Genomic DNA, 72,089 nt, shown 5'->3' on the forward strand with positions numbered 1-72,089 from the left:
CATTAGCTTCTTGATATGCCACACCTATCAGATGGTTGGATTATCTTGGCAAAGGAGAAATGCTCATTAGCAGTGACGTAAACAAATTTGTGCATGAAATATTACGTTTTTTGTGCACCTGGAACATGGAACCAACCCTTTGCGTTTTTATATTTTTGTTCAGTGTATATTTAAAATTCTTTACAAGTTCTTAATTTGATGGCAGCATAATAAAAGCAGTTATTCTATCCCATTGCAGGTGTCACTGGTGAGGCTCCAGCTTGTTATCAATGGTGCTTCTAAGCCTGGACATGGGTCCTTGTGTGACGTCAACCAAGTTGAAGAAGTCATGATACTGAAACTGTTGCCCCTTCTTCCAAAGCCCACACAAAAGATATATAGCAATATCAATAGATCTACTGTCCAGATCACTAACACAGTGTGGGATACAAAGGTACAAATAATCACATCTTTGTCATAGTTGCTACTTAAAGTGTAACTGCAATAGTTAACAATTTTTGCTAAATTGAGTGAAATCATTTTAGGTGCTGCTGAAGCTGTGTGCCAAGGATTACAAAACCCACATTGAAGCCCTGGTTCAGAATGACTTGGCTGTATTTGAGGAGAGGAGACTCCAGGACCTGCTCCTCTGTAGAGCCCAGGCACCCAGTCACTCAGTCAAGGTGGTTGAGAATGACCTCCTTGGAGTCTGGGACGAGAGACTGTCAGAGCTGTTGGACAGGAGAGAAGGTTACCTCCAGGTGGGTGGGCCTCACATTACTGCATAGTTGGGTTTTGTCTGTAAAATGAAACAGAAAATATATCTTTATACTGTATGTTGTGAAACTAATCATCTTGTATCATGTTCTAAGAAAATGAACAGTGTTTTGAAGAAGCTTGAGGAGAGCCTGGCCGCTCACCCAGCAGCAGTATCAGAGGAGCTGAGGGCGCGAGAGAGGAGCAACGAGGAGCTGAATGCTCTATGCATGGTCCACTCACCGGACTCAGCAGCAGTGGAGAATTTCCTGGAGCGAGAGCTGGCCCGGCGCTCTGCTTTGGCACAGGCCAACACACTGGCTCTCCAGGTAGTTAACCCCATCAATAATCTCCAGTCTTAGTTACCACATACAGAATGACAATTGTATCGCTGAGGTTGATCATGGTTTGTCTGAATGGTTTTTCCTCTTGCCTTGCAGGGATTGCGAGATGAGCGCTCTGGTTTGCTCAAAGAGCTAGGCGTGGTCCAAGCACAGGCTGACAGTCAGCTGAAAGAAGAGAGGAGTAAGACCTCTACTCTACTGCAGATACTGGAGCGTGCCTCCGTCAAGACTGAAGCTGACCTGCTGAGGGACAACCAGCAACTTACCCTGAAACGTCAGCAGTTGGATGGAGAAATCAAGGTACCATTTTAACTAGTTTTCAATCTCATGGATGATTTCCATTTTTCTAAGTGAACCTATGATTAGTTTACAACAGGTATGTTTTGTGTTTGCAGGAAATGCAGATGAGAGTTGATCAGCTGGAAGAGGACCAGATCAAAGCTGCTAATAGTGTCTCAAACCACAAACAAGCCACCCAGCTACTACAAACTGAGCTTCAGGATGCTTGTGCACAAGTCAAGGACAGGGAGGGCTCCATTCAAGTCCTAAAAGAGAAACTCAGAGAGATGGAAGTAAGGTTTGGCGCAAGGTGAAATTTCACCCCTGAGCTTTTATTTGTATTTTATGTGGGATGTGTTCAATACTGTATAAAGTTGTTTTATTTTTGGGGTATAGGTTATGGCTAAGAGAAGAGCATCACCTAGTGCTCTTCAGCATGAAGAGCTGAAGGCTAAAGTTTTGAAAATGGAGTTGGAGATGACTGCATCATCCTCTAATCACCAAGAACAGTAGGGTCTAATTTATTTAATCATGCCCTCCTATCTCATAGAAATGTGTATTCTTTCTTTGTCTGATTTGTACCACTGCTGAATTTGAGTATCTCTCCCGGAGTCATTGGAAAAATTGCATGTTTAGGACGTTCTGCATTTGTTCCCCTCAGGTTACTGAGGATGACGACGGTCCTGAACCACAAGGAGGACGCTCTGAGGACGCTGAAGGAGACTCTGAGAAGATCACAACAGGAGGGAGAACAGTCATGTAAATCTATTCATAGAATTTGAGGTGACCCCAAAACAGCAAGTTAATATTTAGATGAGCCCTAATTTGAGATGTTTGATTCTATTGCAGTCAATGAGGGACAGGATCTGCATGCCAGACTGATAACCACCAGAGGACGCACGGTCCAAAGCAACATTCTCCTTGAAAAGAACAAACTTGAGGAGGAACTGAAAAGGCTACAGAGCAATATTTCAGAATTGGAGAGGTGAAGATGGATCTGTTAGATTACTGTAATGCTTTGATGTTTCTTGTGAGCTCATATCACTGACCTCTGCTTTTTTGTCTCTGTTTTAACAGCCTTGTGTCCACTCAACAAGTAGAGATCACAAAGTGGAAGGCTAGAGCAATTAAGCTGAAGGAGAAGAAGAGGGATGTAGTAGACAAGCCTCTGTCTCCATGTACTCCTACAAAACACCGCCTTCCCATGAATTCTGAGCAGTTCCTCAACTCTCCCAAGAGGTTCCTCAACTCTCCCAAGAAGTTAATTGACTCTCCCAAGAAGTTCCTCGACTCTCCCAAGAGCAAGTTCTTCGATGTCCGTCCAGGCTCTGAATCCATGTCGATCAACTGTCCCAAGCAGTTTTTTGATAACTCCAACCTTGGAACCGTTCAAGGTAACTACGGTTAAATTTACTTGACTTTACCTTATAATTTCAGCTTGTATCCAGTCACCCAACAGCAGTTGGCCTTAATGAAATGACCTGTTTTACCAGAGGTTGCAGGTATTCCCATATCAGAAATTGAGGCTGCTGGAAGTGCAGAAGAGGGTAATTGGTGTAATCTGTGTGTTTGGGATAAGTGTTATTGCTAATTGGAGCACAAACACCTCATCTGGCTGTTAATGTCACTTGTCACATACTGGTGTAATGGAGTGCGGTATAAGGGTTGGTAACAAAATTGTGATAACACTTCATCACTGTTACTAACGTTAACGCTGTCTTTGGTATTTTAACCTATACCAGGTTTGCTTTGGTTCTGCATTGTTTTTTTATTTAGTATTGTTTTGGCTGATTTGGTCTTATCTTTTCAGATGCAAGCGCAAGTGTGGATAAAAAGGACGAATTTTGGCCTCTGTCACCAAAGCAATCTGATGTATGCAAACAACAGTAAATGTTTTACCTAATTGTACTAATCATTGTCTATTATTCAATGTTGGAAATATTTTCAATGTTTTCAATTGTATTTGTCAGTCCATTTTAGCTTTGATCCATTTGATTACATGTTTTATTGTTTAAAATAAAGAGCTGTTTCTTGAATAAGACTCAACTCAACCAGCTTTCTTTTTTGTTATGACTTGCAATTTCAAATGTTCTGACATAACAGCAGATGGCATTCTCGCACTATTTTGATTAAGATTGTCCATGTTTTGACAATGGAGGATTTGAAACGTTCTCTATGGAAGGTGGTCTTGATGTTCAATTTCTCCCATTTTAATTATTTTGAACTAAAGATTGTCCGTTCATGACTCATCATTGGAAGAGCTTTCTAAATCCACACAGTTTGAAAATTAAACTGATATCCCTTTTGACAATTCCAGAGATGGAGGATCACTAGGGCAATTACTGGAGTTGTTCAGGATTTTTGCCACTTTATGTTAATGGTTCTTCACCCTGAAAGTAGTCTATGGCCAGGGGAAACTAATCCATGGTTCAGTTTTCTTTAAACAGCCACGACAACTTCTGCTGACTTTAGCCACCACGAGAACAATCAACGGAAGTGATAGTTTATTTTATTTACATGCACCTAGGTTACAGCTACCCGACTATTGAGTTGATTTTAGGTGATTTGCTTAGTGTCTATAGAAAGTCTGAACCTAACTTTAAAAAAAAATGTTCTGTTAAATCTATAAAGATTACATTTTTTTTTCTACAGATCTACATAACCAACCTACATTTTCAAAGTAAAGGAAAGTTATAGAATGTTCCAAATTAACAAAATAAATACTGAAATATCATAATTAGAATAGAGTTTATTATTGGTGAACGCGCCTTCTGCAGCCATTTCAGCTGTGAGTCATTTGCATTAAGATTTTACCAACTTTGCACAACTCTTAGGGCAACAGCCATTGTTTTTGTCAATTTCTCAGGCTTCAATATGGTTGGAGATTGTTGGACAGTAATATTTAAACCGTAGCCACTCTTTTTTTTTTTTTTTTTTTTTTTTTTTTTTTTTTTTTTTAGGGGGTCAACATTCGCTTCACTACATTCCTGAAGAAAATGTTTTCTTTTTACTCTGACAACCAGAAGTACTCGTTACATTTTAAATGCTTTGCAGGACAGGAAAATAGCCCAAATCACGCACTTATCAAGAGAACCTCCCTAATGCCTCTGATCTGGCGGACTCACTAAACATATGCTTAGTTTGTAAATGTCGACGTGCGCCCCTGGCTACCCATACATTTTAAAAACGAGAATGGTGGCGTTTGCGTATTAAATGGAATTTTAACTGACATTTTTAACTTTTTTTAATTTAACCTTTTGATTAGGCAAGTCAATTAGGATCAAATTCTTATTTACAATGACTGCCTACCAAGAGGCACTTAAGTACTATTTAAAACCAAATCCTTTTAGACTTTAAATCAAGTAATATTTTACTGGCTCAGTTTGTCATTTTCTATGAAGTTCTCTTTACATTTACTGAACTATGACAATTGGGTACTTTTTCCACCACTGGTTGGTGGCACCTTAATTGAGGGGCTCGTGGTAATGGCTGGAGTGGAATGACATGGTTTCCATCTGTTTGATGCCATTCCATTTGCTCAATTCCAGCCATTATGAGCCGTCCTCCCTTCAGCGGCCTTGTGTGCTAGGAACATGCAACACCTCTTGGACATCATTCTGTCTCATGCATTTTCTTTTTTGTAATTGTCCTGCAGAAAAATAAAGCCCTATCCCAGAGTTAGGTCTTCAGAAGTTGAGCTGTTCCATTTTTGTATTTTCAAGTATTGTGGCCGCATCATGTTATGGGTATGCTTGTCATCGGCAGGGACAGGTTTGTCAGGATCAAAATAAATATGAAAGGAACAAATCCAAGAAAGTTATAGGAAGACCCGAGTCACTGAAAGTGGTAGATCTGTAGGGAAAATCTAGATCATTTAATCCTGCTTTAGATGTTTTAAGGCAGAAAAATGAAAAGTTCAATGGGTGTAGATTTCTATAGACACTGCACATTCCCCTATCACTTCCATTGATGGTTAGTTTGTGGTTTTAAAGAAAATCTAATCCATGGTTCAGTTATTTTGGCACAGACTGCGTACTTTCAGGGCAAGGAACCATCTAACAAGTTCAAACATCCTGAACTACTCCTTAAGCTACATGCCAGAATGAAACTCTGAATTAGTCTAAACTATTTGTGCAGGTAAACAGGGGGCCTGAATTGGTCTACTTAGACTGGGGTCTCAGCTGCCCCAAGGCCACATTCTTTTGGTCACTTCCTCTGCATGGCTTCACATTTTAAATGAAGGAAGGTTAACTTGGAGAGATTGTTTTTCTCCAAGTGATGCACACAGTGGTACACAAAGTCCATAATGACGTTGCTCTCGGTTGTGAGGACCGAAGAGTATGAGCCTTCAGAAAGAGGACCGGTACCAAGGTAAATAACTTGTAGAGTGCTGTAACACATCAAAGGCCATTTGGTCAGTGTCCCAGACGGAAGGGAAGTAAAGATGACAGATTTAGAGATACTGGAATGCATGGCTTAATTTGTACTCAGAGACAGGTTCCAGTGTCTGAGCCCTTCATACTTATCATCTAGTACAGGTCTATAACCTAATGACTGACTGGCTTTGAATGAGCCATGAGCCTGCTGACATTTGAGCAGAAGTGACAGTTTTCTACAGTTTGTTTCTCATGTTATGCAGTACAAGAAGAAGATGGAACACAATTAGTGAGAACAAGGACGGACCTTGGTATGAACATGGAAGAGAATAAGGGAGACCTTTAAAGTAATTACAAACCTGAACCAGACATTCCCTGAGCACAAGTCCGAGTAGCCCTCATTGTAATTATAGTAAGCCAGTGTCAGTTTTATCCACTCTCCTGCAGCCCACCACTACTTTTTCCAATGTTTCTTTGTTTTACCTAATTGTATTCTTATTTATATATTTACATAATGTGTTACAGTGGGATTCATTATCCAGGAAAGGTCTTTCCCTTGTTCAATTATTCAGGCTCAGTCACAGACAGTCATTAAAGTTTCATGGGAGACAATTTGGAGGCAGTGCTGGTCGCATAGTGAGGTGAGCATGCATATGCACGGTCGCTTTGGGAAACAAAAAAGGCCTTGTTGCCTTTAGAAATGTTTGTTGTTAGCTTGTGACTGAGGAGTAAGTTACATGTGGAATAAAAATACATTCATCATTACATTTGGGGACTATTGACCCAGAAACTAGCAGGTGGTATTGTATGTTGATCAAATGTATTTGATTAGGCATGTCACTTTGGGAGTTATCTTATCTCTCTTAGTGGTCCTTTTGGGTACTTTAGATTATCACAGGTGTCTGTAACTATCTTGGGCTCTCTGTGTGGCCTTATCACATGTAAAATGTCTGAAATAATTAAATAAGATGATTATTTAAAAAAAAAACATTTAAAAAAAACAGAATGGTTAAGTTGTAAAATATAATAAATATAAACCAACCATTGAGTGTGTACCATTGATGTTTGTGAGGGTTTCAGCATGAAATATCCTTTATATTATTTTTGGCACTCTTAATTAACTATGTCAATATGCATTTATTGTAAATTTGTTGGCATAAAACTGGTGGCAGTTGTGAAAAAGTCATTAGTTGGAAGAGTTGCAGAGTTCATTGAAAATAATGCCAATGTGGATTTAGATGCATTTTTCATTAACAGGGCTATTTTCTGTTGAACCATATGGGTTATCTACTATAAACCTGTGGATAATATTGACTCAGATGCATACAAAAATTATACTATATATGAATACATTATTTTTGTAAAAGTTATTCAGGTATAAATTATCAAAGTTACAATAGATTGCCATAGATTTTCTGTAAATTACAAAAATGACTGAAGATTACCAGTAGTTTTGCAACCCTACTCTTGAGACTATGTAATAATGATGCACACAAATAGATAACCCAAAAATGTGTTTTCTTATAATTATTGTCATATTTAGCAATGTAAATTGCAGTGCCTAAAGAATAACACACAAGTTACTCCTCCCCATACACACTTAGAAATAACACTTGTTTTGGGAAATACACAAATATAACTTTGATCATTCTGCATGCCTTGCATACTCTTAACTGCCAAATCACATGCTCGCAGAAATAGCCTTGAGTGGAAAATGGGTCATGTAAGATTTTTTCTGCAACATAAATGGGAATGCGTAGGCTACACTAGGGAGGTAATTGAAACTTTGTGTGTATTTGGCTTTACATGGGATAATAAATACACAACAGCAGCTTACTGTAATACTTTGCTGAAAAAGATTAGAGCAGAAAATATCTGAATCTCTGAAATAAGAATCCCAGACAATTTATTTTCAGATAAATATATTTTTACAAAAGAAACCCAGTGCTCTAAATTGCTGAGTGAAATTGTTACAGGGATGTGAAAGGAAGAAAGAATGACTTGGCATTCTATCTCCTCATCACAGTGAAATGTTGTTGAATTACAACAACAATTGTCAGACATGACAGGCAGGCCAGTTATCTCTCGGATTCATTGCTAAAGATTTTGAAAATATTTTGTGGGAGGAACATCTTACTATACTGTTTCTACTCTCTAGTCTTCTGTCTATTCTGTCTGAATACTGGTGTTCATATTCACTCTTACAATATGTCTTGATAATGTTCCTTTAAGGCATGTTTTCATATCAGAGGAAAAATATTGTTAAGATTTTACATTTGCTCTATTCTTAGCACCAACTCATACACTGGTAGCATGACTAATTGCAATATTTTAATTTCTAATTGTCCGGGTATAAATCTTCCATTTGTTCTGGGCTCCAATCCCAGAATGAGATGTGATTACATGAGCTGAATTAGACTTTTTAAAACCCTGGTTTCCAAAAGAAACAAAATGAACTAAAATGTGTTGGTTATTTGTCTCCAATATGTATATTGTGTAAATAAGTATTATGATGTTCAAAATGTGGTTGAATACTACAAGTGTACAATTTGGATTTGGACATTATATTGTGATGGAACTCCATTCCTCTCCAATTCATGGTAATTCCTCCAATGTGTCATCTATCCTGGGTCATCAGTTCCCCTGTATATGGTTTTGATCCCCTGCATGCATCAACCAATGGTTGTGTGCCATGTCATCGACTGTGCCGTCGGGCACCAGATTGCTATAACATATTATGTGGTTAGCTGATAAGTGAAATACCCATCCAGGCGTTGTAAGATCTGGAATGCGTCAGCAACGTCTAAGCAGAGGAACACAACCTATATTTTCTGCATTCAAGTTTCAAGTTTTGGCCTCCCGAGTGGCGCAGTGGTCTAAGGCACTGCATCACAGTGCTTGAGGCATCACTACAGACCCGGATTCGATCCCAGGCTGTGTCGCAGCCGGCCGCGACCAGGAGACCTATGAGGCTGCACACAATTGGCCCAGCGTCATCTGGGTTAGGGGAGGGTTTGGCCGGCCGGGATGTCCTTGTCCCATCGCACTCTAGCAACTCCTTGTGGCGGGCCGGGCTCATGCACGCTGACTTTGGTCGCCAGCTGTACAGTGTTTCCTCCGACACATTAGTGCGGCTGGTTTCCGGGTTAAGCGAGCAGTTTGTCAAGAAGCAGTGCGGCTTGGCAGGGTCGTGTTTTGGAGAACGCATGGCTCTCAAGCTTTGCCTCTCCCGAGTCCGTAAGGGAGTTACAGCAATGGGACAAGACTGTAACTACCAATTGGATATCACGAAAAAGGGGTAAAAAAGTAAGTACAGTACATCACAATCTTGTGCACAACGGCACAGTCTATAATGTGGCATGCAACCATTGTTTGATGCATACAAAGTCTAAGTAGAGGAACAGGACCAATGTTATCCTTCGATTGGGCTGTGTTGCCTAATGGCTGAATTGGCTTGATTGGTGTCACATGTTTTTGTAGTTGTTGGGTTGACCAACTTTTCATTTCGTTTTGTCATCTTTCTTTTTCAGAGGGAGGGTTACAGGTACAGAAACAATCAAATAAATGCATACAAAGATAACACCTGACCTATTTTTTATAAAACATTTGGTGGCATCCCATAGACTCTGGGGGGTTATCAACAGCATTGTAATTGGTCATTATGCATGTCCAAAATGGCATAGATATCTGTCCCAATAACCAGATGGAATTTAGTTAATTCTAACAATATTCTCTTCAGACAATCAAAAAACCTGGAATCGTATGAATTTGGACCATACACATTAATGAAGGGATTAAGTGGATACACTTAAGGGAAGTGATTCAGCCTTCTTGGTCTTAGCCTTTACCCAACATCATTATGATTACGCCTTTAGTTTTGTTTGGGGTTGATGAAACAGCGCCCAGTTTGTACAAATGGTTCTCTGTTTTATGTGAGTTATTTTGGAGAAGGTGTGTTTCTTGGAGCATTGCTATATCAATATGGTTTCTTGCTGGGATATTAAAGCTGACTTGTGTGTTTAAATTATGTGCAGTGGCTTCAGAACGTATTCACACCCCTTGACTTAATCCACATTTTGTGGTGTTACAGCCTGAATTCTAAATAGATTAAATGTTGATGTTTTTCTCACTGGCATACACACAATACCCAATAAAGCTGAAAAGGAATTATGTTTTTCAAAATGTTTACAAATTAATAAAAAATTCAAAGCTGAAATGTCTTGAGTCAATAAGTGTTCAACCCCTTTGTATGGCAAGCCTAATTAAGTTCAGGAGTAAAAATGTCCTGAACAAGTCACAAAGTAAGTTGCATGGACTCAATAATAGTGTTAAACATGATACTTCCTGTTTGAGTTTTTGCTTGTAAGCAGGAATCAGAAGGATAGAGTTATGGTCAGATTTGTCAAATTGAGGGCGAGGGGGAGCTTTGTATGTCTCTGTGTGTGGAGTAAAGTTGATCTAGAGTTTAATCATCTCTAGTTGCGCTGGTGACATGCTGGTAAAAAAATAGGTAAAACAGATTTTAGTTTTCCTGCATTATAGTCACCAGCCACTAGGGGAGTCAACTCTGGGTAAGCATTTTCTTGTTTGCTTATGGCCTTATACAGCTTGTTGAGTGCGGACTTAGTGCCCGCATTGGTTTGTGGTGGTAAATAGACAGCTATGAAAAATTTAGATGAAAACTCTCTAGGTAAATAGTATGATCTACAGTTTATCATGAGGACAATTTTGCTAGCACAGACTGGAATATGTTTTGGGGTTACTCCGATGGCATTGAGGAGTACACCACATCAGTCACTGGCTTCATTAATAAGTGCATCGATGATGTCGTCCCCATTGTGACCATACGTACATACTCCAAGCAGAAGCCATGGATTACAAGCAACATTCGCGCTGAGCTAAAGGGTAGAGCTGCAGCTTTCAAGGAGCGGGACTCTAACCTGGACGCTTATAAGAAATCCCGCTATGCCCTCAGACGAACCATCAAACAGGCAAAGCATCAATACAGGACTAAGATTGAATCGTACCACACCGGCTCCGATGCTCGTCGGAGGTGGCAGGTCTTGCAAACTATTACGGACTACAAAGGGAAGCACAGCCACGAGCTGCTCAGTGACACGAGCCTACCAGACGAACTAAATAACTTCTCTGCTCGCTTCAAGGTAAGCAGCACTGAAGCATGCACAAGAGCATCATGCCGATGTGAGTAAGACCTTTAAATAAGTCAACATTCACAAGGCCTCAGGGCCAGATGGATTACCAGGACGTGTACTCCGTGCATGTGTTAACCAACTGGCAAGTGTCTTCACTGACATTTTCAACCTGTCCCTGAGTCTGTAATACCAACATGTTTCAAGCAGACCACAATAGTCCCTGTGCCCAACAACACCAAGGTAACCTGCCTAAATGACTACCGACCCGTAGCACTCACGTCTGTAGCTATGATGTGCTTTGAAAGGCTGGTCATGGCTCACGTCAACACCATTATCCCAGAAACCCTAGATCCACTCCAATTTGCATACCGCCCTAACAGATCCACAGATGACGCAATCTCTATTGCACTCCCTCTGCAACTGGATCCTGGACTTCCTGACGGGCAGCACCCAGGTGGTAAGGGTAGGTAACAACACATCTGCCACACTGATCCTCAACAAGGGGGCCCCTCAGGGGTGCATGCTCAGTCCCCTCCTGTACTCCCTGTTCACCCATGACTGCATAGCCAAGCACGACTCCAACACCATCATTAAGTTTGCCATTGACACAACAGTGGTAGGCCTGATGACCAACAACGATGAGACAGCCTATAGGGAGGAGGTCAGAGACCTGGCAGTGTGGGGCCAGGATAGCAACCTCTCCCTCAATGTGATCAAGACAAAGGAGGTGTTTTCGGACTACAGGAAAAGGAGGACCGAGCACACTGACATTCTCATTGACGGGGCTGTAGTGGAGCAGGTTGAGAGCTTCAAGTTTCTTGGTGTCCACATCACCAACAAACTATCATGGTCCAAACACACCAAGACAGTTGTGAAGAGGTCACAAAAATGACTATACCCCCTCATGAGACCCGAAAAGATTTGGCATGGGTCCTCAGATTCTCAAAGAGTTCTACAGCTGCTCCATATAGAGCATCCAGACTGGTCGCATCACTGCCTGGTATGGCAACTGCTCTGCCTCTGACCGCAAGGCACTACAAAGGATAGTGAGTATGGCCCAGTACATAACTGTGGCCAAGCTTCCTGCCATCCAGGACCTCTATACCAGGTGATGTCAGAGGAAGGCCTTAAAAATTGCCAAATACTCCAGCCACCCTAGCCATAGACTGTTCTCTCTACTACCGCACGGCAAGCGGTAGCAGGGAGGTCCAAAAGGCTTCTTAACAGCTTCTACCCCTAAGCCATAATACTCCTGAACAGCTGATCAAATGGCTACACAGACTATTTGCATTGTCCCCCCCACAACCATTTTTACGCTGCTGCTACTCTCTGTTTTTTATTCATGCATAGTCACTTTACCTCTACCTATATGTTCATACTACCTCAATTACCTCGACTAACCCCTACCCCCGCACACTGACTCTTATTTGTTTTTACACTTTTTTCATCTTCTTAAAACGGCATTGTTGCTTATGGGCTTGTAAGTAAGCATTTCACTGTAGGTCTACACCTATTGTAATCGTTGATAGGATAGTCTCGATTGGCACTCATCCAGTTTATTCTCCAGTGATTGCCCGTTCACCAGAATGGAGGGTAGAGGCTGTTAATCCACTCTCCGATGTAGCCTCGACAGTTATCCCTCACGCTGGCCTCTATAGCGCCGTCACCTTCTTTCTTCGAGTGTCAGGGATTTGGGCCTGGTCTGGGATAATCAATGTCTTTCACCTCTGACTCATTGAAGTAGAAGTCCTCCTCCATATTGAGGTAGCTGTTCTGATGTCCAGAAGCTCTTTTGAGTTATGTACAAATAAAGTTACAATCAGTGTAAAAAAATTATAATAATTGCACAACTGGTAAAAATGGCAGCTTTTCCCTCCAGCGGCATTCTACTAAACTAATTTTCCCATGGGGTCGGAGAGATAAAATTGCAGTTTAATTCAATTCTAAAGATTTTCCCATTGGGTGTAGTTGAAATTCTACACATTTTGCCATAATTTATGTAATGTTAAAATTATATCTGCGTAAGAGTGGCTAACAAAATCAATGGGGGTCCCCTTGCGGTTGGGGCCTTGGGTTCAGATGTGCCAGTTTAGAAATAGGCCTACCTCTCATTGGTCAGTGCTCGTTGGCACTGCGCGCAGTTTGACTTGGCTACAGATATTGCCTGGGGTTGTTCGCAACAAATGAAATCGTGAACTGGCAATTCGTAACGTTTCAATCAATTTCTGACGATGCATGCTACATTTGGATTGGTTTGGTGTCCCCAACGCACTCTGCCGATGTTAAACATTTGAAACCCGGACTGATGCGCAAGCCTGTCGGTGAATCGTTAAGCCTACATCCCTAAGAAGTAGCGTAAAGTTAATTGTGCAAAAACATACAAAAATGTTCAATTAATTTCGTTTGTGTAGGCCTATCCATCCATTCGATGGCAACACTACTGAGGCACGCGATATGACCGGGAGAGGGCATCCTGAATATCATTGTCTTGCAGTCTGAGCGCACGAGCATTTGCCAGCACTCGAATAGTCATTTTCTCTCATCAGGACCAGTTGCGACTAGACTAGAGAGCGAGAAAGGCGAAACACGGCAAAAACCAGTAATCCGCTTGGTTGAATCTCACGCATACACTGGCGCTTGCTGACTGGAATACACGCTTACACTGGGAATATCCGCGTATTGTGTTGCTTGTTCTAGATTCAAACCGCAGATAAAATATATAAACTTATTTTTAAAGTGTATTTTTTTCATGTTAGACTATATGCGGTCAATGGGTTTTTCCGTCGGCATCTGTTGAATAGACTACAGTGCTTTTTATTTGCTTATATACTTTGAGTCGTGGTATGCAACTGAAATAAGGAGATATAAGGCTACTCCATACTTACAAGACTTTGAAGCAAAGCAGTAGCTCTGCAGTGCAGTCCGTTTGGCCAAGGAGCAAAGTAGCTGCATTGGCTTCGTTGAGTGGGCTAGTTCAGCTGTGTTGGTTAGGCTATTTGTCCAACCAAGTGAGGACTGCGCGCGACATGCGGGCTTTGGAATCAAGCATCAGAGGGCTGTAACCTATGAAAAGGAGCCGACACCACGAAAACATGATGGGTATGTTGAACATCATACAAATGTGTTCCATTTGCCCAGCTACATTGCTCTCATGGAAGGCAAGGCAACTGCTCAAAGACAAACGAATCACGACATTGATTACATTAGGCTATTGTGACAACCCATGTGTTATGTATTTCCTATGCTATTGGAATATAATTCAAAATCCTATAATTCCAGAACAAAATACAGAAAAATCCCTAGAGGCATAATATGCCATGCAGACCCTCATGAAGGGAACACTATTATCAATCTGCCGTATGCTAATGCGAATGTGCCGCCGTTGTAGGCTAGGATAGTGGCCTTTATGAAATTAGCTTACCAGGCAGACAGCATTTCTCAATCTGAAACGTCTTGCTATTAAGTTATAGCTTTGATAACTTTAAGGGTTTTCTCGAGTTTGTAACCGCAATTTCATTTTCTTAGGAGGGCAAGCTATGGTCAGTAGGCATAATACAGCTTTGATATAAATAAATAGTCTTCACTTTGATCAACAGGTTTCCTATGTTTTTGGTCTCATCAGTGTTCAATCTGCCTTCGTGGGATGCCGTTTTGACACTGTTCTCATTAGCAAAATGCAATGCATTACATAGAGACCGAAATTAATAAAGAAGTCAAAGGAATTAGGGGCTGATTTGAATTGCTTTGATTCTGTTTAATTACTAACCAGAAACGTTGCCTAGCCTCTTCTTTAGTCTTCTTCTGTCTCAGTTTGTTATTTGCATTTATACACAACTGAGCTGTCCTATTGTGCCATGATATAGTATTACATAAAACGTCCAATTACTTAAATGAAAGTATTATGGTATGTGAGACTGAAGGTCACCACTTTTACAACAGGTTTTATGTCCCAATAAATTTGTGGCTTGAGGCTTGGCTAATAGATTCTTTGAAATTACAGATCCCCATCAATTATCTTTGAATTTACAGATATTCCTGCTTGGCCATTGTCTTAATCATAATAGTTTATTGAAAATAATTATAGAGCATGATTCCTTTATAGTTGCTATCCCTCTTGAACTACTCACCTTTAATTTTACCTCACATTACTCTCAATATCACCCACAGGAATTCAATGTTGATGGATGTAATTTCTAATTAATGTAAAAAAGCACACTCGCAGCTGATCTCTTGCAGCATGCAGCTCTTGCATTTAGGTTAGATGTTTTTACCATACAATACCACAATCACTCTCCACTATTTCCCTAAACAACCCATAGGTATGGTACTTTAATTCAGATCAGTGTTTCTCAACCTCTGACCGTGGACAGGCACCTCAGTGTGTGTCAAAACATCTGGGATGACACTGATTTATCTTATGTGCTAGTTTGAATGTAAGTGATTCTCCAAGCAGGAAGGACCACAGCTTGCTGGTCCCCTAAAAAAGTTGAGAAGGCTGGTTTAAGCAAATATTACTGAACATGTATTGTAGATAATATTCCCCCTCCCACTTCATTCACCGTGTCAAAATGTTTATTCTCAGCATGCTCTCATTTTGAATTACATTATGCTTACTGACATAAATGTATGCACTTTTTGAGTGTCCCTATCTCCACCCCCCACCCACCCCCCCACCCCCATTTCTGCAGGATCCCTGATGCGAGATAGATGGCTCATGATCCCATTGTTGATGCAGGGCTGGCTGCTAGCGTCTCCAATCAGTGTTCGTGAGCGCCCCTGTCCTCAAAGCTGTAGATGTGATGGGAAAATAGTATACTGTGAATCCAATGCCTTTCGGGACGTGCCAAACAATGTGTCTGTGGGATGCCAGGGCCTCTCTTTGCGCTACAACAGCTTAGTGAATCTCAGCGCTAGTCAGTTCTCAGGCCTCAGTCAGCTTGTTTGGCTTTATCTCGACCACAACTACATTAACTCAGTGGACAGCCAAGCCTTTCATGGGGTACGGAGGCTGAAAGAGTTGATCCTCAGCTCTAACAAGATCACACAGCTACAAAACAACACTTTCCATACTGTCCCGAACTTACGCAATCTTGACCTCTCTTACAACAAGCTGCAAGCCCTCCAGCCCAGTCAATTTCTGGGCTTGCGGAAGTTGCTTAGTCTCCACTTGCGGTCCAATTCTCTGAAAACTGTCCCAATGCGGGTTTTTCAGGATTTGCGGAATTTGGAGTTTCTCGATCTTGGCTATAATCGATTGCGAAGCCTCACTCGAAATGCCTTTGCTGGGCTTCTTAAGCTGATCGAACTTCATTTGGAACACAACCAGTTCTCCAAGATCAACTTCTCTCACTTTCCCCGCCTCACCAACCTGCAGGCACTCTATTTGCAATGGAACCGAATTAAGTCAATAAGTCAGGGTCTAACCTGGACATGGACGTCCTTGCAAAAGCTGGACCTTTCTGGAAACGAACTGCAAATAGTTGATTCCAGTACGTATCAATGTCTCCCCAACCTACAGACCCTGAACTTGGACTCCAACAAGCTTAGCAACATGTCCCAGGAGACAGTGGATGCCTGGATCTCCCTGACCACCATCAGCCTAGCTGGTAATGTGTGGTACTGTAGCCCTAGCATCTGCCCCTTAGTGGCCTGGCTGAGAAACTTCAAGGGGAACAAGGAGACCACTATGATTTGTGCTGGGCCTAAGGAGGCCCAGGGAGAAAAAGTGATCGATGCAGTAGAAACATTTAGTATCTGTAAGGTCACTCCCACCACCCCTTTTGTCTTGACCACAGCCTCCCTCAACACCCCATCTCAGTCTGAGCTCCTGCCCCTTCCCACTTTGTCCAGGGTTGATGAGGAGTTGACCCGCAGTGGTACGGCCATCCCCTCCCCTTCTGGGGCTTCCCCTACCACCCCAGAGCAGGATTTTGAGTTTGTATCCTTCCATAAGATTATTGCTGGCTGTGTGGCACTTTTCCTGTCGGTGACTATAATTCTCCTGGTTATTTATGTGTCCTGGAAGCGCTATCCCAGCAGCATTAAGCAACTCCAGCAGCGCTCCATGGTCAAAATGCAGCAGAAAAAGGTGCAGGAAACAGAACGCACCCTCAGCTTGCCTCTGCAAGAGTATTATGTGGACTACAAACCTGCAAACTCTGAAACTATGGAGGTGCTCGTTAATGGGACTGGACCCTACACATACACAATCTCAGGATCCAGAGAATGTGAGGTATGATGCGTCACCCTCCTAAAATCCATTTCTACTGCGAGGCACGAGAGGTAAATTTCTCAGTGATTTTGGGGATAAAAAAATGTTCGATTTTTTTAATCCTCTTTCTGTGTCTGTTTGTTGGATAGGAAATATGAGTCAATGCACGGTGACTTGAGTCTGCATGCCAGGGTGGTTCAGATAAACCCAGGTCATTTAAAGTACAGTTTACCTCTCTGTTAAAAAAAATAAGCTTCATGAATTGATTGAGAGTTAGAGAGTGAAGCTCAAGTTCAAGTTTTCTTGCACTCCCATTTGAATTCTTGTCTTACAGTGCACTATAGGCCAAATAGAATGACTTCATCAAAAAAGTGAGACGTGCCAGATCAAGTCACTATGCAGTGATTATTTTCCTATTATGTGTGTATTTGCTACCTTGCCAATGGCTTTGTTTGTGGTAAATACTTGATTCACTTGATTGGTGACTCCATTGTTTGTTTTTATACATTGCATTCAAAGAATGTTGGTATTCTCCCACTGTGCTTTTCTAATTTGTATGTGATAGTGTGAATTGAATGTCACTATTGTCTTATTTGGACTCTCTCTCTCTTACTTTCTTGATAGTGATAAATCGATTAATGGACTTAAAATGTAATGATAAATAGACAGAGGCTATATCTTTAACACCTCTCGGGTGTAATGGCTGGGGCATTACATGAAAATAAAACTCAGTTTAAGGTATTGCATTATCAAGTACATAAGATCTTCAGTGCAAAACAGTCTGTTTCTTTTAAGATAAGTTCTATCTACATTGCCATCTCAAACCTGGCCCTGTCTCTCTCCCTTGGTCTCTCGCTATGCCTCTGTCACTAGATGTTTCTGGTTCTAGACAAAGAGGAGCAAAGCCAGGCCGTAAGCCATCACAGAGGCCCTTGATGTTGTAAGATGCCAGTCAGGCTGTTTTATTACAGTAAGATGGACCTTGATTTTATTACAGTAAATTGGTCTTCATTGGAGATCTGAGACTAAGCAAGAGGCCGTCAGTGTGCGTTGTATCCAATGTGTAGTGAGCTACACTGAGTGATTTAGAACTGAGTCATAGAGGAATGTATACTGTAGAGGTAGAGGGGGAGGGGAGGAAAGGTTAGTGAGGAGATGTAAAGTGGAAAGAAGGTTCATGGACTTCAAATGTATTCCCAATACTACTTCTACCCTTCAACATATTACCACTATTGTAGCCAAACATCTGTATTTCCTATGATGTCTCTCAAAGCCTCATTTGATAAAAGAGTCATCAGATTTATTTTCATCAGTTCATTGATTTATTAAATTGCACCACCAGATTATTATTTTTCTGACATAGGGAGCCCCAGCAAATCACTTACTGTGAAGCCTTACAAATTGAGCATAGCAATAATGTAAACTATGTGATATTATGTCCCTCTGGCCCCCTGAATTACAAGGCATCTAATCAGATTAACCCAGTCTATTTTGCCCATGTGCCTTTTTCAGCGACAGTATTACAGTATACCGTGAAATAATACTTATCAAAACTAAAGCCATGGCATACATATTTGGACTACTGAAGATGGAAATGCATGCTGCAAAGTGGCTTTTCTTTTTACATAACCATTTGTCGGGACCACAGCTACACTTTTAGAAAAAAAGGTGATATATCTAGAACCTAAAAGGGTTCTTCGGCTGACCCCATAGGATAACCTTTTGAAGGACCCTTTTTGGTTCCAGGTAGAACCCTTTTGGTTCCACGTAGAACCCTTTCCACAGAGGGTTCTACATGGAACCCAAAAGGATTCTACCTGGAACCAAAAACGGTTCTCCTGTGGGGACAGCTGAAGAACCCCTTTTTTTAAGAGTGTAGACGCTAAGGGATTGAGAGAGGAAGTCGGACAGAAGACTAAATCATTTGCCCATTCTTAATTAGGCACTTTTACCTTTGCCCTTTATTTCTCTGATGCCATGTATCAGTCTTTTCCTGTCCTGCTGCTTGTTGGCTTTTAACAGACTGGTAGATTGTTATCAACAGGGCATGCGTTGCCCAGGGATTGCCACTTGAGTCTGCACCTTTCCCTCTGACCCCCTCTGATTCTGTTTCACTACAGCAGTAATCAGTCTGGTAATTAAAAGGCTCGCAGTGCCCCACCACTTTTGATTTATTTTTATAAAAAATATTGATGCGAAAGCATTAAAAATGTGACTGTTACTGGGTTAGCTGTAGCTAGATGGTTAGCTAGCGAAGGATAAGAACGTTGCCGGTGAGCATTGCAATGGAACATAAAGAACGAACGACAGAGTCACTTCCGTAAATATCAAACTAATTCAACTCTAGCAACCAGAAGATGAGAAAGTATGATTTCCTTTATAAAAAAATTAAATATTAATGAAAGAAGTATTTCTACTGGTAAATGTGGCCCCTCGTGATGAGCGCACATTTTTTTGTGGCCCCCACCCCCATCAAAGTTGCCCATCCCTGGCCTAAATGATGCAAACCTGCATACAGCAAGCTCAACCCTATGTGTTCTTTTGCCCAATAGTAGTTGTTGTCTCTGTGTCTGTGTATAGAAAACCCACCTGTTAGTATAATTACTAGGTTACTGCAGTTTGACAGGGTTTTCATCCTCCCCAGGGCCAGGAGTATTTCCAGGAGTTTTTTAAAACCATATGACCTGATTAGAAAAACTCTGGTCCTATCCTAGCCCATATATAACTTTGTTTACAACTGATTAATCACTGTCATACCGTACTGGATCCAGAGTAGGGCTGTTGCGGTGACCGTGTTACCGCCACACCCGCAGTCATAAGTCATGACTGCAGTGAAGTCTGGTCATGCTTTGGTAGTACCCAAATCACTAATGATAGTCAGGTCACTAATGGCCTGGTACTCACTAATGGCCTGGTACATGCTTTGGTAGTACCCAAATCACTAATGATAGTCAGGTCACTAATGGCCTGGTACTCAGGGCTCTATTGTCCCTCCATCAGGTTCTAATGTCCTGGTACTCAGGGCTCTATTGTCCCTCTATCAGGTCCTAATGGCCTGGTACTCAGGGCTATATATTGTTCCTACATCAGGTCCTCATGATCTGCTACTCACGGCTCTATTGTCCCTCTATTGCCGGTCACGGGTGCACCTCAGCCACACTCAAGGTACTAAACGACATCATAACCGCCATCGATAAAAGATAGTACTGTGCAGCCGTCTTCATCGACCTGGCCAAGGCTTTCGACTCTGTCAATCACCATATTCTTATCGGCAGACTCAGTAGCCTCGGTTTTTCGGATGACTGCCTTGCCTGGTTCACCAATTACTTTGCAGACAGAGTTCAGTGTGTCAAATTGGAGGGCATGCTGTCCGGTCCTCTGGCAGTCTCTATGGGGGTGCCACAGGGTTCAATTCTCGGGCCGACTCTTTTCTCTGTATATATCAATGATGTTGCTCTTGCTGCGGGCGATTCCCTGATCCACCTCTACGCAGACGACACCATTCTATATACTTTTGGCCCGTCATTGGACACTGTGCTATCTAACCTCCAAACGAGCTTCAATGCCATACAACTCTCCTTCCGTGGCCTCCAACTGCTCTTAAACGCTAGTAAAACCAAATGCATGCTTTTCAACCGATCGCTGCCTGCACCCGCATGCCCGACTAGCATCACCACACTGGATGGTTCCGACCTTGAATATGTGGACACCTATAAGTACCTAGGTGTCTGGCTAGACTGCAAACTCTCCTTCCAGACCCATATCAAACATCTCCAATCGAAAATCAAATCAAGAGTCGGCTTTCTATTCCGTAACAAACCCTCCTTCACTCACGCTGCCAAGCTTACCCTAGTAAAACTGACTATCCTACCAATCCTCGACTTCGGCGATGTCATCTACAAAATTGCTTCCAACACTCTTCTCAGCAAACTGGATGCAGTTTATCACAGTGCCATCCGTTTTGTCACTAAAGCACCTTATACTACCCACCACTGCGACTTGTATGCTCTAGTCGGCTGGCCCTCGCTACATATTCGTCGCAAGACCCACTGGCTCCAGGTCGTCTACAAGGCCATGCTAGGTAAAGCTCCGCCTTATCTCAGTTCACTGGTCACGATGGCAACACCCATCCATAGCACGCGCTCCAGCAGGTGTATCTCACTGATCATCCCTAAAGCCAACACCTCATTTGGCCGCCTTTCGTTCCAGTACTCTGCTGCCTGTGACTGGAACGAATTGCAAAAATCGCTGAAGTTGGAGACCTTTATCTCCCTCACCAACTTCAAACATCAGCTATCTGAGCAGCTAACTGATCGCTGCAGCTGTACATAATCTATTGGTAAATAGCCCACCCATTTTCACCTACCTCATCCCCACAGTTTTTATTTATTTACTTTTCTGCTCTTTTGCACACCAATATCTCTACCTGTACATGATCATTTATCAATCCAGTGTTAATCTGCAATATTGTAATTATTCGCCTACCTCCTCATGCCTTTTGCACACATTGTATGTAGACTCAGTTGAAACTGAGTTTAAAACATGGTTGCTGTGGATGTTATTTCAAAGCCAAACACAACGAAATGGACAGCGCATTCTAAGGTGATGAATAATTCAAAACACTCATTGGCATATTAGATCTTATGCATAGGCTTATGAGACCAAGCTTGAAAACCCCACTGAATAAAATAATTGTGCTGTTATACAATACATAGACTACCACATATTACGCATAGCAAAAAAACATAAAATAAAACTAATTTCAGTTGTCTTTGGTACATAATAGAAAACCCTATAGCCTATACTCCAAAAGTTAACACATTTGAGCAATCGGCTTTGAGTGTGGACTGTATTATTATGCATATTGGATTTAATATATATTTTTAAAATCTTAATTTAACTAGGCAGGTCTGTTAAGAACAAATTCTTATTTGCAATGACGGCCTACCGGGGAACATTGGGTTAACTGCCTCGTTCAGGGGCAGAATGACAGATTTTTACCTTGTCAGCTCGGGGATTCGATCCAACAGCCTTTCAGTTACTGGCCCAACGCTCTAACCACTAGGCTATCTGCCGCTACCTCAATGGGCTGTTTAGCTTATGCTCCACTCCAAAATATACACTGCTCAAAAAAATAAAGGGCACTAAAATAACACATCCTAGATCTGAATGAATGAAATATTCTTATTAAATACTTTTTTCTTTACATAGTTGAATGTGCTGACAACAAAATCACACAAAAATGATCAATGGAAATCAACCCATGGAGGTCTGGATTTGGAGTCACACTCAAAATTAAAGTGGAAAACCACACTAGTCTGATCCAACTTTGATGTCCTTAAAACAAGTCAAAATGAGGCTCAGTAGTGTGTGTGGCCTCCACGTGCCTGTATGACCTCCCAACAACGCCTGGGCATGCTCCTGATGAGGTGGCGGATGGTCTCCTGAGGGATCTCCTCCCAGACCTGGACTAAAGCATCCGCCAACTCCTGGACAGTCTGTGGTGCAACGTGGCGTTGGTGGATGGAGCGAGACATGATGTCCCAGATGTGCTCAATTGGATTCAGGTCTGGGGAACGGGCGGGCCAGTCCATAGCATCAATGCCTTCCTCTTGCAGGAACTGCTGACACACTCCAGCCACATGAGGTCTAGCATTGTCTTGCATTAGGAGGAACCCAGGGCCAACCGCACCAGCATATGGTCTCACAAGGGGTCTGAGGATCTCATCTCGGTACCTAATGGCAGTCAGGCTACCTCTGGCGAGCACATGGAGGGCTGTGCGGCCCCCCAAAGAAATGCCAATCCACACCATGACTGACCCACCGCCAAACCGGTCATTCTGGAGGATGTCTTGGTGTTCTCTGGCAAATGCCAAACGTCCTGCACGGTGTTGGGCTGTAAGCACAACCCCCACCTGTGGACGTCGGGCCCTCATACCACCCTCATGGAGTCTGTTTCTGACCGTTTGAGCAGACACATGCACATTTGTGGCCTGCTGGAGGTCATTTTGCAGGGCTCTGGCAGTGCTCCTCCTTGCACAAAGGCGGAGGTAGCGGTCCTGCTGCTGGTTTGTGCCCTCCTACGGCCTCCTTCATGTCTCCTGATGTACTGGCCTGTCTCCTGGTAGCGCCTCCATGCTCTGGACACTACGCTGACAGACACAGCAAACCTTCTTGCCACAGCTCGCATTGATGTGCCATCCTGGATGAGCTGCACTACCTGAGCCACTTGTGTGGGTTGTAGACTCCGTCTCATGCTACCACTAGAGTGAAAGCACCGCCAGCATTCAAAAGTGACCAAAACATCAGCCAGGAAGCATTGGAACTGAGAAGTGGTCTGTGGTCACCACCTGCAGAACCACTCCTTTATTGGGGGTGTCTTGCTAATTGCCTATAATTTCCACCTGTTGTCTATTCAATTTGCACAACAGCATGTGAAATTTATTGTCAATCAGTGTTGCTTCCTAAGTTTGATTTCACAGAAGTGTGATTGACTTGGAGTTACATTGTGTTGTTTAAGTGTTCCCTTTATTTTTTTGAGCAGTGTATTTCCACGAGTCTGGGAGAGAACATATAGCCCTAGATGATGCTGTTGGTTCATGGATTGTGCTGGCCGGCTCACAGTTAGCCTACAATTATAGAAAATGTGTATTTGATTTTGATAGCCTAGTAATAGGGAATTTTTATATTTTCATAATTAATTAGCTACACAGAATATTTCACCATCCATCTCCCCTGTCTCCTTCATTCCTTACTCGAGCGCTCAGAGGGGCTGTCTACAGTTATATGTTTCATTGCGAAAAACATGTTGCTATCGATGTTCCTGGAACAGATTTCACTTGGTTTCCCAAATTAAGCACTGGTTAGCTGCAAGAACAGGGTTGGAGAGCCCATGACATGCAGAGTTTGGGTTGAATATCATCTGATGCGCAGTGAGAGCATGCTCCTCAAACAGTGGTTGATGCATGGACTGAACTAAGTGTTCTTATATTTATTTTTCAGCTGCTCGTATTAAGCACAGCTCCACTTTAAAAACAAAGTAGCCTACAGGGCATCATTGAAAAACAGACCGACGGGAAAGCTTGTAACCTCCATTCGCTATTCGAGTGCATACGGATGACATGTCTTTTTTACCCTGTCCCTGTTTGATAACGGGCCATTCTAAATTTAAACTCATTTTACATATTAGTAAAGACAGATTCAATTGGGAAAATATGATCACTTAATGAGAGAGCAGCTGTGCAGTCTGAGGCAATGATCAGAGCTCAAGTTTTTTTTTGCGAGATTCTGAAAACATCAATAGCCTATAGTCGCACAATGCAGCCCATATATGGTTCGATTTCTAAGACATTCTAAGGTTTGTATTAATCACAACTGAAGTTGCAAAATAACTCTAAATCCAGCATATATAGGACCTGTTTGAAATGATCACTGTACGCTCAACATAGCCACTTCATATGCACACTCACTCCAGAATGGAAATTATTATTATTATTTTTTTTTATTCAGCTAAGTTCAATTATATTATTTTTACTATAAAATCATATAATATAAATACTGGCATCACCTTATAAGCGTATCTTGTCTGATAAATTAACAAGCCTACAACCTATGGCATGGAGCATAGCCAGATAACATGCAGTAGGCCAATTCATCTTCTCTTCTGAATTATTTTCTTCTTCATATCATAATGTTTCTTTAGACCTGACTAAAATAAATGATAGATTTATTGTGATGGTGTATAGTAAACTGATTTCTTAGACTTTTCTAAATGTAGATGTTCCAAAGGCACGCATCAGCGGCTTGTTGGCTATGCAGCTTCTAGGCCTATGCACGGTGGTGTGGAGATGCTAAACTTGTTTATGTTCATTAGCGGTCATTTACCTTGAGATCGGCAGTCTTTTGAATGACAATAACCGGCTGACAAAATGTCATGACCGCCACAGCCCTAGTCTAGGGTTTTACCTGGTTAGATTACCAGAGAATTCTATTTGCCCCACCACTCTGGGACCTCTGGTGCCACTTCTGGAATGTTGAAAGTAATGTCATCCATTATTAAGTGCACAGGTGCAGAATAGCTTCTAGTCTGGAGGATGTCCTCACTATCTAGCTTTCATATGAGAATGTGGTATGGGACCACTAAATGGAGGACTTAGTTAGGGGTTCTGCTGGCTAGAATAACTAATAGCCCTGCAGATGAAAAGAGCAGAGATTTTTCCTCATCTCTGTTATCCATTGTCCTCTCTCCTCAAGGGGCAGCCAGAGCGGCTGGAAATGTAATAGGATACCTTATATGCCAAACATCACTATGCAGAGTGAGTATAAACACAGGAGATATGTCCTATTAATATGAGACAATTAAGATTTGAATGACATGTTGGGCACATTCCATTTCCAGGTGGAAACATTTCAAGTCCCAATAGCCCTACTTTCTTGTCTCCACATTCTACTTTTGCCCTCCCTCTGGCTTTGTAATGTAAACACTTGCAGTTAATGTTTTCAAGATGCTAACTCAAGGATTGGGGAGTAATTCAGTACGGAGGGAGATTTCATGACAGAGGAAAACCCAGAATTTCTCTGTCCTCTTTGGCTCCGCTGGTCTTTTTCTATCTCAAGTATCACTTTGAAATCAAGGAAAGTGTTTCTGTATTGTAGACGTTGATTCGATTTAAAGAAATGTGGTTAGAGTATGGTTGAATCACATACAGGTAGACAGCATCCTCCGAATATTCCTCAACAGTACTCAATTACTAGTGCATGATACCATTATTCAGATGAATCTTTTAATCTGAATGGAGATGTCATGACCCAGTCCTAGATACTGATCACTTTTCTTGAAAGGAAATCTATTTGACTGATAATGATGGACCCATTGTTAATTTAACCAGGTAAGTCAGTTAAGAACAAATTCTAATTTACAATGACAGCCTACCTGGGAACAGTGGGGTTAACTGCCTTGTTCAGGGGCAGAATGACAGATTTGTACCTTGTCAGCTTGAGGATTCAATCCAGCAACCTTTTGCAACCACTCTAACCACAAGTCTACCTGTCGTTTACAGGTGCGCGTTGTTGTCTAGCATTTTTACCTCATTTAACCTCACAGTCACAGCTTCTTACAGCCTATAGTACATCAATATACATCATTTTTGGCAATGAAAAATGTTATATTTCCAACTCTTTTTGTAAGGAAGAATCAGAATCAGATCCAGAACTTTAATTATGGGTACCAGTAAACCTGTTGTCACTCAGTTTCATTATAATTTACTTTGAAAAGGTTTTGTACATCAGTGGTGCTGACATCTTCAGTTTTTTGTGGAGCTCAGGGACCTCATGTGACTTTATTGCTCTTCAGCGCTCCATCCATGTCGTTGTCATGTGCTCCATTTAGTTTTCTTGTGACATTACATTTTGTAATGACACAAGGGCTTACCAATGCTGATCGTTTTTCCACTAATTGGTCTTTTGACCAGTCACATCAGATCTTTTCACATCAGATATTATTCAGAGCTGATTGGTCAGAAGACATATTAGTGAATAAAAGATCAGAACTGGCCTGCCTGTCCTCCAGCCACTGTGAGAATGGATGGAGGTGGATCGGGAGGAAAGGGAGAGATCAATATAGCATCTTCTGTAAAACATTCTCAGCACAAATAAATCAGCGGGTGAGATTATCCTTGGAGCAGAGAACAGATGCATTTAATCAATTGGAGATCAGAATTTTGTATCGATCTCTCCCCGTATGCATGTTGGACATTATTGAACTGCCCTGTTTCTGGAAATTCTTCTGGATCTCAGTCAATCCCTATCTCTTTCTGGGGGATTGAAGACCAGCATCCAGGAAGTATATAGGGCATGGTTAGCAAGAGACTGGTAGACTATCCAGTGAGAGTTAACATGAGAGTTAAGGAAGAAGTTAAGTTGTTAAAATAAATACATTTGCACCCAAATAAACAGACATAATGAAATACAGTGTGACCATCTGTGTACTAATGTTCAAGAATGAGATGAGTGAGAGACAAGCTGGTTTGTGTATGTGTGCGTGCATGGGTGCATTAGCGCGTGTGTGAAATAGAACAAACAAAGGCTCTTTCATAACTAAATTAAATTGCTTAGAGATTGAACTGAATTTGACACGTTTATATATATATATATATATATATATATATATATATATATATATGGTTGTCCATGGAATCAAGGCTCTGCCTATACCAAAGTCTTTATTGAGTGATTTTGACATTGAGTCTGGTTTCATTCACAGTTGAAGGTCAATTCTTGATAAATTGTTTTGATATTCGTAAAAACTATTTGATTGAAATGTATTGTTGCAGATTGGCAGAGTGTGCCACCACAGAGACGTAGTGGGGCCCTGTGAGAGCCAAGGCTAAAAGGCTAATTGGTCGTTCTCCAGTGATTGATGTCAAGGTTGTCTGGACATGCCAAATTAGTAGTGCCCACGGCGAGAGGTTGGGTAATGGCTCATGAGACAGGGTGTAGCCTTGAAGTTTACACAGAATTGCTTTGGGAGAAGCAAGACACAAGATGTCACTCAAAATGCTGTCAGATACCATGAGGCTGATTCATGGAGGGACTCTTGACTTTTTGGGTATGCTGCCCTCGTAGGTTCAATTGATTTCATCACACTCAGACAGGTGCTCATGGCAACCTCATTCTCAGTTATTTTGATCAAAACAAACTGAAGTGGGAGAGGTGAGGTTGTCTACAGTTGAATTAAACCATCTCAAACTTAAGTTGATAAAGCGCAAGTTCTCACAGAATGTCGTAGGCCTGTTCTGTTATTACATAATGCATAAGTATGCATTACTGAATACACATCAGCTAGCACCCATTATATACCCAATACAGGATTCTGAGCTACTAAATCTGAAGCCTACAGTACATCGTCTGAGGGAAAGATTGGGAGCTAAATATTGGAGGTAGTGTCAAGATTTAATGGCTGGCCTAGACACTGGCACCTAATGAAACCAGCTGACTGAGTTGAGACTAGCCTTAAAATTGACCACCTGCCTGGGTACGACTGTAACTTCCTCAGGAGAGACTGAGTTATATAGCGCTCTCTCTCTCTCTCTCTCTCTCTCTCTCTCTCTCTCTCTCTCTCTCTCTCTCTCTCTCTCTCTCTCTCTTTAACCTTCCTCCCTCTTGCTCTCACTCTCCTTGTGAATCAGCAGACAGGACCCAGAGTGCAGATGGGGGCTGGGGGCTGGTAGCTGGCTCTGGGGAGATGTTAAGTTCATGGCTTACACCGTGGCTCATAAATACTATGTGTGATACAAGCAGCGTGTTCAAATTGGCTGAAAGCTGAACAAACATTGTGCTTTTTGATATTCGATTGTGTTTCAGAGAGCCTGACATAAAAGGGTAAGAAAGGTGTCCTGATGCTAAATTAGTTTTTTCTTGTTTTTGTACTTGCACTTCAAAATGTGCACTTGCACTGATATTTGATACTTGGACCCCCATGTCACTGTTGCTCTCAAACAAGACTGCAAGGAATACAAACCAGCAATTTGTTGTTTAGGAATCTTTTAGTTGTTTTGGCTCAATTTCATTCGCTTGAATTTACTTGTATTGCATTGGCATGGTTATTTTGATGACATTGTAAATTTGTCCTCAACGGGGGTCTGATTTTTCACAGAGGTCGTCTCATCACTCTCAGCCACAATGAGGAAAAAGTTCACCAGGCTGGCAGAGATGTTCCGTGGGCAAGAAGTTCAATTACTTCATTTGTCATGCAGCAATAAATGACAAATTAAGTGTCTGGCACCGGCTACTGCTTGGGGATGGCTGCATCAGAATACTAATGTGTGTGTGTGTGTGTGTGTGTGTGTGTGTGTGTGTGTGTGTGTGTGTGTGTGTGTGTGTGTGTGTGTGTGTGTGTGTGTGTGTGTGTGGGGGGGGGGGGTTCGCTTGGGGGGGGGGGGGTCGCTTAGCTATGATGAAATAGATCTTCAGTCCTTATCACATGTTCAATTGTAGTGTTCTCTTCAATAGACCCATTCAAATCCTTTCTGCCTCAATAGAGTATGTACACAACACTAACAACCAGTAACTATGCCAGTCAGGGATAGGTCTTCCTAACCTTTTTGAAATGTCAGTATAATGTTGTGATATTTCTTTGTCTATATAGGCTAGGATAATTATGGGGGCTTCTGTGTGTGTGGGTGTGATAGAGAAAATGTTGATTTGAGGAGAGGAGATTAATGGTCAATCCCTAATCTGCTTGTGTTATTTATTTCTGAAAGCCCTGTTGGATAATCAAACTGTGGCAAAAATGGATCCATTCAACCTTGTAATCAATTACATTTAGTGCCCCCAATCCTGCATGGCTGAAAGAACAGCTGTAGAGCCGTGTTTCATCCAAACGCCAGTCAGCAGCCTGAGCCTCACAAGTACTGACACACCATAATACACAGGTCCTGAATCAGCATGTTCAAAGGGATCTCTTTGAAGATGATTGCCAGGTTCTAGCTATAAAGCCCTATCTGTTCCCTTCTCTTCTCTATTACTCTCCTCCCTTTGTCATCTGATTTACTGGTGGCTTTTACTTTTACTATGTTATGTCTATGAGACCAGGCTAAGGGGAAAGGCCCACATCTTCACATCAGATTTGTATAATGGCAGGCCTGTGGGGATAGATTCAGTTATATGAGAGATCAGCAGTGCACCAACACTGAGCTGTGTGATGATCTATCTACCTGTTGACAACCTGCTGGCTGTGCCTTCATCTAGCATAGTATTCGTGCCAGAATACTGATTTGTCAGACGTTTGAAGCAACACTGAAACCACAGTTCTTCAAACAGACAAAAACGTCAAAACCTTGTTCTGTTTCTGAGAACAGTGTTATTGCTGGTTTGTAGCAAATTATCTGGGTGTTGTCCTTACACTGCTTAAAGTGAGCTTCCACAGTATCCTGGCTGGTAACTCATTTCAACAGCCGTCACTGCTGATGTAGCCTGTTGTCAGTGGGAGCCCCCTTATATCAGTGTCAGACCATTCTTCTATGGTAACATTTTATCAGGCCAACAGCTGGCGGCCTCATCTCCTGTCTGCTCACATTTTCAGCCACATCAATATTGAAAGAGTGTGCTCAAGTCCAGGGCCTGTCTCATAGCACTTACACAGTTGTTTGGCCTCCTGCTCTTGCTCCAAGAAACAAGCACAAATAAGTTGCCTCAGGATCAACCAAATCTGATCTGACTGAGTGGTTCATTTTCACACGTGGTCTCTGCTGCAAAATATGTTCTTTATGAAATAACAGAGAAAGAGATGATGACAGAATGAATGAAACCCTACAATGTGAACCAGTAGCATGTTTTACATAGCAATTTATGGCACTTTTCTCCTAAATAACTATCATCCTTTCTCAATCTTTTTGGTGAAGCTCAGTTCATCTGTGTCCAGAATCTGAGGATAATTTAAGAGAATGTTAGAAGCACATCTAACCATCTTCCCCTGTCACACATACAATTTTCTACAGCCTCAGAGTAAGATTTATAGTCCTGTACTGTTATCACCATGGAAACTGAAGCGTAGTGAAAGGCCTGGTAGTGTGGAGGAGCTGACAATGGCATCACAACAAGATGAAAGAGGGATTTCTTCAACACACAAACTTTTCTCCCAACTCTCTGTTGAAATAAAATATTGTTTTCTTCGTGCTTTACAGTTATGTTGCTTACAGTTTCTTTGCTGTTCTTTTAATATATATACATTTTTTAAATATAAGTTTAAACAACAAAGCAAATTGAAAACTCAAATAAACAGAAACAGAAACAACACAAAAACAACACAACCACCCTACCTGATACATACCCCCCCCCATCAACACATAAAAGACATAGTTGCTTCGCATTTCAATACACATACACTGAGTGTACAAAACATTAAGTACAAATCAAAATTCTATTTGTCACATACACATGTTAAGCTGATGATATTGAGGGTGTTACGAATACAGGTGAAAGCTATGCTCCCTTATTGATGTCACTTGTTATATCCACTTCAATCAGTGTAGATGAAGGGGAGGAGACAGGTTAAAGAAGAAGGCTTGAGACTATTGTGACAGGAATTGTGTATTTGTGCCATTCAGGTTTTAAAAAACCATCATGGTTTTAAAACTCACCTCACTGTGATGATCAATTTGAAGAAAGAAGTTCAACAGCAGATTGAAACTGAGTGTAAAACATGGTCTTTGTTGATGTTTAAAAGCCAAACACAACGAAATGGACAGCGCTTTCTAAGGTGATGGTTCATTCAAAACACCCAAACGCATTGTCACGACTCAGGATAAGACCCAGATGCAGACACAGGAGGTGGCTAGTACGATTCGCAGATCATTTATTAAAACAGGCAAATGGCAGATCGAGGGCGAGCAGAGGTTTGTAAACCAGTTCAGAGTCAGGCAGGATCAGGACAAGCAGAAAGGTCAGAACCAGGAAGACTAGAAACAAAAACTTGAGAACAAGAAAAAACGGGAAACGCTGGTATGACCTGACAATACAAGAGGAACTGGTAACAGACAAACAGAAAACACAGATATACAGTGGGGATTTTTTACTGCCGATTTTGCAGGTTTTCCTACTTACAAAGCATGTAGAGGTCTGTAATTTTTATCATACACTTCAACTGTGAGAGACGGAATCTAAAACAAAAATCCATAAAATCACGTATGATTTTTAAGTAATTCATTTGCATTTTATTGCATGACATAAGTATTTGATCACCTACCAACCAGTAAGAATTCCGGCTCTCACAGACCTGTTAGTTTTTCTTTAAGAATCCCTACTGTTCTCCACTTATTACCTGTATTAACTACACCTGTTTGAACTCGTTACCTGTATAAAAGACACCTGTCCACACACTCAATAAAATAGACTCCAACCTCTCCACAATGTCCAAGACCAGAGAGCCGTGTAAGGACATCAGGGATAAAATTGTAGACCTGCACAAGGCTGGGATGGGCTACAGGACAATAGGCAAGCAGCTTGGTGAGAAGGCATAAACTATTGGCGCAATTGGGGCGGCAGTGTAGCCTAGTGGTTAGAGCGTTGGACTAGTAACCGGAAGGTTGAGAGTTCAAACCCCCGAGCTGACAAGGTACAAATCTGTCGTTCTACCCCTGAACAGGCAGTTAACCCACTGTTCCCAGGCCGTCATTGAAAATAAGAATTTGTTCTTAACTGACTTGCCTGGTTAAATAAATGTAAAAAAATATATATATATTTGAAAATGGAAGAAGTTCAAGATGATGGTCAATCACCCTCAGTCTGGGGCTCCATGCAAGATCTCACCTTGTGGGGCATCAATGATCATGAGGAAGGTGAGGGATTAGCCCAGAACTACACGGCAGGACCTGTTCAATGACCTGAAGAGAGCTGGGACCACAGTCTCAAAGAAAACCATTAGTAACACACTACGCTGTCATGGATTAAAATCCTGCAGCGCACGCAAGGTCCCCCTGCTCAAGCCAGCCCATGTCCAGGCCATCTGAAGTTTGCCAATGACCATTTGGATGATCCAGAGGAGGAATGGGAGAAGGTCATGTGGTCTGATGAGACAAAAATAGAGCTTTTTGGTCTAAACCCCATTCGCCGTGTTTGGAGGAAGAAGATGGATGAGTACAAACCCAAGAACACCATCCCAACCGTGAAGCATGGAGGTGGAAACCTCATTCTTTGGGGATGCTTTTCTGCAAAGGGGACAGGACGACTGCACCGTATTGAGGGGAGGATGGATTGGGGCCATGTATCGCGAGATCTTGGCCAACAACCTCCTTCCCTCAGTAAGAGCATTGAAGATGGGTCGTGGCTGGGTCTTCCAGCATGACAACGACCCGAAACACACAGACAGGGCAACTAAGGAGTGGCTCTGTAAGAAGCATCTCAAGGTCCTGGAGTGGCCTAGCCATTCTCCAGACCTGAACCCAATAGAAAATCTTTGGAGGGAGCTGAAAGTCCGTATTGCCCAGCGACAGCCCCAAAACCTGAAGGATCTGGAGAAGGTCTGTATGGAGGAGAGGGCCAAAATCCCTGATGCAGTGTGTGCAAACCTGGTCAAGAACTACAGGAAACGTATGATCTCTGTAATTGCAAACACAGGTTTCTGTACCAAATATTAAGTTCTGCTTTTCTGATGTGTCAAATACTGCAAATTACAAAATGCAAATTAATTACTTTAAAAATCATACAAGGTGATTTTCTGAATTTTTGTTTTAGATTCTGTCTCTCACAATTGAAGTGTACCTATGATACAAAATTATAGACCTCTACATTCTTTGTAAGTAGGAAAACCTGCAAAATCGGCAGTGTATCAAATACTTGTTCTCCCCACTGTAAATACCCAGGGGATAATGGGGGAAAATGGGAGACACCTGGTGGGGGTGGAGACAAGCACAAGATAGGTGAAACAGATTAGGGTATGAAAACGCATGTTTTGTGTGTTTGGTTTCCCAAAGGAAGCACTGGGTAGCTGAAGGAACAGGGTTGGAGAGCCCATGACATGCAGAGTTTAGGATGAATATCACCTGTCGCGCAGCAGGAGCATACTTCTCAAACAGTGGTTGATGTGTGGAGTGAAATAACTATTCTTATCTTTATTTTCTCAGCCACTCATTTTAAGTACGCACAGCTTGGCTATAAAAATGAAGTAGCCTAGCCTAGCCATCATTGAAAAATTGACCTGTAGAAAAGCTTGCGGATTCCATTTGCTAATCGAGTGCATATGGACTGACATGTCTTTTTTCTCTTTCCCCTGTTCCTGCACATTTAATAATGTGCCATTATAAATCTAAACAAATTTTACATATTGGTGAAGACAAGATTAAATTGAGAATAGTCTGATGGGTACAAATATGATCACTTAAGAGAACAGCTGTGCAACCTGAGGCAAGGAATAGAGTACAAGCTTTTTTCTCGACTTTCTCAAATCATCAATAGCCTATTAGTCGCATCATGCAGCCCATATACTGTATGTTTTGATTTCTAAGACATTCTAAGGTGTAATGGGATCCTGTGTGTAGCTGGTGTAGAGAGTCAGGCGCAGAACCGCAGAAATGAGCGGCGGGTGAACTCTGTAACGGTAATGTAATGGTCCAATGCCACATTTCCCTCACTCCCTACGGCGTTGGCCCACTCCAGGGCTTTGCCTGAGAGGCGGGAGACGAGGGCGGACACGCTCTCACGTCCCGAAGGAGCCGGGTGGACGATCGCCAGGTAGAGCTCCAGCTGTAGTAGGAACCCCTGGCATCCGGCAGCCGTCCCATCATACTCCCTCGGGAGCGCGAACCGAATCCCACTGGGACCGGGTGAAGAAGAGGTGGACAGTGGGGTCGGTGGTAGTGGGGCTGGTGGAGGCGCTGGAAATCCTCCTCCTCTCTCCCAATGATCCATTGTCTGCAGCACGCGATCCATGGTGCTGCCCAGACGTTGCAACATGGTCGCGTGCTGCTGGACGCGCTCCTCTACTGCCACAGGGAGGGTGTCTGCTCCTGCTGCCTCCATTGGTGAGTGATTCTGTAATGGGGTCCTGTGTGTAGCTGGAGAGTCAGGCGCAGGACAGCAGAAATTAGTAATCAACGTACTTTACTAAAAATACAAGGCAAATAAACGAGCCCACAATAACGGACTGATCTACAAAGAACAATCACTCACAAACAAACATGGGGAACAGAGGGTTAAATAATAAACAGGTAATTAGGTGAGTGATACCAGGTGTGTAAGACTAAGACAAAACAAATGGAAAATGAAAAGTGGATCAGTGGTGGCTAGAAGGCCGGTGACGTTGACCGCCCGAACAAGGAGAGGGACCGACTTCCGAAGTCGTGACATAAGGTTTGCATCATTCACAACTTAAATTGCCAAATAACTCTACATTTAGTGCATAGGACTTGTTTCAAAGGATCACTTTTATGTTTAGCATAGCCACTTGTAATGTGCATACAATGATATCACATGTTGTTCTCCACCAATTTCTATTCCCCGAATTGAGCCATGAGTTCTAATTATTTATGCTACAGGTTCCATAGTTAGAGAAAATAAATAACTGGACAGAGGGCATCCCTGTCTTGTCCTTGTTGATAACTTCAATGCATCAGAGATTTGTCCATTTGTTCTTATACCGTGCCTTCAAAAAGTATTAACACCCATTAACTTTTTCCACATTTTGTTGTGTTAAAGCCTGCATTTAAAATTTATTTCATTGATATTTTGTGTCCCTGGCCTACACATAATACCCCATAATGTCAAAGTGGAATTATGTTTTTGCAAATTAATTACAAAATGAAAAGCTGAAATGTTTTGAGTCAATAAGTATTCAACCCCTTTGTAAAAGCAAGCCTAAATAAGTTCAGGAGTAAAAATGTGCTTAACAAGTCATATAAGTTGCATGGACAATAATAGTGTTTAACATGATCTTTGAATGACTACCTCATCTCTGTATCCCACACATACAATTATCTGTAATGTCCCTCAGTCGAGGAGTGAATTTCAAACACAGATTCAACAACAAAGATCAGAGAGGTTTTCCAATGCTTAGTAAAGAAGGGCACCTATTGGTAGGTCGGTAAAAATAAAATAAAACAGACAATGTGTATCCCTTTGATCATGGTGAAGTTATTAATTACAGTTTGGATGGTGTATCAATGCACCCAGTCACTACAAAGATGCAGGCGTCTTTCCTAACTAAGTTTCCAGAGAGGAAGGAAACCGCTCAGGGATTTCACCTTGAGGCCAATGGTGACTTCAAAACAGTTACAGTTTTAATGGCTGTGATAGGAGAAAACTGTGGCTGGATCAACAACATTGTAGTTACTACACAATACTGACCTAATTGTGAAAAGGAGGAATATAAATATTCCAAAACATGCATTCTGTTTGCAATAAGGCACTAAAGTAAAACTGCAAAACTGTGGCAAAGAAATTAACTTTATGTCTTGAATAGAACATTTTTGTGGCTTATCCAACACAACACATCACTGAGTACCACACTTCATATTTTCAAGTATGGTGGTGGCCTTATGTTATGGGTATAGTTCTCATCGGCAAGGGCTATGGAATGTTTTGGGATAAAAATAAATGGAATAGAGCTAAGCACAGGCAAAATCCTAAAGGAACACCTGGTTCAGTCTGCTTTCCAACAGACACTGGGAGACAAATTCCCCTTTCATCAGGAAAATAACCTAAAACACAAGGCCAAATATAGACTGGAGTTTCTTACCAATATTACATTGAATGTTCCTGAGTGGGGTATTGTATGTATAAAAATCTATTTGAATCCATTTTAAATTCAGGCTTTAACATAACAAAATGTGGAATAAATCAAAGGGTATGGATACTTTCTGAAGGCACTGTAACTGCTTTGGGAGATTCATTTTAGATGACAGAATATCCACTGATACATGGAAATGGCCCAAACTGATCCATGGAAATGGCCCAAACTGATCCATGGAAATGGCCCAAACTGATCCATCCCAAACTGATCCATAGAAATGGCCCAAACTGATCCATGGAAATGGCCCAAACTGATCCATGGAAATGGCCCAAACCAGCCGTTCTTCCAAATGTATCACTACTGCAGGGCAGGTGGAAAAAATAAAATGAAATGCAGCAACAAATGAGTTTATTTTTTATTTTTTCTATTCTCTCAACATAGTTGTAGGATGGCTAGAGAATGTACTCTACAAGAGAATTATTGACTTGTTTTTGTGCCCTCTTGAAAAAGCCAGTTTTATTTGATCTGTTAAACAAGTTTGCAGTGATTATAAATACTTTGCAGATGTAGGATTCTAATTTTATTACCCTGTTGTTGCCCATATGTCTGCACGCAATTGTTGGGGACCACTTTTGGCTTGTGAGTGCTACTTTCAGATCTACTGGCTAAAAAGTATACAAGAGTACCGGAGAATCTCTTTAAACTGTTCATTCCATTTTTTTGTGTATGCATGCCTTATGCTAGATTAATCAGAGCATTGGAGTTTAGCTTTCTTACCCCTTTGCTCTGTAAATAATATGTGATGAGCCTGAGCCTGTCACACTGTGAGAGCACTGGTAGTGTAGCTATATGTTTAGTGATGGTGACTCACCCAGAGAGTCATTCCTTATCCTCTGCAGCTGAAATGGCTTATTTTCTAAAGAAGGCATGTGTGGGCACCACTGTTTTCAAAATCATTTCTAGCTCTCAATGGCTTGTAGTTAATCTTATCTTTTCACCTTTCTCTCTTTTCAATCAACAGCCTTTCTTGTGATGGACAGTGATGTGGATTTCCCCAAGATATTCTGACCCATGTGTTTAGACACTGACAAGTTCATGACCTTGCCTACTTACCAACCATAGAGCCTTTCTAAGGTTTATCCAAAGGGTGATTATTGACAGTGCATCTGACGAGCTGCAGATCCAGGTTATATCTGTATACCGTATTAGAGAAGCTTCTATCATAGGAGAGATATTCCCTCATTTATTTGAACAAGTAGAGATCATAGTCAACCACAACCAGTGCTCTTTCAGCCAGAACAGAGGGGATTGCATTAATATTATTCCTTAGAAGTTAATGTTTCTACTGGTTATTTACTTATCATTTTGGACTTACTAAAGTATCTCTGATTTGCAACATTAGCTTGATATCCCATCCAGAGACAGCCAGCCTGATAAACTATAGAAATACATTAGGAAATGAAATGGTCTGTTCCTGGCACACTAATGTGCATTCAGCTGGTTTCACTCCATGCATACACTACAGACCTTCACCCCTTGTTTCTCCGAAAGTATTGAAAGCTACTCTCTTTCTTAGTGAGAGAGGGAGAAGGAGTACAATTTCTGGAGAATGGAAAACAAAGCTATTCATAAAGCTAACCATGTACTGTACTATTGTAACATTAGTTTCTCTGGATTTTTTAAATATCTTTTTAAATGCACAGCCCAAAACAAGTACCTTTATTTGAGCATTTGAATGGTTATTTGTAAAAACCAAATAGTCAACCAAATTATATTTGAAAGTATTTATTTTCTTTCAATGCTATTTTCAGATACCTGGGTTAAATGGATGGGAGTGTATTTGAGTCAGTGTATTTGTGTATTTTCAAATCTAAGTTGATTTCCAAGTACATTCCAATATTCAACTACTTGTTTTTTTCTTAAATAAAGGTTATCTGAATACTTGTTTTGAAATATATTGAAAAGTAATTGAAATACCTGAAATAGTATTTGAAATGAGGTCTGTAATCAAATCATGTAAAACAGATTATCTGTCTTACATGATTTGTATCATTTTATTGTCTTTTATTTTGGTATGATGAACTGAAATTTCACACGCTATCCAGGATATTAATAATATTGATAACATTAATATTCATGTCAAAGGATTTGACTTATGTCGTTCAACATTTTGTCATATCATATTAACACTTAACTCAGGAATGGTTGGTTCACGCTGTTACAGAAATAAGCCGAGAATAGATTAACAGCATGTTCTTGCATAATTTCTGAATGGCACACTGTGATTTCTCACACTCTGTTAGTGCTCAATTTCAGACAGTGAGAGGGTAGGGCAAGCACAGCATGCAGGGCTTTCTGCCCTATGTTTGGACATGAAAAATAATTAGAGGGGAAATATAATTCATTTTGTCATAGCTTGTTGGAATTGCAAATGGCTGGTAAATGTGTATGAACCCTTCTATGGGCATTCACTTTCCAGTACTGAGTATATGTTTTGCTGTTATCAAATCAAATCAAATTTTATTTGATTCATTCATATATCATTGTCCACACGGTGCGTCATGTTTGTTCTGAAATATTACATTTACATAAGTATTCAGACCCCTTTCTCAGTACTATGTTGTAGCACATTTGGTAGTGATTACATGTACGATCTCGAGACTTCTTGGGTATGACGCTACAAGTTTAGCACACATGTATTTGGAAGTTTTGGGCCACTCATGGACATTGAGAGACTTGTCCCGAAGCCACTCCGGCGTTGTCTTGGCTGTGTTCTTAGGGTGGTTGTCCTGTTGGAAGGTGAACATTTGCCCCGGTCTGAGGTCCTGAGCGCTCTGGAGCAGGTTTTTATCAAGGATCTCTCCGTTCATCTTTCCCTTGATCCTGACTAGTCTCCCAGTCCCTGCTGCTGAAAAACATCCCCCACAGCATGATGCTGCCACCACCATGCTTCACCGCAGGGCTAGTGCCAGGTTTCCTCCAGACGTGACGATTGACATTCAGGCCAAATAGTTCAATCTTGTTTTCATCAGACCAGAGAATCTGGTTTCTCATGGTCTGAGAGTCTTTAGGTACCTTTTGTCAAACTCCAAGTGGGCTGTCATGTGCCTTTTACTGAGGATTGGTTTCCGTCTGGACACTACCATAAAGGCCTGATTGGCGGAGTGCTGCAGAGATGGTTGTCCTTCTGGAAGGTTCTCCCATCTTCACAGAGGAACTCTGGAGCTCTGTCAGAGTGACCATTGGGTTCTTGGTCACCTCCCTGACCAAGGCCCTTCTCCCCCGATTTCTCAGTTTGGCCGGGCTACCAGCACAAGGAAGAGTCTTGATGGTTCCAAACTTCTTCAATTTAAGAACGATGGGGGCCACTGTGTTCTTGGGGACCTTCAATGCTGTCTCAGAGCTCTACAGACAATTCCTTCGACCTCATGGCTTGTTTTTTGCTCTGACGTGCGCTATCAACTGTGGGACATTATAGATAGGTGTGTGCCTTTCCAAATCATGTCCAATCAAATGAATTTACCACAGGTGGACTCCAATGAAGTTGTAGAAACATCTCAAGGATGATCAATGGAAACAGGATGCACCTAAATTTCGAGTTTCACAGCAAAGGGTCTGAATACTTATGTAAATAAGGTATTTCTGTTTTACATTTTTTTATAAATTAGCAAACGTTTCTAAAAACCTGTTTTCACGTTGCCATTATGGGGTATTGTGTGTAAATTGATGAGGGGGGGGGGGAATCATAAATTTTAGAACATGGCTGTAATTAAACAAAATGTGGAAAAAGTCAAGGGGTCTTAATACTTTCAGAATGCAATGCATATTGATGACAGACATCAGAAAAGCACACACAATGAAGCAAAGTCATCTGTCCTATAAGCATCGTTGGTCAGCTGGAAATACTGTGAACAGCATTAGAGAGAGTTCATTCACACAGAACACACTTTTGAATTATTTCACTGGGACCCTTTTAACTATAACAATGATAGCTGCCATGACCTGCTTAATTAAATATTTGTCAGTGTTTTGAAGATTGAGACTATTTTCATTACTATTTGATACAAAGACACCAGATTTATTGAGAGTGTGTCTTTGTGAGGGTGTTTGTGCATACGTATGCTCAGTGACTTGTCTGGCTTCAGACATCAGAAAGTACCCATAATGAACCAGAGTAGCATTGATGGTCAGCTCCAGATCATCTGAGCATGCGTTGACAACATTGATGAGCTGAAAATAGGATGAGCAGCGTTAGGGGAAGATAAATCCCTACATCTGAAGGATTATGTACGTAAAACACTTCTCAAATAAAAATGTAATTACATAGTGAATTTCAAAAAAAAAAAAAAAAAGGATTTTTCTTGAATCTTTAGAGCTTGCGGTATTACGATGGAGAAGTTGCTGTACTGATTTGGCTTTGCTTCAATTTTTTTATGGCAAGGCAGTTTAATAACGGTAGATGTCAGACAAAAGCAACTACAGTATTTAGTTATGCATGTTTATGTAAAATGGAATGTCTATTAGTAGTTTTGAAATACTCAATTGATTAACATTAAAGGCTAAATGCTTACTTACTTGTGTGTGTCTTAGACTTGAACATAAATCATGTATTGATGTCAATGCATACATGCCATTTGTGCAAATTGTTTTGTTTCTGTTCATAGGATTCAGCCCTAAATGATTATTATCAGACTATTATCTGAATTGTTAGCTGAAACATGATATCCTGTGATAGTTAGTGAAGTTACAACTTCTGTGGTCTTCCCTGTCCGATTCTGAGTCAAACTTTATCTTCTTCTTTCTAATTAGACTACCTTCACTTCATTATGCAGTCAATCTATGGAAGCACAGGCCCTTGGGTCATTAGCATGCCATTCAGGGCCCATGTAATGACCAGAGATGATGATAGCAGCCTGTCTATGCTCTATGTTTGGATCACATAGACCACTGAGTGAATTATCCAGCTGACGTGGAGAAGGCCCAGCCTGAGGATGTTGTTAATATGCCAACGTGGGCTCATGCTACCCACGGCAGTCTGAAATTGACGCTGGGCCATGCTGGCACACTGCAGCTGTCTGTATCCTAATGGGAAATCATTCTTTTTCAGCCTGACCCCAATTCAGAGCAGTGCAAAGGGGGAAAAACTTGAGTGAATGCTTTGATAAGCAATCCAAACCTAATAGCTTGGAAAATTGATTTAATTGCGGTGCACATTGACCTAAGTGTTTATAGCCTGTTCTCTTTGGTATCCTCAGCACTCGTCTTCTTACTTACGTTTGTCCGTCTTTCCAAAAAGGGACTAAGGGAGAGAGTGACAGAGAAGGGGCTTTCTTCAGGTTTTTGTATAAGTCCATTGATGAAGCTACAGAACTAGGATTTTATATTATATAATGATGATTAACTCCTCATCTTCAAAAAAAAAAGCCTCTTTCAGCTTTTCTGCAAGATGTTTGAATGTTGGTGAACAAATCTTGCTATATCCATACCTACAGTATCAAATCAAATCAAATTTATTTATATAGCCCTTCGTACATCAGCTGATATCTCAAAGTGCTGTACAGAAACCCAGCCTAAAACCCCAAACAGCAAGCAATGCAGGTGTAGACGCACGGTGGCTAGGAAAAACTCCATAGAAAGGCCAAAACCTAGGAAGAAACCTAGAGAGGAACCAGGCTATGTGGGGTGGCCAGTCCTCTTCTGGCTGTGCCGGGTGGAGATTATAACAGAACATGGCCAAGATGTTCAAATGTTCATAAATGACCAGCATGGTCGAATAATAATATGGCAGAACAGATGAAACTGGAGCAGCAGCACGGCCAGGTGGACTGGGGACAGCAAGGAGTCATCATGTCAGGTAGTCCTGAGGCATGGTCCTAGGGATCAGGTCCTCTGAGAGAGAGAAAGAGAGTATGTGACTTGCAGTGCTTGGATTTAGTTATTTGATATGGTTTGTTATGGTCATATAGGACATATCTTGATGAATGTACTAGTCAGTGTACTAGGGGACCAGAGTAGCCTAGTGGTCAGTGTAAGGAGATAAATTTGGGGTACCCCACTCAAATAAAATAAAAAATGATTTGAATTTAAATGTCTTAAATTGATATAGAGTAAAGGAGATGCTCAGGCTTAGAAATAGCTATTAATAGAGAGAAGTGTTTTACAGGGTGTTCATCTATCTAGGGCTATTTATGTTTTTGCTGTGTTATAATGTGTATCAGAGAAGACTTCTTCAGCCACGTTCTGTTGACGGAAGACATCAAGGAGGCAAAAAGCAAACTCCTCTGTCTGCGCTGTTTAACCTTTAATGCATGGTGTTGGCTGCTGCCCAGGCTATGCTAGCCCTATGAGTCACGCCTTTAAAAGATCCCACCATAACAGCCAGCTCCTTCCCAATATACCTGATTAAACCTGGACGGACACGCTCACCGGCGAGCCAAAAAGCCTTTTATTTTTCAAATATTCATCACTCAGACCTGGATTTAATCCTATTTTCAGAAAGGGGTTCAGGGAAGGAGATCTTCAAACTGACTACCACAATGGAGGATGTTTTCATAAGTCAACATCAAATCGCTCAATCCATTACGAAGTAAAAGAAAAAAGTCTGTCTGGTCAGTGTTGTCTTGATTGTTTCTCGAATAGATCCTAGAGCTGAGTTCCCAGTGTTTTTGTGTTTGAGGACAGGAGTCAAGTGGTACAACTTAAATCCCATTTAGCTAAATGTCATTGTCATTTTTTTCTGCATAAGTGCATAGTGTGAGCACATTATGGTTGTAAACAGAGTTTGACACAGAACACATCTAGGATTTCTGATTAGTTAGGTTAATCGCAAAAAGTTTAAGGCCTTGTTGCCAAAGTATGTTGACTTGTGCCGCCCCCCACCTCCCACACACACACTTTGGTGCTCTTCCTTGATAGTTGCCTCTCAACTGTTACCGTGTGGAGTACAGTATCTATTATGCTCACAAAGCAACATGAACATTGACCAGATGCATTGAAATGTAGGTCTAATTAACACTAAAATGTTCACAGTCCTATTGGGAAATCCAAGTTGCTGACCTGCCAGAATAGAATCGTGGCAACTTCACCTACTGGGATTTACACAATTTGAAAATTACCAGAGACCAGGCCTGTTTTAAAAGAGCTGTTTTAAGCTATGGCCCCCTTCCTGTCTTGTGCTGTTAACAGAGAAAGGGGGCAATTTGCTCAACACTATAGGGCCATAAGCTAATTTAAAGGCTTTCACACAGACATTTTGCTCTTCCCATTACACTAATTAGGAAACTTTTTCCTAAAACGAGTCATTCTGCTGACAATTTGTTGTGAATCCTTCATAGATACAGCTACTGAATATATTAACATTCTAGGCATGGTTGTGAATATTAAGTTCCCCAAAGATCAAGCTAGGTTCAGGAGCTTGAAGACTGAAATTGCTTGAAAACTGATTCAGGCGGTTATCAAATGAGCAATAATGTCTCCACAACAACATTGTAAAGTGTATGTTCATATATTAGGTATTTTACTTCTAGTTGAAGAAGGTATGGCTTAATCCACATAAACTAATTCTGGGAACAGAGATCTCAAGCCCTCACCATAGTGCATCAATTTAGAGAGGAAATCGTATTGCAATCAAGATTATATTCTATTTACATTCAATAAACATCCAGATGTGTAAAGAAATAGTTTCGAGAGCTTAGCTGGGGAAGTGATAATCAATGCTATACAAATGTAATTCATTCAGTTTTTGGGGCCATTGCGACGTTGACCAGCTCAGAAGTAAAAAAAAATCTCAAATATAAAGCAGTGTAGGCTACAAAAGTCTCTTCAAATGATTAGCACATTTTGTTTTGTTTCTGTTATGTTGTGTGTGTGTGTGTGTATATGTGTGTGTGTGTACTACTAACAGAATCAATTAAATATTGTGATATTAGTTTCAATATTTAATGCCACATTTATACCGTTTGATCGGATTTAATTAAACATAATTCACAGAACTGTAGTACATAAAAGTGAGAGAGGCCTTTGAATCAGCAAAGTGCTTGCAATTTAACAAGAGCCCCCTGCTTAATGGAGTCAAGACTCCATTTAAAAGAGTAAAAGCAAGTATGTATGCACTCTTGCTTAAGGCTTTAATCTTGCACACTGTATACTGCAGATCAGTTTAGCTGAGTGGGTGCCCTACTACTATTGATGGTCCTGCATGCTTCTGTTAGTGTATTTTGCACTGTGGTACATACAGTACATTTATCATTTTAGTGTTTAGACTGAGATAAATCAGTTATGACCTTGCACAAATGAGCTCAGTGATATTCATGTGTTTTGTGCAGTAGAGCACAATTATTGCATGCAATAATCTGATTTTTTAGGTTTACCAGAAAATCTGATATTAATTTAAATTGTCAATGACTAACAGATAAAGGAAACACTGTGTTGGCGGTGTTAACTACATTAAAACTGACACAACCTGCACACTGTTCCTCTCACAGACAGTCTCATTGGTTGTTGACATAAAACCACACCTGTCACCTCAAATACACCGTAAACATTGTTTCAGTGAATCTGCAGTGTGGTTTTCCCTTTATCTGTGACTGTTTGAATTGGGATCTTATACTACTGTAAACTGGCCTAACATTTTGGACTGTGAGATTTTTGCATGCAATTTATCTGTACACTAGCCTATTTCACTTTGCACCCTAACATAAAAAGTTGAACATAAAAAAACATAAAAAGTTTTTTTATACCTCTCTATCTTACTCTCTCTTTCTATCCCCCTATCCTTTTCCTTTGTTCTCTCAGGTACCACAGCAGTTGAGTGCCCTGATGTTGTACAGGTATGAACAGCCCATAGTGGACTAGTGCCAGGCCCGTGGGGCGCTGCACCTCAACATGGGCTTTGAGCCCCCCTCCCAGCCACAGGGCTGTCTGAGGCCACCGGGTTGCAGGACAGGTCATACTGCTGGTCTCTCCTCTGCGCCCACCGCCTCACTCACGCGCACGGACCCCCAGTCCCCCCAACAGTGACCTGTGCAGATGGGGAGACCAGACAAGCACTCCCCTCTCCATCTGGGCTACTGAGCATGGTGTTGCTACAGTACTGTATACTGCTGCAGATCGTGAGGGAGAACAGCTGCAAATCTGTACTGAGGGATAACATTCTGACTGAAGAACCTGTTATTCATAGAGAGAATTAATTTATACCTTCACTAATAAAAATGTAAATATTCATTAATGGAAATTAGAGAGCACTGTTACAAGATAGCAGAGCATATTTTACCCTTTGATATCCACAATTACTGAAAATAGTCCAATACACTATCACATTCCTTCTGCTACTGAAATGGTGTCCAGCATCATGAGGAGAAATGGAAATAATTACATGATTCATTACTCTCATTGAACTTATTGACTCAGTTGCTCACAGTTTTGGAACCTTCCCTGTGTTAAGTAAGTCATTAAATAGAAAAATGCAATAAATATAACTGGGGAAACAGTAGGGTGAGCAATGGAATAGCAGAACAAATTAAAAACTAACAGAGCTGAAAGGTTTTGTGCTGCTTTTTCAAATAACACTGCCAGTCAGAGATCTTATGCGTTTTCAAGTCCCCGTAGAGATTTCATCTCAATAAGTGAGCCACTCAAATTAAATTATTCACAAGGAGAAGAGAAAACTTGGTAAGTAATGGGCACACCGTTTTCATGTCAAGTGTACAGCTGACATTTCTTTGCCAGAAGTATGTATTTTAATGGAGATTTTTATTATGTTAGTGATTTTTATGTTCATTATAATACAATGCAATTTTGTTTTATTTATTTAGTACAAAATGAGAAGTAGAACATTGATGAGTAAAAGGAACATTGTTTTCATGTCAAGTGGAGGCTACAGTTGACATATTTTTTCAGAAATGCATTGTTTGTACAGTATTGTGTTGATATTGGTTATATTCATCATGATCATCCATCGCATTTTCATGATTAATTACAATTTATTTTATTTTTATGTTTTTAAAACATGCCAATCCTCATTCTGATTGTAAGATCCTCTCTGTCTCTCACATATCATGTGTACTTACTGAAATTGAAAACTTTTAATGTGACCTCAGATCATGGCATTCAACAAGAGATCAGCGGCAAACTCACTCACACTCTTTGAAAACAAAAGTGCTATCTAGAACCTAAAAGGGTTCTTCGGCTGGCCCCACAGGAGAACCCTTTGAAGAACCCTTTCCACAGAGGGTTCTACATGGAACCACAAAGGGTTCTCCTATGGGTACAGCCGAAGAACCCTTTTGGAACTATTTTTTTTCTAAGAGTGCAGAGTGGAGATGGATAACTTTGTACAGGGTGGTTTTGACTGAGACTCAGTACTGTTTAACAGCTTGAGTCAGACTTTCCATAGCTGTGGCACAGTAGATCAACCATCTTTGATGTCTACTTCTCCCATGTCTACTGTGACTGTTACAGTAACCATCTTTGATGTATCCCCTCTTCCCCCATGTCTACTGTGACTGTTACAGTAACCATCTTTGATGTATCCCCTCTTCTCCCATGTCTACTGTGACTGTTACAGTAACCATCTTTGATGTATCCCCTCTTCTCCCATGTCTACTGTGACTGTTACAGTAACCATCTTTGATGTATCCCCTCTTCTCCCATGTCTACTGTGACTGTTACAGTAACCATCTTTGATGTATCCCCTCTTCCCCCATGTCTACTGTGACTGTTACAGTAACCATCTTTGATGTATCCCCTCTTCTCCCATGTCTACTGTGACTGTTACAGTAACCATCTTTGATGTATCCCCTCATCTCCCATGTCTACTGTGACTGTTACAGTATTCTTCAAGCAGCCTCTTTTGGATGTAGTTCACACACCACTTCAAGGACACATATGTAAATAACAATTCCCAATGAACTTGTTCAGTAGTATGAATAGGTGTCAAACAAAGTGTCTCTGCTTTTTCATGGACACAGTCATTTCCCTACGAAGAGGAGCAGCCTTATCTGAAGGTCAGATGAACTTGAACATGACCTGATCTGGGTGTAGAGACTGGCTATGAGAGTGTGTCTGACATTATGTGAAGTCGGGCTACTTGCAATATTGGCTTGCTGTTTGAACAAGGTGTTATCCAGATTTCCATGAAATAAACCATGTAAAATATCAGCTTTAACTGTCATCATAGGATAAAATTATATTTCAATTGATTTTCCGATCAATTGTTTTTTATGCTCATTGAAGAAGAGATGACTGTGAACATTAAAATGGCTTTTTCATTTGTTTACTGTGATGTTGTTTCTCTTTTAATACCATGAAATTATACTGCTTATCATTTGTCTGGGAGTGTGGTTTTCTGGGATAATATAGACCACCTGTAATACGGTGCTGAATGAGAACTTTGTTGTTTTTCATTTTCTGCATCAAAGCACCACATATCTGACGAATTGATGATTGTAACAAAGGAAAGTCATTATTAGCTGATGTAACACCATAACACCGGGGCGGCAGGTAGCCTAGTGGTTAGAGCGTTGGGTCAGTAACCGCAAGGTTGCTAGATTGAATCCCTGAGCTGACAAGGTAAAAATCTGCCGTTTTGCCCCTTAACAAGGCAGTTAACCCACTATTCCTAGGCTGTCATTGTAAATCAGAATTTGTTCTTAACTGACTTGCCTAGTTAAATAAAGATTAAATAAATAAAAAATCTATATATGCTTAGAGTAATCATCACATATTTAAACAGTGTTGTTTGCTTTTGTAAATTGTGAGATTTCTGCCTGCATAGTGAAGAAGTGTGTACATGACACACCTTTCCAAATCCAATTCAAACTCAAAGACTGAAAAGCACAGTGTATTGCAAATTATTTATTGACTTTATGAAGCAATCAAATACAATGATTGAGCTCATACCGTTGGCATGCTCACAGTAGCCTACATAGAACCAGAAGCATTTATTTCACAATTATTCTTTACCCTCTGAGTTATTCCCATCCCAGGGACATATTCATTGAAAGTGCATAACAGCTATCATCAAGACAGAAGAATCTGATTCTCTCAGTCTTAAATTCGACTGAAAGACTCTCTCCAAGGCTGCCAACATCCTGGCTTGTCTTTGTTCTCAGCAAGAATAACAGTTTTTGTCCTTCTGAGACTTGATCGTTTCCAATTTCCTCCCTTTTCTGACTGTGGACCTCATTTTTAGAAGTGCAAAGTTTGCTGCATTAGCAAGAAGAGTTGGTTGGCTTATTTTTCAACCTGCTTTTTTATTTATCTGAACAACATATTGACGCTTATGTCAATACATTGCATTCAATGGGAAAAGAAAAGTGTCACAGGGTTGACGCTTATGTCAATACATTTGCAGTCAATGGGAAAATATGAAAGCCAACTAATTGATGCTTATGACAATATATTTCAAGTCAATTGGAAATTATGGTGATAAAGTTCCAATGGGTAAATTGGTGAAATACTTACACAGACAAACAGACAGACAGGCATGCAGATAGACATGTCTCTCTCTCTCTGTTCTCTAATCCCCCCTCTCACTCTCTCCATCCATCCCTCCCTTCTCTCTCCCACCTCGTATCTTTCACTCTCTCTTTCCTCTCTCCCCTCTTTCTATCTGTTGACCCCCCTCTCCCTCTCCCACCTTCACCCCTCTCACTCTCTCCCATCTCTACACCACCCTCACCCTCACCATCCCCTACTCTCCCTCCTCGCCCGTCCATTGTCTCTCTATCCTTATTTCCCTCGCTCCAAACACAGAGATAGACAGGCAGGTGGACATACAGGCAGGCAGGCAGGCAGACAAACCTACAGACGGGCAGGCAGACAGACAAACCGACAGACGGGCAGGCAGGCAGGCAGACAGACAGACAGGAAGGCTAGTTTTAGGTAATTTTTGTTTTATTTTTGAGACCTACCGTTGCTCTCTTTTACAAATGAGCCCTGCATACACAACATAAATATACAGTACACATTATACCCAAACTATATATATATATACAGTCACACATTAAAATACAAAACATAGTCATGAGAAGCACAAATACAACATCACAAATCACCCAGAAAAAAAGTTAAATTCCTCCACAAATAAGTCCCCAATCATTACTCTAAATTGCCCAAACTGCATCAGAAAATCATGATGAAATGTGTTTTGAATTGTGTTCCAGCAATACAGCATTAAAGCTCAAAGTAGATTTCAAGTCAATCAAAAATAATAATAATCCAATATCCTCTTCAAAATTCAGTATAACAATAATCTTATTATCTATACCTGCAAGACCATTGTGTCCAATAGAGGTCAAAAATGTTTTTGGGTTGATTGCCTTCAAATTTCTGTAACATAACAAAATGTGGAAAAAGTGAAGGGGTATGAATACTTTCAGAATGCACTGTATGCTGAGGGTTGAGGCCCTAACCATAGCTTCTTGTCCACTCCCAGCTCAACCCTAACCCTAAATCTAGATTAATGTCCACATCCCAGCTCAACCCTAAACCTAGCCTCAAACCTAACCCAATCCCTTGGTGTGATTTTTCATTATTTTCTACATTATTTACTTATTCAATTATTTATCTATTCATTTTTTGATCCAGCTTGCATGCTTTATTATTATTTTTCCTCTTCTTCTTGTTTACCCTCAGCACTTAATCAACCCTTGTCTTCCTCTCATTGAACTGTCTCAGGTAACATTGAGCTCTCTGCCTCCATTGATCCCTCAGGCAAACAACCGCCCCCTGTTTCCCCACCCCCTCCAGGCCAGACTGACTTGACATATATATATGCAGACAGAGCAGGATGTCGTGTCTGGAACGGTTATGCTTTAAAGAGTGACAATTTGAGAAGGATCTCATCTGCTGAATTTGAAGCGTTGAAAGGTAATTCTTTCAGGGTTCTAAACCGTAGTACCTCTTCTTTTCTATAATATCTATATAGATGTTCGTTTGGATTAGGGTCTGCATTTTGCCTGGATATTTCTAAATGGAATGACACTTTTACATTGCCCATTGCATGATTGCGTATGATGAATGACCTTTTACCCCATGACACAACGTCTGTTTGGCTTGCTATAGTGTTTTTCCTTGTAACTTGTTCTTAAATGGCATCTGAAAGCAAAAGTAGTCTGTTCTTTATTACATTATTAGGTTGAACCATTGCCTAACATGGGGTTCAGTCCCATGTTGTGCTTGACTCGAATTTACATGGATTTGTTTGCTTCTTATGTTGTAGACTGCTGTCTACCTGATGTTGCGTGATTGATATTATTTTGTTTTCTGTTCAACTATTCTAAAGAACAAGGTGTAGCCTAGGCCTAATTATTTCTCCATGTTTCTGACTTGTCTGTTCGTTGCACATTGCCTTGCCAATATGTGCACTCAATGAGATGGCTGCCGTTTTACAGGCTTCTAACCAATTGTGCTATTGTGTGTGTTTTTTCGCGTTATTTGTAACTTATTTTGTACATAATGTTTCTCTGACCGTCTCTTATGACCGAAAAGAGCTTCTGGATATCAAGACAGCGATTACTGACCTACTGGACAAAGGTTTTTTCTTTAACGAGTCGGACGCAAAGGGTTTACTTCAGACATCCAACAAGGCCCAAATCCCCGTCATTCACATGAAGAAGAGACAGAGATATTGTGGTGCCTTGTAAGGATCCAACGGCAAGTGAGTAATCCCCCTCTACCATCAGTCCTATTAGCCAACGTGCAATCATTGGATAACAAAATGGATGAGCTCAGATCAAGACTATCCTACCAATGGGACATTAAAAACTGCTGTACTCCCTGTTCACCATGACTGCATAGCCAAGCATGACTCCAACAGCATCATTTAGTTTGCTGTTGACACAACAATGGTAGGCCCGATCACCGACAACGATCAGACAGCCTATAGGGAGGAGGTCAGAGACCTGGCAGTGTGGTGCCAGGATAACAACCTCTCCCTCGACGTGATCAAGACAAAGGAGATGATTTGAGAGAAAAAGGAGGACCGAGCACTCCCCCATTCTAATTAATGGGGCTGTAGTGGAGCATGTTGAGAGCTTCAAGTTCCCTGGTGTCCACATCATCAACAAACTATCATGGTCCAAACACACCAAGACAGTCATGAAGAGGGCACGACAATGCCTATTCCCCCTCAGGAGACTGAAAATATTTGGCATGGGTCCTCAGATTCTCAAAAAGTTCTACAGCTGCACCATCGAGAGCATCCTGACGGGTTGCTTCACCACCTGGTATGGAAACTGCTCGGCCTCCGACCCCAAAGCACTACAGAGGGTAATGCATATGGCCCAGTACATCACTGGGGCCAAGCTTTCTGCCATTCAGTACCTCTATACCAGGTGGTGTCAGAGGAAGGCCCAAAAAATTGCAGAAGACTCCATCCACCTTAGTCATAGACTGTTCTCTCTGCTACCGCACGGAAAGCGATACCGGAGTGCCAAGTCAAGGTCCAAAGGCTTCTTAACTGCTTCTACCCCCATGCCATAAGACTCCTGAACAGCTAATCAAAAGGCTATCCAGACCCCTCTTTTACACTGCTGCTACTCTCTGTTTATAATCTATGCATAGTCAACTCTGCCTACATGTACATATTACCTCAATTACCTCAACTAACCTGTGCCCCCACACATTGACTCTGTACCAGTACCCCCTGTATATAGCCTTGCTTGTTATTTTACTGCTGCTGTTTGTTATTTGTTACTTTTATTTTCTATTTTGTATTCGGTGCATGTGACAAATAAAATTTGATTTGAGTATTTTTGGGTAAGTATCTAAGAGCTTTGCACACCTGGATTGTACAATATTTGCCCATGATTCTTTAAAAAATTATTCAAGCTCTGTCAAGTTGGTTGTTGATCATTGCTAAACAGCCATTTTCAAGACTTGCCATATATTTTCAAGACTATTTAAGTCAAAATTGAAACGTGGCCACTCAGGAACATTCAATGTCATTGTGGTAAGCAACCCCAGTGTAGATTGGACCTTGTGTTTTCGATTATTGTCCTGTTCAAAGGTGAATTTGTCTCCCAGTGTCTGTTGGAAAGAAGACTAAAAGGTTCTCTCTTGGATTGTGCCTGTGCTTAGCTGTATTACATTTATTTTTATCCTAACAAAAACTCCCTAGTCATTGCCGATGAAAAGTATACTCCTAACATGATGCAGCCACCACCATACTTGGAAATATGAAGAGTGGTACTCAGTGATGTGTTATTGTTGGATTTGTACAGTATTAAGTATTGCTTAATACTGTACAGAGTGTACAGACTTCCTTCTTTTCATTCTGTCATTTAGGCTAGTATTGTGGAGTAACTACAATGTGGTTGAGCCATCCGTTGTAGATCCATCAGTTTTCTCATATCACAACCAATGTAATTAAATGTAACTAAATGCAATCGAAAATGTAATCTACATAATCCCCAAAAGTAATTATCATGAGAGGGCCATAAACAATAACTAGTAATGCTGCATACTCAAAGAAAGGTTAAAATCTCACCTTTCTGCTAAGAATAGTTACACATTTCTGAGGTGTAGTCATTTTTTGGGACACAGGTACACAATATGAATATGATACAAATATAAAAATATGAAATATTTGATATGATGTATTTCCTATTCAACAAAACTCTATGAATAAGGCTTGAAATGACTTATGTGCTTTCTTAATATAGTATAATCAAATTATAAAATGAATCCTACAGACGAAGAACCATATATGTGACAATTTCTCCATTTTAAGATCATCAGTTATTTTTATATTATTAATTGTGTGTACCACATTAGATGTTTTATGGTTGACAAATAATTCACCATACCCATATCTTCCAACAATTGATCTTTATTTGTTATTTCAAAAAATACTTTTTTTTATTGCCGTTTTAATTTTTAGAATGTGGAAGAACAGTATATCTCCAGTGATGATTTCAGTTTGCGGAAGAACAGTATATGTGACATTTTGCATGTCCTTTTTTAACACCTGATATGATGTTTTTAAGTACTTTCAAGTACAGATGTCCTTCATGTAAATAACTTAAATGCAATATGTAGTTAATTAATTTGTATGGACGTTCATTTAAAGGTGGTCTATCAACTTTAGCACTGATGACTTTTCTTAAAAGTTGAGTCATGAAATGTTAGTCTAATTTAAAATGAAGCCCTCAATGTGAACATACCATAGAATAACTACAAAAATAGAATACAATTAAATGAATTCAATCAAAACAAGCACAACTTGTTCATATCCAATATGTGTCACGGAATTCTTCCTGGGAAGGAGAGGCGGACCAAAACGCAGTGTGGTTATTTTTATACATCTTTAATAAAGATGATAACTTGAATAATGTATAATACAAAATAAGACAATGTGGAAAACCGAAACCGCCCTATCTGGTGCAACAATCACAAAGACGGGAACAATCACCCACAAAACCCAACACCAAACAGGCTACCTAAATATGGTTCCCAATCAGAAACAATGACTAACACCTGCCTCTGATTGAGAACCATATCAGGCCAAACACAGAAACAGACAAACTAGACACACAACATAGAATGCCCACTCAGATCACACCCTGATCAAACAAAACATAGAAACATACAAAGCAAACTATGGTCAGGGTGTGACAGTACCCCCCCCCCCCGGGTGGGCATCTGTCCACGGTGGCGGCTCTGGTGCTGGACGTGGCCCCCACTTCACCATAGTCTTAGTCCGCTCCTGACCACGGTGACCCTTCTAAATGAACCCACTGGACTGAGGGGCAGCTCGGTACAGAGGGTCAGCTCGGGACAGAGGGGCAGCTCCGTACTGGCTGACGACTCTGGCAGATCCTGGTGGTTCTGGCGGATCCTGGCGGCACTGGCGGATCCTGGCGGCACTGGCGGCTCCTTGCAGACTGGCGGCACTGGCGGCGCTGGGCAGACGGGTGGCTCTGATGGCGCTGGGCAGACTGGCGACTCTGATTGCGCTGGGCAGACGGGTAGCTCAGGCGGCGCTGGGCAGACTGGCGACTCTGATGGCGCTGGGCAGACGGGTAGCTCAGGCAGCGCTGGGCAGCCTGGAGACTCCAGCAGCGCTGGAGAGGAGGAAGGCTCCGGCAGCGCTGGACGGAGGAGCTCTGGCGCCTCTGGACTGAGGGGCAGAAGCTCTGGCAGCGCCAGACAGGCGGGAGACTCCAGCAGCACTGGAGAGGAGGAAGGCTCCGGTAACGCTGGACAGGCGGGAGACTCCGGCAGAGCTGGAGAGGAGGGAGACTCCGGCAGCGCTGGACAGGCGGGAGACTCCGGCAGCACTGGACAGGCGAGGCGCACTGTAGGCCTGGTGCGTGGTGCCCGGCACTGGTGGTACTGGGCCGAGGACACGCACCTCAGGGCGAGTGCGGGGAGCTGCCACTGGAGGGCTGATGCGTGGAGGTGGTACCGGATAGACCGGACTGTGCAGGTGCACTGGAGCTCTTGAGCACCGAGCCTGCCCAACCTTACCTGGTTGAATGCTCCCGGTCGCCCTGCCAGTGCAGCGAGGTGGAATAGCCCGCACTGGGCTATGCAGGCGAACCGGGGACACCGTGCGCAAGGCTGGTGCCATGTAAGCCGGCCCAAGGAGGCGCACTGGAGACCAGATGCGTAGAGCCGGCTTCATGGCACTTGGCTCGATGCTCACTCTAGCCCGGCCGATACGCGGAGCTGGTATGTACTGCACCGGGCTATGCACCCGCACTGGGGACACCATGCGCTCCACCGCATAACACGGTGCCTGCCCGGTCTCTCTCCCCCTCCAGTAAGCACAGGAAGTTGGTGCAGGTCTCCTACCTGGCTTCGCCATACTTCCTGTGTGCCTCCTCCCCAAGAAATGTTTGGGTCTGCCTCTCGGGCTTCCTTGCCAGCTGTTCCCTCATTTACCGGCTCCTCTCTCCGGCTGACTCTGCTCTCCTAGCAGCCTCCACCTGTTCCCATGGAAGGTGATCCTTTCCCGCCAGGATCTCCTCCCGTGTAGCAACCCTTGCCGTCCAATACATCATCCCATGTCCATTCCTCTTTCCGCTGCCTGCTAAATGTGGTGACAGAGAGACATACTGTATATTGTAATGAATTAAAAAAAGGAATCAAGATCAAATGAATAGTCACATACTGTATGTGATGACTTATTGTTTTTAATTCATTCAGATTAAAAAAGGTTCAAATGATCACACACAAAATAATTCTCAACAGTACACATTGTTCATAACATTTTCTACACGAGGAACCACATCTTGAAATTAAATTAATTCAATATATTGTGCTGGTTCAAATCATACACAAATTGATTCACATAGAAAACACCAACTATACATTTAATTTCCTACAATAGGGGTGACATGTCTTCTGAAATGTATTCAGATTCAACATACTATACAGATTCAGGGGATCATAAACTCACAGAAAAAACGGTTAATTATGTAGCTTGGTTTAACAACAAATGATTCACTCTGCAGTGATTTATAAAAAGAGCGTGCAGCAGCTGGCAAGTAGTTGAGCAGGTCATCAGATCTTGGTACTTGTTTTTTGATGGGCAGAGGACTCTCATATGCTCCAGGGTAGTGGCTTGTAAAATAGGGAGGTTGAGGTGTAGCTCCTTGTTTTGGTTTGGAGATCAGCCACGATTTCCATCCCTCAAATAGACTGTGGCTCTGTCTGGCGTACAGATTCCAAGGATCCTCAACTGAAATTAGAACAGAAACATTTTAAGTTCCTGACATCAATAAACAACTTTCGCAGTCAATCATGATGATATTTTATTGTTAGAACAACATGTTGCATGTTGATGGGATGTTAGTAAACTATTCTCTGTGCAATACCTGTGACTTTTAACCACCTCACTGAGGTGATCTGTAGTCCAGCTGGTCGCTTGAGGACAGAATCTGGGAGGTGCTTGAAGTCTTCACATTGCATCCTCATCACCTTGAATGGTTTTGCTGGTTGTGCTTCAAGTATCATCTTTGAAACATCATCAGGTGTCTGAAGGACTGACACCTTGCACCTCTTCTCGATGGTGGCAAAAGATAGATCACAAGGAAGAAAAGAATGACCAGAGTCCATAAACTTCTGCACAACTTGGGTATAGTAACCCATAGGGACGAGCATCGACATCAGATTGAGCATCCGCCAGTTGTTATTCTGCCCACAGCATCTGTCACTGAAGATGATCAACTTGCGCACCTCTGGTTTGGTGAGTGGCGTGAATTTTGTCTTCACCCACTTCAATATGCAGCTTGTCACCTCGGTGTGCAATCCCTGCAGGATACAGTGTAACGTTACATATAACTAGCTAGCTACTGTAGCCATGTCGAATCATCCGGTGGATGGAGAAAAAGTAGCTAGCTATGTTTCTTCTATAATCTAGCAATAACATTTGTAACGATAATGTATAATATAAATTAGTAGCCAACGAACTTTAGCTAATATGTTTTCTCTATAGTTACAAATTAGACAACCCAGAACATACATGTTAGTTACTGTACTCTATAGCTAGCTAGATTGATTGTTTGATATACGGTTCTTCCACATACCTCTTTTGGACAGCTTTTCACAGTTTTTCTTGACCCTTGCGATTTGTATAGGGTTTTCCCGCATCCCGTAAGAGTCTTTCCAGTCTTTTAGTTTTGTTTTACGTTTCTTTCCCACATTTCGGCGATTTTCATCAGCAACAGAAAAGTTGTGCGCTTATCAATCCATTCTGAGTGGTGCACATAAACGGTTATTCCACGAGAGCCTATCTTTAAATTTAAAAGTATTGTTAATTAGTGCGTGGAAAGCTTGTGAAACCGGTTCACTATAGAAAAAGGGTGTCCAATAATGATTTTTCATGTATATTTCTCTTCTTTTTTTTAAATGTCACATATATGGTTCTTCGTCTGTAGGGTTCAAAATACTAACTATAAGATGTATCCTTTATAACTTTAAAATACAGAATATTTGCATATTTTCTAATGCTCTCTCTTGATCAAAACATCTGCCCTCATCGTTGTGAATGTCTCACAGAGCTCTAGCTTGGCTTCCTGGACTTGTTAGGACTCGCCTTTCATATCATATTAATATTTTCCGTCTACGACAAACAGAATGTGTTTTTTGTTCAAAATCTATGAATTATGGATTGCAGGCATGTGCTTTGTCAGTTGCTGAGAGTAGGGTTTAGCCAGGAGTTCATGGACAGTCAGAAGAACAAATGAAATCCCAGCTTCAATTGGTTTCAGATTTCACATCCTATGTCACACAGGCTCAGAAAATATATTACCTTGTCTGTGGGAATCAGGGCTATCGCCCAATGCAAGCCGGTGTCCACAGATCAATTCACAATGTCAGTTGGAACCGGTACCCATGCCCTTCTTTGCGAGGCATTGAAAAACCTCCTTGTTCTTTGTGGTTGAATCTGTGTTTGAGGGACCTTACAGATAATTGTATGTGTGGGGTATAAAGATGGGGTGGTCATTCAAAAATCACTATTATTGAGTTAAACATTTATTTAGGTTTGCCATAACAAAGGGGTTGAATACTTATTGACTCAAGACATCTCAGCTTTTCCTTTTTTATTAATTTCAAAACATTTCTACAAACTAAATTCCACTTTGACACTATGGGGTATTATGTGCAGATCAGTGACACACATTTTTTATTCAGGCTATAACACAACAAAATGTGGAAAAAAGTAAAGGGGTGTGAAAACTTTCTGAAAGAACTGTAACCTTGAGCCTCATATTTTAACATTGACATAAGAGTCAATTGGTTGACGCTCATCTTTTCCCATTGAATGCAATATATTAAAATAAGCATCAGCCCTGTGACACTGATCTTTTCCCATTGACCGCAATGTATTGACATAAAGGTCATTAATGCAACACTAATTTTTCCCATTGAATACAACGTAATGACATAAGCATCAATAGATTGACACTCATCTTTTCCCATTGACTGAAATGTATTGACATGAGCGTCAGTGCTGTGTCACTCATCTTTTCCCATTGACTGCAATGTATTGAAATCAGTGTCAATGGGTGGACGCCTAACTATTTACATCCTTTTCTTCTCCTTAAAGGAAATTGTCCAATTGTGTGAGAGGCATCTATGAGAAGCCTGACTTCACTCCAGGTGGTGAAGAAAATTCCTTGAACCTCACCTTATACCTGGACTATTGACTGAATGAAGGAAAATGTTTTCAAGTTTTTACATTTAAGTGCTGCACTAAACCGAGAGTGATCTCCAATGCAGTTGATCCAAAGCATACTATTAAGGATGCAATCATCACAGACACATTTTGTTCAGGCTTGCACAGATTATCAGATTTGTACAATGCCTGTGCAAATGTTTAACATCTCAGGAATCATGTGAACATGAATTTGCATAGAATCTGGAACGCAAACAGTATCTAATATAGATGAACACCAGTGGGGGTCAGTGCTGTTTAAGATGAGCGAGGGCAATTTATTTTTCATGAGCATGGCCTTATTGTCACGCCCTGATCTGTTTCACCTGTCCTTGTGCTTGTCTCCAATGTACCCAAAGGAGGACGGAAGCTAGCTGTCCTCCGGCTACACCATGGTGCTACCCTACAGAGTGCTGTTGAGGCTTCTGTAGAGCTTCTTTGCAAAATATTGTGTTTTAATCAAGTGTTTGGTGACGTGATTATATTTAGTATTGTTTTATCTAAAAATGATATTTATTTTAATGTTTTACAATTAACATTTTTATGAAATTCACTGAAGAGAAAACTCGTCCTCCCCTTCCTCCTCTGTGGAGCCTCCACTGGCCAACACTCTGTTGATGTTTCCTGTTCAGCAACTTCAAATACTACATTTATGTTCTCAAAATAGGAAGTACATTTAGTTGCCTGCATTACCACACACATTCCCATACGACACACATTCCCATTTTACTTTAAATGTTCTTTATTTTGTTTGTGTTTGGTATCAATCAAATTACATAACTAATGAACATCATCTTAGAAATAAAGAGACTAGATGACATAGTAGTAGTAGATCAAATAGTGATTGAGTACAGTGGGAGAGTTTAGTTTGTCTCTGCCCTCTTCTTTGTCCCTGTGTACTGGGCCTTGTCATCTTCGAGTTGTGTTCAGGCTACAGGCAGGCCCGGCAGGGCAGCTGTGAAAGCTCCTGATTTCCTTTGGGATTTTGGGGACTTCTATACCCACTTTCAGATTGCCTTTGCAATTCCAGACAGAACAAACCCAGTATGATGTTGTTCCTGCACCCAGTTGATTTTTAATCCTCTCTCCTCTAAGCAGATGGTGTCCTTTCTCTAAAGCAGTCCTCTGCCTTGATCTTGGCCTTGGTTTGAAGGGTCAAGGGTAGGCTACATCATCCCATGGTTTTATTTATTTAATCTTATTCTCTATAAAAGCTAAGAAGAAGGTGATTCCTCTTATTATTCACTGAACCAGTGTTAAAGAACCATAAATTATGTTAACTCAAGGAAATGCAAAATGCACAATAAGAAGATGTGTAACACAATGCAAGAGTAGATAAGATCAGATTCCTATTTTTTATCGCCTGTCCCTTGTTTCCCCCCAAATCTTTCCATTTTCACACAGTGAAAATATCATGTGTAGCGTGTCACTTACTCATCTGGGATGATGAAGCATAATATTTGTCTATTTGTTGACTGTTTGTATAGAACAAATCAAACTATTAAGGGGGAACAGATTGTTTAATCAAATACTTTTTAAGTATTGGATATCAGCTCAGTGGATTGTACCCCTGTTGGTGACAGGCATCCTCCGTAGGCAACTCTAAGTTAGATTGCGTGCTCAGCAAGACGGGAGGTTCTAAGTGAGGATTTTTCCTGCACCATCAGAAAATAGCAGCAGCTCATTGCAAGCCCACAACAGAGCTCTTATTCTGAATTACAGCTTCACTTTCTCAGTGTTGCCTCACCACACACTCATGGGTTGTTTGGACAATAAAACCAGGGAATATAAACATGACATGTTGCCAGGTCGTACAACTGCCACAAGAAAGACACACTATTTCAGAATTTGAGAATCCCCATTGCACTGTCAATGAACGGTAACATGATCCATGTGGAACTAGTAAAGCTGACTGATTAAATGCATTTTTCACAAGTGGTGTATAATACCTACAATATGTAGGGTATGTCTAAGCGCAGATTCCATCTCATGGCTCTTGGTGAAGGCAGAGGAAACATGGAGCAGCAGTCTTCCTAAAAAGAGTACATACTGTACATCCATGTATCATCCTAAACCTAATGGTACATTCAGCAAAATGAGAATCATCACTTGGCTATTACTTCCTAATCAGTTCTATGAAGTCTAATCACAGCATCAGCACTTATGTACATGTTTCACAGTTTCTTATTGGTGAAATGTCCTTGGCGCAATGCATCTAAAACATTACTCCAGCTGAGCTTTGGCCTGCTACCCCTATGAGTTCTCATGAAAAGGGATTTCACAGCAAGTAGTCAAAGCACATGCACAACTGCCCTGCGCTGCATAACCTACTCTAATCTACTACATGTAAATCAAAATCAGTGACTGGGCTCAATGTGGATTTAGGCATGGTCATGTCCCCACAGTAAGCACTCTAAAGACTTGAAACAAAAAAAAGCATCTCATCTTTATTTAATCTCTTATAATGATAAATGATTGCCCTGTGGACGTCTGAATTTATGGGATGAAATGTTAATCTCTAAATCCGATTTGAGCCTTTATGGGCTGAGAGAGGACTGTTCCATGTGATCAACACTAGGCATGAAAGAAAACGAAAGTCAACACCAATGATGCTTGATTAAAAGATAGCAGTGATTGTAGGAATAGAGCAATATTTTCCATAATGCATGGCTCTCAATGTAACATCCCCCTATAAACAATCAGATTTAAAATCAGGCTGTGGACACAGCTGTCTCTGCTTCTATTTTTACTCTCAAAGCTGACACATGAAAAGGCAGCTTAAAGCATACTTAATGCTGCCATTTAAATGCTTTCTGAATCCATCTTGATCAATGCCAGGTTTAGTGCTGGAAGTACAAATCAAATATGGTTAACAGTTCTTTTGCAAAGCATGCTCTGTGTTGTTTCTTTAGTGCTCATGTGAACAGAAACACATTCTCATCAAGACGATTAATAGACTCAGAATGTGTTGTACAATGTCAAAAATCTAATTATTTTTTCAGATGACAATTCTCCCAAATTGAACTTGATCCAATGTTGCAGTGTGCTGAACCTGGGAATTGAAACTCTAAATAACACTGGATCACTTGTTGGACAGGTGTTGATTGGTTTTATCAAACAGGAAGTCAGAGGAGTATCCACCTGTCATTAATGGTTTAGAGCATTGATCCTTTCCATGCTGCATTCAGCTTCTTCTCAGACCTCACATGTATGGCTATTGTCTTAGTCAGTCAAGATTGTGAGCCTGGATACTACCATAGACCTTTTACATTTTATGTTGGTGGTGTATGCATGCATTTAAGAAAGGATTAGTATTTTAAAAACCAGATACATTTGGGTTGTGTTATAGAGAGATATGACATATGTACGGCAAAAGAGGTTGCTAGGCAATACAGTACATTCACTGCCAAGAAAAAGATTAAAACAGTGAATTATTGTATGAGATGTAAAGGGAAAAGCCTGAGCGAGCAAGAGAGAGAGAGAGAGAGAGAGAGAGAGAGAGAGAGAGAGAGATTACTAAGTATGGTCAGAAAGAGGAATGACAGCCGAGGCAACTATTTAGAGAAAAACAACTTACAGTGTATACCTGTGTGGCTCAGTTGGTGGAGCATGCCGCTTGCAATGCCAGCGGTTGTGTGTTCGACTCCCACGGGGTAGCAATACAGGACAAGAAAAAGTAGGAAATGAATGCGCTCACTATTGTAAGTCGCTCTGGATAAGAGTGTCTGATAAAATGTAAATGTAGAGAGTGGGAAGGGGGTGTTAGCAGAGCTATGAAAGGAATGGGATGCCAGAGTGAGCTGGAAAACAGAAGCAGTGGGTGATACAAATGAGATGTTCCATATACCCCAATTATAATTTCCCCTTTACACACAATAGCTTGCAGGAGGAAATGACTGATGTAGCCCACCAATGCTTAGTCATAACAGGGCACAGTAGATATAGTATACATATTCTAATAGTTTCTGTTCATAGGATTGTAAATAGATTAATTCAAAATAAGCTTCTCTCAGCACTTGATATCTCTTTATCCCAATGACTTCTCCATCCACAATGTATGGGGGAAAGGGATGGGGCTTTAATATCAATTTCTCTTTGTTTATCTAACAACATAGTCTCTGGCTTTCTCTAAACCAGGTCCATTTCCCATCTGCCATACACATACCAATGAGCTTATATGGAAATGTCATATCAGGGGATGTTCATCTATATCCTAGATAATATAAAGTTTTAGAGAATGTAGTTGTAATACAATGGTGTCAATGGCCTGAAATGAGGTAGGGAGGGAAAATTCAGGCTAGAGTGCCTGTAATACTAGTCCCCTGACACAAATACCCTGGTAAGCTGTTTGAAAGTATACTTTCACTAATAATAAAGGTCTTCGGTGCTTCACCCTGTCCAAGTCTTAGCAAGATGGCACAGATGTCATTTAGCTGTCTCTCTTTCAGGCTAATACCCAGGTGTGGCTCTGTGCCCTGTAGAGTCAAGTGGATTTATGGATGGAGAGACTGTAGCTGTCATGTCCCTGCAGCTGCACCATCACTGCTCTGCCACTCTGCCAAGGCACAGTTTGTTTTCCAAGGACTGCTCTTGCATCATAATGAGCTGCATGCAAGAAATAATGTTACAACCTCACCCCCAGGTACTTTTTGGATATGGGCTCCATCAACTGAACATAAGCGCTGTGGATGTAGAAACAAAACAAATAACTCTCCTTCTTTTACAGGATTCTTGGAGCCTGTGAATTTGCATACTGCACTGTAAATCAAAAATCACAAAGAAAGCCATTAAGATCTATATGGTCACATCGTTAACATATATTTACTCAACACATCTCATTTATATTTATGCTGCACCTCTTCTTTACCTGTGGCAATGAAGGCGATTTCCAGAGCCTGAAATAAAAGTGTGCTCAGCCAGAAAATGCCCCATCAATTTGAGCTTGCTACATTGATTTACATTTCCCTGACAGAGGGCAATTTATGACTTGTGGAAATCCAGGATTTTTGGCCTTCTTTTTCCTGGCTCTGAATCTATCATGGGTGATCTAATCAAAGTCACAATAAAGGGAAACTACATCTCCATTGATCATCTTTTGCCAGCTCGCATGGATTATTTTAATCTGAATTAAAGAATGGAATAGATTGCTAATGCTGGTCACAAATCCTACAGGAAGACAACAGACACACATCTTACCCTCACCTCAGCCAATGAATACCAATAGAAAACCAGACTCCTCATGAATCAGAACAGGTATTTATTTGAATAGTTTTATGGTGTTGTCATGCATGGCTTTTTATGGTTCAGCAATACTGTACACCTGCTACTAAGCATAGCTCGTTTCTCACTCAAATGTGTGCAAACTAGGATCTCTAAAGACTTAAAATTGCTTCACTGAGGTCTCTCCCAATTATAATTCTAGACGTACCTGTCTGATTTTGTCTGGGTTTGTACATTATGTTAGCGTATATAGACCTACATCACTTTAATTGAATACCAGACTAAATCAATATGGCCGGTCTGTTAGCTTCTCAGTTTGAGAAGAATGAATCAGTGGGTAATGAGGCAGAGGGCTAAAAGGTAAGCTTCTCCATTTTAATGTACAAAGATACATCGTGTTCAAAATACACAGCATATTGTTAGAGAGTTGCCAGCCATGATTAATTTACTATATTCAATTCCCATTGGCAACAACAGAATACGTTGCTTTCCTCAAGACTTCCTTCAAACGCTATTGATTTCTTGTGCTTGAATACCAATGCTATCCTGAGACACTTTATATGTTTCCATCAAATATCTGTGCTTCCCAAAATAAATTTTTACCCTACAGCATTCACAACCTGGTTATTTTGACTCCAATCTCTATTACATGGGAAGTATACAAGAGATTTGAATATACCCAGTATAACACGACTCAGGATAAGACCCTAATGCAGACACTGGAGGCAGACAGTTCGAATCTCGGATGTTTATTACAAAACGGGGCAGGCAATCGGCAGGTCAAGGCCAGGCAGAGGTCAGTAACCCAAGGCAGCGTGGTCTTTAGAAGAGCGGACTGGGCTCTCTTCCAGGTAAGGCGACAGCGGCGGACAAACATCTGGGCCGAGGGTATGCTGAATTATTCCTCTTGCTCAAGGAAGGGCAGGGGCTGATATCCCATGGAACACTCGAAAGGCGAGAGACCAGTGACGAGCAGGGAAGAGTGTTGCGGGCGTATTCCAACCACACAAGTTAGCTGGCTGCTGGTGGTGGGATTGGCGGAGACGAGACAACGAAGAGCTGTTTCCAGGTCCTTATTGGCTTGCTCCGAAGACAGGCTGGCCGACGACCCAATGAAGGTGCAGAACGCACTCCAGAACCGGCATGAGAACTGAGGACCACGATCTGAGACCATGTCCACCGGAAGTCCATGGATCTGGAAGACATGCTGCACCATGAGCCGGGCCGTCTCCTTGGCTGAGGGTAACTTGGGAAGGGGAATGAAATGGGCGGCTTTAGAAAACCTATCCACCACCATAGGGATAGTGGTGATGTCATCTGATGGAGGGAGACCAGTGACGAAGTCCAGGGATATATGGGACCAGGGGTGGTGAGGAACAGGGTGTGGTAGAAAGAGGCCAGCCAGAGCTTGCCACTGAGTCTTATTCTGAGCACATACAAAAGGCCAGGGTCTGCAAGAGCCAGGATGGCTGGCAAGTCTGGAGGAAGGAGTCAATTCCAGGACAGGGGAATGGGCAGAGTCCGGGACAAACATCCTAGGAAGGAGATGGTGGAGCCACGGAATTCGCATTTCTTAGTTTTAACAAAAAGCTGGTTCTCCACAAGACGCTGGAGGGCCTGTCGGATGTGGAGGACATTCTCTTGAGCTGAGCGGGAAAAGACAAGGATGTCATCGAGGTAGACAAACACGAACCAGTTCAACATTTCACGGAGAACATCGTTAACCAGGGCCTGGAACACAGCAGGAGAGTAAGTCTGTCCGAATGGCATCACCAGGTATTCGTAGTGCCGCTAGCCATGTTAAAAGCTGTCTTCCACTCGTCTCCTTCCCGTATCCGCATCAGATGGTAGGCGTTCTGAAGGTCCAACTTCGAGAAGATTGTAGCCCCCTGGAGAGGCTTAAAAGTCGAGGCGACGAGTGGTTGCGGGTAACGTTTTTTAACCGTGATGCCATAAGGCCCTGGTAGTCGTTACCCGGGTGCAGGGTTTTGTCCTTCTTCTCCACAAAGAAGAACCCTGCGCTGGCGGGGAGGCAGATGAATGGATACACCCTGCAGCTAGGGAGTCCTTAATGTACCTTTCCATCGCCTTGGTCTCTGGACCCGACAGGGAATAAAGCTGCCCCGAGGTGGTATGGTGCCCAGGAGAAGGTTGATAACGCAGTCGTAGGGCCAATGCAGAGGAAGCTATGTGGCACCGGCCTTGTTGAAAACCTCCCGGAGGTCCTGGTACTCCCAAAGGTCCTGGTTAATGGTGGAGAGGTCTGAGGCTTCTCCCAAGCCAGCAGAAAAATATCCTGGGGAGGCTGCGCCGACTTCAGATAATGAGCGTGGCAGAATGGGCTCCAACCCTTGATAGAATCAATCAATCAATTCAGTCGATAAGAGGATTGTGCCTCTGGAACCACGAAACCCCCAAAACCAAGGGTACCTGAGGAGATTCGATGAGCATAAATTGCATAGACTCACTGTGATTACCTGACACTCGCAGGTTGATAGGAACCATATTGTGGGTGACTCTGCCAATAGTGCGCCCATCCAGTGCTCTGACATCCATGGGAATGGATAGGGGTTGAGTGGGCCGTAGAGTCAATGAGTACCAGGAAAGATTTTGACCGGTCACCCCACAGCAGCATGGCGAGGAGTACGAGTAATTGGAGATTGGAAATTCTCCGTATGGCCCACCAGTGTACTCGTACCTACTGATGAGCCTGGTCTTTTAATGGACTGGTAGAAATGTAATGACTTGTAGTTCCACAATACAGACAGCTCTTGGTGTTCAGTCTTCGTAAGTGTTCGGCAGGAGACAATCTAGCTCTTTCAAATGGCATGGGCTCCGGAGGAGACGAGTCGGCAGACCTCGGTGATTCCTGGGGCAACTCAGGTAACCTCGGATTATCTCGGTAATGTAGACACCGGGGACTTCCAGGATTCCTCAAAGGTGAGGTGGGATCCTTGGACGAGTGAGTGTGACTGGGAACAGACCTCTCCCTCCTACGTTCCCGTAGCCACCCATCGATCCATATGGTCAAGGCGCTGAGAGAGTCACGATCCATGGGCAGCTCCCGGGCTGTGAGCTCGTCTTTAACCTTCTCCTATAATCCATGAAGGAAAGTGTCGAACAGGAATTCCGGGTTCCAGGCACTCTCGGGCGGACAACGTGCGTAAATCGAAAGCGGTACGAGGGAAAAGAAGAGGGCAGCAGCTTGAAGATGAGGGATCACTGGGAGAGAAACGCCCGACAGGTTCCTGAATCTCCAACGTTGCGCTCCTGAGGAGGTAATTGGGGTTCTCGGGAAGCCGGGGTGGGCTGGGGAGACGCGTTGCTGACAGCTGGGTTACTGAGAGGCTGGCTGCCTAATAGACAATTGTAATGGTTTTCTTCTGGGGAAAGAGAGGCGGACCAAAATGCAGCGTGGTTAGCTTTGTGCATCTTTAATAAAGATGAAAGTACAACAATCTACAAAACAAGAAACGTGAAAAACGTCCCTTGAGTGGCGACCCTCGCCGCTAACCTTGGCCTAGGAACCCTAACAACGGGCCCCACTGGACTGAGGGGCAGCTCCGGACCGAGGGGCAGCTCGGGACTGAGGTAGCTCAGGACTGAGAGGAAGCTCAGGACTGAGAGGAAGCTCAGGCAGGTTGATGAATCTCCTGCCTGGCTGGCTGGCGGTTCCGGCAGATCCTGGTTGGCTGGCGGTTCCAGCAGATCCTGGCTGACTGGCGGTTCCGGCAGATCCTGGCTGTTCCGGCAGATCCTGGCTGACTGGCGGTTCCGGCAGATCCTGGCTGACTGGCGGTTCCGGCAGATCCTGGCTGACTGGCGGTTCCGGCAGATTCTGGCTGAATGGCGGATCCTGGCTGAATGGCGGATCCTGGCTGAATGGCGGATCCTGGCTGACTGGCGGATCTGGAAGATCCTGGCTGACTGGCGGATCCTGGCTGACTGGCGGATCTGGAAGATCCTGGCTGACTGGCGGATCCTGGCTGACCTGGAAGATCCTGGCTGACTGGCGGATCCTAGCTGACTGGCGGATCCTGGCTGACTGGCGGATCCTGGCTGACTGGCGGATCCTGGCTGACTGACGGCTCTGGCAGATCCTGGCTGACTGGCAGTTCTGGCAGATCCTGGCTGACTGGCAGTTCTGGCAGATCCTGGCTGACTGGCAGTTCTGGAAGATCCTGGCTGACTGGCAGTTCTGGCAGATCCTGGCTGATCTAACTGATCCTGGCTGACTGGTGGATCTGGAAGATCCTGGCTGACGGGCGGATCCTGGCAGACTGGCAGATGCTGGCTGACTGACGGATCTGGAAGATCCTGGCTGACCGGCGGATCCTGGCTGACTGGTGGATCTAACTGATCCTGGCAGACTGGCGGCTCCTGGCTGACTGGCGGCACTGGCGGCTCCTGGCTGACTGGCGGCTCCTGGCTGACTGGCGGCACTGGCGGCTCCTGGCTGACTGGCGGCACTGGCGGCGCTGGGCAGACTGGCGGCACTGGCGGCGCTGGGCAGATTGGCGGCACTGGCGGCGCTGGGCAGACTGGCGGCACTGGCGGCGCTGGGCAGACTGGCGGCACTCGCGGCGCTGGGCATACTGGCGGCACTGGCGGCACTGGGCAGACTGGTAGCTCAGGCGGCGCTCAGGCGGCGCTGGGCAGACGGGTAGCTCAGGCGGCGCTGGGCAGACGGGTAGCTCAGGCGGTGCTGGACAGGAAGGCTCTGGCAGTGCTGGACCGAGGGGCTCTGGCGCCTCTGGAATGAGGGGCTCTAGCGCCTCTGGAATGAGGGGCGGGAGCTCTGGTAGCGCCGGGCAGGCGGGAGACTCCGGCTGCGCTGGAGAGGAGGAAGGCTCCGGCCGTGCTGGACAGAGAAGCTCTGGCACCTCTGGACTGAGGAGCGCTGGCGCCTCTGGACTGAGGGGCTCTGGCGCCTCTGGACTGAGGGGCTCTGGCGCCTCTGGACTGAGGGGTGGAAACTCTGGTAGCGCCGGGCAGGCGGGAGCACCTGTGTTGATGGGTGGTACCGGGCTGGGGACACACACCTCAGGGCGAATGCCTTGCATACTACGCCAAATCAACTGCTCTCTCTCTTCACACTCCCCCAATTCTATTAACACCTCCTCGAGTGTCTCCTCATCTCCCATCCGTTCACTCTCCTCCATTCTGTCCAATAACTCCTCGACCCTCTCAGACTCAGCCCTCAGCTTCGCCGATAGCTCCGATAACATCCATGGCTCCTTACGGTTAACAGGGGGAGTTGGCTCAGGTCTGGCTCCTGGCTCCTGAAATTTTTGGGGGTGCCTCTCGGGCTTCCAGCCGCTCTGCCGTGCTAGCTCCTCATAATGCCGCCTCTCTGCTTTCGCTGCCTCCAGCTCGGCTTTGGGGCGGCAATATTCCCCTGGCTCTGCCCAGGGTCCTTTCCCGTCAAGGATCTCCTCCCAAGTACATTCTTCCAAATAGTGCAGCCTCTCCCACTGCTGCTGCTCCTGCTGCTGCTGCTTCTCCTGCTGCTGCTTCTCCTGCTGCTGCTTCTGCTGCTGCCTCTGTTGCTTCTCCTGCTGCTGCTTTTGCTGCTGCTGCTGCACCTGTCGCTTCTCCTGCTGCTGCTGTTGCTGCTGCCTCTGTTTACCACTCCGCTTGGTCCTTGGTTGGTGGGTGATTCTGTAATGGTTTTCTTCTGGGGAAAGAGAGGCGGACCAAAATGCAGCGTGGTTAGTTTTGTGCATCTTTAATAAAGATGAAAGTACAACAATCTACAAAACAAGAAACGTGAAAAAACCAAAACAGTCCTATCTGGTGCCACAAACACAAAGACAGGAACAATCACCCACAAAACCCAACACAAAACAGGCTACCTAAATATGCTTCCCAATCAGAGACAATGACTAACACCTGCCTCTGATTGAGAACCATATCAGGCCAAACATAGAAACAGACAAACCAGACACACAACATAGAATGCCCACCCAGCTCACGTCCTGACCAACACCAAAACAAGGAAAACACACATGAACGATGGTCAGAACGTGACAACAATCCACGAAATTGCTCCAGCAATGTATTGAAAGCGCAGTCATGGCCTTCCGCCAATGTCTTGAATCCTTCCATAAGATTTTGAAGTAACTCCTCGTGTCTTGCAATGGTGGCTCCTTGGAAGGAGACGACATTGCAGAGCTGGTCCGAGTCTGCTGGGTCAATCATGGCCAGTTCGTACCATCACGACTCAGGATAAGACCCAGATGCAGACACAGTAGGAAGATAGTTTGAATGTCATGTGTTTATTAAAAAACAGGGGTCAGGCAAATAGGCAGGTCAAGGGCAGGTAGAGGTCAGTAAACCAAGGCAGCGTCAATCAGGGGCAGAACAGCAGGCAGGCAAATCCAGGAAGACTAGAAAACAGAAACTAGAGATACTGGAAAATGGGAAACAACGCTGGTAAGACTTCACAAGACAAGATGAACTGGCAACAAACCAACAGAAAACGCAGCTATAAGTACAGGGGATAATGGGTGAAAATGGGAGACACCTGGTGGGAGGTGGAAACAAGCACAAGACAGGTAAAACAGATCAGAGTGTGACACAATAGACTAGACATGCAGATTTGAGCCTCTGATTATCACTCATTCTTTTTACATTAATGCATGAACAATGTTATTTAATTTAATTATGTCGATATGATTAGTCATATTCATTAATTTGCCTTTTACAGATAGTCCCACCAAGAGAACTCACATGTAAATGGTATTTAATCAATTATTTCATATATTGCTGTCAAGTCTAGTCTATGAAAGCTGTTGGCTGCCAACATACAAAGACAGATCTTGAAGCTTTTATTGTTATTGTAGAAACACGATAAGGTGGATGAGGCTCCTGCTATGAAGTAGTTGCTCGATAATGTAAGCTGGTGTTTCATCTGTCTTTTGGAAACTTCAGATGTGGCAACATGTTATTTATGTTTGAAGCTCAGTGTGCTGCAATGCACTGATTTATTAAATTGTTTGCCTCACGGCAACCCCCCACACACACATTATAAAGGAATTGGAGATTGTCGACCGGAGCATAGCAGCCAGTAAGCGATAAATTACATCAGTGGTGATAACAAAGTTTCAAACACACACACACAAATGTGAAATGCAGCTCTTTTGTATGTTTCTACCTTACTTTGCCTTCTCTGTCAGATGTGATGTTGGCCAGAGAGATGTCAGTGAAGAATTGCTGCAGTACATTACCCACACTGTCATGCCCTAACAAGCCCTAGAGCAGGGTTTCCCAAATCCAGTCCTCGAGAACCCCAATCAGCACACATTATTGTTGTAGCCGCAGACAAAATCACCTGATTCAACGCATTGAGGGCTTGATGATTAGTTTACAAGTTTAACAGGTGTGCTTGTCCGGGTCTGGTGCCCTAGAGGGATGGTGTCAGGTGGAAGGTTAAGGGGCGGCAGGGTAGCCTAGTGGTTAGAGCATTGGACTAGTAACCGAAAGGTTGCAAGTTCAAATCCCTGAGCTGACAAGGTACAAAATCTGTCGTTCTGTCCTTGAACAGGAAGTTAACCCACTGTTCCTAGGCCATCATTGAAAATAAGAATTTGTTCTTAACTGACTTGCCTAGTAAAATAAAAAGGAACAGGAGGATGGTGTCAGGTGGAAGGTTCATGAAAAGGAGGATGGTGTCAGGTGGAAGGTTAAGGAACAGGAGCATGGTGTCAGGTGGAAGATTAAGGAACAGGAGGATGGTGTCAGGTGGAAGGTTAAGGAACAGGTGGAAGGTTAAGGAACAGGAGCATGGTGTCAGGTGGAAGGTTAAGGAACAGGTGGAAGGTTAAGGAACAGGAGCATGGTGTCAGGTGGAAGGTTAAGGAACAGGTGGAAGGTTAAGGAACATGAGGATAGTGGAAGGTTAAGGAACAGGAGGATGGTGTCAGGTGGAAGGTTAAGGAACAGGAGGATGTGGAAGGTTAAGGAACAGGAGGATGTGGAAGGTTAAGGAATAGGTGGAAGGTTAAGGAACAGGAGGATAGTGGAAGGTTAAGGAACAGGAGGATGGTGTCAGGTGGAAGGTTAAGGAACAGGAGGATGGTGTCAGGTGTAAGGTTAAGGAACATGAGGATAGTGGAAGGTTAAGGAACAGGAGGATGGTGTCAGGTGGAAGGTTAAGGAACAGGAGGATGGTGTCAGGTGGAAGGTTAAGGAACAGGAGGATGGTGTCAGGTGGAAGGTTAAGGAACAGGAGGATGGTGGAAGGTTAAGGAACAGGAGGATGGTGTCAGGTGTAAGGTTAAGGAACATGAGGATAGTGGAAGGTTAAGGAACAGGAGCATGGTGTCAGGTGGAAGGTTACAAAGGTTACAGGAGGATGGTGGAAGGTTAAGGAACAGGTGGAT

At 42.4% G+C, this 72,089-nt stretch overlaps 1 protein-coding gene and 1 pseudogene across 1 annotated transcript in view; both read left to right on the top strand.

Moving 5' to 3' along the window:
• LOC135514145 (centromere-associated protein E-like) overlaps positions 1-3,399 on the top strand; it is an 18,751-nt gene extending 15,352 nt beyond the window's left edge. Inside the window, exons 50-59 of the mRNA XM_064937383.1 lie at positions 239-433; positions 525-740; positions 852-1,064; positions 1,176-1,379; positions 1,475-1,651; positions 1,755-1,867; positions 2,020-2,117; positions 2,208-2,343; positions 2,436-2,752; positions 3,169-3,399. Coding sequence (XP_064793455.1) covers positions 239-433; positions 525-740; positions 852-1,064; positions 1,176-1,379; positions 1,475-1,651; positions 1,755-1,867; positions 2,020-2,117; positions 2,208-2,343; positions 2,436-2,752; positions 3,169-3,248 — 1,749 coding nt within the window. The 3' untranslated portion in view covers positions 3,249-3,399. The remainder of the gene's footprint in view (positions 1-238; positions 434-524; positions 741-851; positions 1,065-1,175; positions 1,380-1,474; positions 1,652-1,754; positions 1,868-2,019; positions 2,118-2,207; positions 2,344-2,435; positions 2,753-3,168) is intronic.
• Positions 3,400-15,583: 12,184 nt separating this feature from the next.
• On the top strand, positions 15,584-45,338 carry LOC135513619 (leucine-rich repeat transmembrane neuronal protein 4-like; annotated as a pseudogene).
• The last annotated feature ends 26,751 nt before the right edge of the window (positions 45,339-72,089 follow it).

Source organism: Oncorhynchus masou, chromosome 25, assembly GCF_036934945.1.
Source record: "Oncorhynchus masou masou isolate Uvic2021 chromosome 25, UVic_Omas_1.1, whole genome shotgun sequence".
Taxonomy (NCBI): domain Eukaryota; kingdom Metazoa; phylum Chordata; class Actinopteri; order Salmoniformes; family Salmonidae; genus Oncorhynchus; species Oncorhynchus masou.